Source organism: Chiloscyllium punctatum, chromosome 9 (assembly GCF_047496795.1).
Source record: "Chiloscyllium punctatum isolate Juve2018m chromosome 9, sChiPun1.3, whole genome shotgun sequence".
NCBI classification, from domain to species: domain Eukaryota; kingdom Metazoa; phylum Chordata; class Chondrichthyes; order Orectolobiformes; family Hemiscylliidae; genus Chiloscyllium; species Chiloscyllium punctatum.
In genome coordinates, this window is record NC_092747.1 from 93470001 (window position 1) to 93542089 (window position 72089).

Here is a 72089-nt window from a genome sequence, read left to right on the forward strand (position 1 = left end):
CAAGCTCCACAGAACAAGGACTTATATTTTTAGCTTTTAGTAGTTGTGTAGTCTTGAAGCTGGACATGAAGTTCTTATTTCTCTCTCTGTTTCAGCTAAAAGCTGGGGTTCTCTTCTTGTTAAAATTGCACATCAAACAATCCTTTTTACTGAATTTGCCTTTGCCAAGGGTGTGTTTATGGGATGTTACTATATTGGAACAGTTCATTTTTAGTAGTTAACATTTACGTTATTTCGTTAAGCATTTCAGTAGAGTTACAGTTAAGCCAATTCTTTTCTTTTTCTTTTGTCAGCACTTTAACTGTAGAGTAAAAATAAAGTGTGTTTTTCATAAAGTCATAAATTTGGCCAATTAAATTACATCTGGAATGCAACGCCTTGCACTTAGAGTCGAGGCTATCTTCTTAATATATTTTGAGAGGGTTTGGTCTGTTCTGCAACAAGGTTCAAGGCCCACCTGCTCCTGAGATGGGTAATAACACACCTTAAAAGTGTAAGAAAAATAATTTGTGTACAGACATTTATGGACAATCTTCCACATCTTCAGGTAGATGCCATTATGATAGGTGCGTGGAAGAGCTCGGGTGTAGCAAGTTCTGGAGTGTAAGTCTCCAGTACTTTTGCCAGAATGTTATCAGACCCATAGTCTTTGCAGTATCCAATGCATTTGGCTATTTGTTATATCACATGAAGTGAATCAGACTCATTGAAGACTGGAATCTGTGATGTTGGGGCCTCTGGAAGAAAGTGAAGTGAATCATCCACTTGTCAATTCTGTTTGCAAATTATTGCAAATACTTCAACCTCAACCATTGCACTGGTTGCCTTATGAATAAAGTCTAAACAGGCTAGGCTGTATCCTCTGGAGTTCAGAAGAGTCGGAGATGTCTTAATTGAAACAAATAAGATCCAGTGGGGACTTTAATGGCCAGATGTCAAAAGGATGTTTCCTTTTACAGGAAAATGCAGTAGTAGGGATCATAGTTTCAAAATACAGAGGCACCCATTAAAAACAGAAATGAGAAAACATTTTTTTATCTCTCAGAGGGTTGTGAGTCTTTGGAATTTCCACCCTCAAAATGCAGTGGATGTCAAATCTTTAAATATTTTTAAAACAGCGGTAGATTTTTAAAAAGATTTTGAATCCCTACAGTGTACCAACAGGCCCTTCTACCAAACAATTCCACAACGATCCTCCGAAAAGTAACTCACCTGGGCACATTCCCCTACCTTGTATTTATCCCTGACTACTGCACCTATTGGGAAATTTAGCATGGCCAATTCACCTGACCTGCACATCTTTGGACTGTGGTAGAAAACTGGAGCAAACCCACACAGGCATGTGGAGAATGTGCAAACTCCACACAGACAATCTCCCAAGGCTCGAATCGAACCCTGGCGCTGTGAGGTAGCAGTGCTGACAATTAAGACACCGTACCACCCCTGTTTGATTACAAAGCCATTGAAAGATTATCAGGAACATGCAGAAATGTAAAGTTAATGTTAAAATAAGATCAGCCATGATCTTAGTGGGTGGCAGAGCAGGTTCAAAGGGTCCATTGATCCACTCTTGTTCCTTGTTTATATATAGTACTGATGTGCTAGACTCTCCCATTATAATGAAGTCTCCTCTCCTCCAGTGATTTGCTCAATTATCCATCACTGTTCACAACTGGATTTGACAGGACTACAAAACTTAGCTTTAATATATTCACAGTGGATTACCTAGCCCTACCTATCGCTTACTGCTCATACTCATTGTCACACAAGCAGTCCTGTGTTGTAAATTCATCAGGTCACCACCTCAATTTTAGAAATGCCTGTTGCTTCTCCTTGCAGGTCCTCCTGCACTCTTATTGAATAGGGTTGATTCTTTTCCTTGATGGTGCGGATAGAGTGGGAACATTCTATGCCTGAGGTTGGAGCTTGTATTCAAGTCAGTTCTGCTGCTGCTAATGGGTTCATTGAGCCTCATGGATGCTCTAAGGTGCTGTGTGAAATTACAGAAATACTATGCTGCGTAATATAATTGTTCTGGAAGGGCTAATGTTGGAGACTGCCTTAAACAATCTGCTAATGTCATACAGTCCTGGATGATGAGTGTAAGAAAAGCTCAGGATGTTAAAAGAGACAGATGTATCATCTATGTTTCACAATAGTTTTAGTAACAATATCTAACTAGCTAAACTAAGTTGCAAAATGCAAAATAAGCTACAATTTGTTAAGACTTAATTGTCAATGTTTCTTTTCCTTGTTTAAGACATGGTTGGCTGGATGGTTGGTTTGTTATGTAAAATAGCACCAGCAGAGAGAGTTCAATTCCTGAACCAGCTGATGTTAAAATTAAGGTTTTCCTTCTCAACGTCTTGCCCCTCAGGCTTGAGCCACCATCAGTTGTCTTTATCTAATGATAGTGCAGCCCTGTGGTCTGGTTGGGCCATAGTGACCTTTTATCACTGTAAGCCAGATTGGCTTAAAAAAACTCAGCAGACCTGGCAGCGTCTATGGAAAAAGAAACAGAGTTAATATTTTGAATCCAGTGTAAAACTTCTTCAGAACTGTTTGGGAGAAATTCTAAGACGGATCATATGAGATGTGAAATGTTAGCTCGGCTTCTTTCTCCATAGCTGCCGTGTTTCTCTAACATTCTCCATGTTTATTTCAGATTTCCAGCATCCATAGTATTTTGTTTTTATTATAGGCTCTTGCACCCAGACAAGAGAAGAGGTAAGGTGGTAGCAAATGCCTAGAACAAATACCACATGGTGATCAGCGATGGGCATTGTTAATGCCACAAGGTACAATTGTGAAAACATCCAATGGACCCAAGAAAAGAAATCTCCAAAACAGCCTGGATGCTTGCAGCTTGAAAGGCTTCACCATTTTAAGAACTTCTCATATGGATAGTCAATAGTGTAAACACAGTCAGCAGAAATTTTTAGAACTGGAGAAATGTCACTAGAAGGTAAGATTTTCACTTCTGACCTGGTAAGAAGTACAGAAGAAGCAATGCGGGTGATAAATATGTTAAGGACTAGTCACACCTGACAACTACTGATTCCTTTGGAAAGCAAAAATCTGTAGGAATTACTCCTGGCTAAGTTTGGTGAGGAATTTAACATTATCTAAGTTCCATGAACAAAGTGAAAATAAAATCTCTGTCATGTCAGTCGTGCAAAAAAAAAACAGGCAGAGAAGAATAGAAGCTATAAAGGAGAATTTATGGCTTACACTGAATGTTGTCACTATAACAAGCAGACAGGACAAGATAAAGCTACTGTAGGGAAATTAAGGACCATTTACATACTTCACCTAAGGTTGTAGTACTTAGAATGTTGTGGAGCAGTATTAAAATGATGAAAGGGACAATTTAGAAGCTAAAACAAACAGAGTCTAACAGAAGAAGATAGATACAATACTTTTGAGACTGCAATTCAGATTGGGAGATCCATCATTTAAACCACAGTATTTTCAGGAAGAATTCATTATGGCTGCAGACACAAGGTTTGTTTTTGTGGGAAATTGTGGGAAAAACAACTGTGCATGGTGAATTAGACTGTGAAAGTCAGGAAATTGTTCATTTAGCCAATAAAACAGTGCCTGCAAAGATAGAGAACCTCCATTTTGACAGTTGAATAAGAAACACTCAGTATGCAGCACGTAGTAAAATACAGACATGGAGCTGAAATAGGCAATGCAGTCCCTTAAGTCTGCTTTGCCATTCAATAAAATCTTGATGGTATGTTAGTGCTTTTTCTTTACGTTTCACATTTCCATCCACCCAACAGCCCCTAATTCTGAGCTAACCTACAAAAGGAAGCATGCTTCCTCCTTTGTCAAGTACACTCATGATCTTACATACTTCAGTCAAATCACTCTTTGCTCTTCTATACTACAGTGGTAAGTAGTCTAGTCTGTCTAAACCTATCCTCATAAAACAACACATTAATTCCATGTCAATCCAGTACACATCCTTTGAGCTGCCTCCAATGCATTTACATCCTTCTTTAAATAATGTGACTAAAGCTGTACAAAGTATTCAAGAATGGACTCACTAATACCTGCGCAACTGAAGTAAACATCCTCACTTTAATAAAGTAAAAAAACTGCAGACGATGGAAATCTGAAACAAAGACAGAAATTGCTGGAGAGATCCAGCAGGTCTGGCAGCATCTATAGAAAGAAAATAGCTTTGAGTCCAGTTCTGATGAAGAGCCAGTTTCTCCAGCAATTTCTGTTTTTGATCCTGACTTTTATGCGAAATTCATTTTGTATTAAAGGATAGCAAATCATTTGGCTTCATGATGTTGTGTGGTATAGTTTCACAGTATTGCTATTTAATATAATTAAATGTTTTAAAACAAGGAAGGGAATAACATTGCTATATTACATTGTTCAAATGTTTTAAGACAAAGGAAATAAACATTATTGACATTGAAACAAAAAGTCTTCAAGAGAAAGGGACTACAGTATTATTGAGATGTGGAACGATTTCAAAGCTTTAAAGTAAAATGAATAACGAATTATGTTTGGAAAATGTGGCAGGAAATATAATGCTGTCTGTGATATTTAATATCAGAGAAGGGCAAAATAGAATAGGTTTGGATATACTGTATGATGCTACTCTTAAGCTATAAAATTGCTTCAGATGACAATAATAAATCTTGAGCAGAACAGGTATGTACACTGTTACCTTCAACAGAGCTGATGTGATGATACTATGGCTTCAAGAGATGTATTTTACCCTGTTTTCCTTTAGAGAGAGGTTTTAACACTGAGAGCTGTGTATTCCAGCCCAATAAAGTACACAACTTTTGAGGCCTTGATTTTTTTTTAAATACTAGAACAAGAGAAGCAGCCTGAATGAGTGGGGTCAATCTCCCACAGAATTAGGATTTTTAGTTTTAGTTTTCAGTAGCAGTTGCTCAGTCTTGAAGTTGGGTGGAAGCTTCAGTTTCTCACTGCTGTTCTCGCTCTCTCTCTCTCTCTCTCTCTTTCTCAATATTTACTGTTGATGTTCTTGTCTTCCTGCTGCTGCAATTGTCTGTGATACAAACTATTTTTACTGACCTTGCCTTTTCACAGGGTGTGTTTATGGGATGTTACTACATTAGAACAGTTTAGCAGTAGTAGTTAATAATCTACTATTCTGTTAAATTATTCTAATTTTTTTCTTTCTTTCGTTGTATTTTACCAATATTGTTTGAATAAAGTGTGTTTTGCTTCAAATCGGCTAAGGTGTTACATTCAAATTGCACTTGGAATGCAACACCTTTCACTCACTTTTAAAACAAGAAAAAGTTAGAGTCTAAACTACCTTCTGAATATATTTTGAGGGGGTTTGGTCTGGTCCATAACACTGATGACGTTATACATTTCTAAAATATGAAAGTCATCACATGTGGCTTTGTAGACGTTCTACAATCTTTTCATAACCACATCAATCTGTGTTTCTTTTTAATGAACAAGACTTAACAGAAGAGTTCAACATTCAGGGAAACTTGAAGAAAACTTGGTTGATGATCTCTAAAGATTAGCAGAAGGTTGTAACTATGGAACTTTGAAATCAGAACTCACAACAGAATTGTTGTTGGAATCTTTATTAGCTTTATTACAGTCCAGAAGATTTGGCTTCAGAGAAAGCTATTCAGATTGTCATGGAAGCAGAAACAAACAAGGATCACAGAAAAATACTAAAATGCGAACAATCTTATCACAAGAAAGCAACAGAATCTGTCTGTATTATAAAGTATAACTCGAAAGAGACAAATAAAATAAGCCAGACAGTAGAAACTAAGAGACTGTGAAACAAACAAGCAAAAGCAGAATCCAGCTATAACAAAAAAAATTGCATCTGCAAAATTATAAGTTACTTCCAGATGATGAGTCAAAATAATACTTAGTTCCAGAAAGCAATAAGTCAAATGTCTATTCATAAAAAGATGTTAATGTGATGGAACCACAAGTATTAGAAGCTATTCAATGCATTTTTCAGGGCCATTGATGATTCAACTAACTCAAGTTTAACAGAACTTCTTTACTTCAATAGATATCTCATGCATGTTAAGTTTGATATAAAGGCATTTATCATTCTCCTATCAGATCAAATATCATGGTTCTAGAATCAGAATTAGAGTCTACAAGGAGAAAAAAAACCAAGTGTATGTTTCAGCTTGCATAACTCTCAAGATTAAAAGTATTCTATAAACAATTCTGTAGCACTGAACACAATAATGTTGAGAATATACATTTAAATTTAAATCAAAATGTTTAGTACTGTCAGCCTGGGAAATGAACTTCAGAATTATCTCTCAGTATTCCAGTTTCAGACCTCTGTTTCAGCTTACACCTGAATGCAGTTGGTGTCAAAGTACATTCATAAATAACAATGTAAGGCTTGTCAACATTTACAACTGGTACTTAGCAGTCAAATTTCACATTTTGTTAATAAAGGTAAGCCCATTTTGCACTGCTCAATAAAGTAAAGGATAGCTTTCTTCAAGTGTTTATAGTATAAATCTAATGTGGAGATGCTGGTATTAGACTGGGGTGGACAAAGTTAAAAATCACACAACACCAGGTTATAGTCCAACAGGTTTATTTGGAAGGACTAGCTTTCAAAGTGTTCCTCTTTAATTGGATAGCTGTGGAGCAGGATCATAAGACACATAATTTATAGCAAACTTATAGCACAGCACAGCATCTTTTGCTATAAATTCTGTTTCTTATGATCCTGCTTCACAGCTACCTGATGAAGGAGCAGCACTCCAAATGCTAGTGCTTCCAAATAAGCCTGTTGGACTATATCTGGTGTTGTGTGATTTTTAATGGTATAAATCTGATTATTCCATGATCTGTATTAATCTTTCATCAAACTTTTTTAATGAAATAAACACTTAATAGAAGAGTTCAATGTCTGAGAAATTTGAAGAAAACTTGATTGACAGTCTCCACAGATTAACAGATCTGTAGAGATCTGTATAACTATGGAGCTTTGAAATCAGAATTCATAAGGGGCAGCAAAGTGAGACTAAAACAAAGTGAAACTGTCAGAACTATTTTATGCAATCGATATTTCAGAAAGATTGCTTTTAAAAATTTTGAAGTGAGGCACGGAATACCAATAACATGAGCTCCAAATGAATCATGAATAATCCGTCCAATATCAAAACATCCTATGTGGTTCCAAAATATTCAGAAAATCCAACTGTAAGCACAACTTAGTTGTGAACACTCTTGTGCTCACAGTGAGGTTTTTTTTTCAATCTTTCAATTGCACCAAAAATGATGGTGTTTTTGTGATTGCCTGAACTTTGGACCTGAAAATGTGTTGCTGGAAAAGCGCAGCAGGTCAGGCAGCATCCAAGGAACAGGAGAATTGACGTTTCGGGCATCAGCCCTTCTTCAGGAATGAGGAAAGTGTGTCCAGCAGGCTAAGATAAAAAGTAGGGAGGAGGGACTTGGGGGAGGGGCGTTGGGAATGCGATAGGTGGAGGGAGGTCAAGGTGAGGGTGATAGGCCGGAGTGGGGTGGGGGCGGAGAGGTCAGGAAGAAGATTGCAGGTTAGTAAGACGGTGCTGAGTTCGGTTCTCTAATCTCAATTCCAAACCAAATGATTTGATTTTGATTTTAATTTCATTATGATCTGTATTTTACAATAAGAATGGAATAAAATACAGTGAAAAACTTTCATTTATCACCACAAAATGGCACAGTTTTGAATAATTTAAGAATAAGGATTACAATGAAAGATATAGCTTAAAGAGAATCCATCAGTCCTGAGACAGCTCATCAGTGGCAACGATGCTTGTGTCACCATCCCTCCTCTACCACTTTGCCGCCATTACACCGGATCCAACCAGCATCAAAGCAGCTGATCCTCAGGTGCTATCTTTGCAATAATGCTGATACTCCTCGGTACCACCTCGACACTGCCAGCACTGGTCCAACCAATATTAGAGTCATGTGTCTCACTGCTGGGCCCACTTCATTGGTATTGTCATGATACCCTTCTGTCACTACTTTGCCACTGCCAGCGTCAAACCCAACTAACAAAGTCACCAGTCCTCAGGCTTCATCTTTTGCTGCTGGGTCTACCTCACCTTTGCTGAAGTAGCAGGCATTGTTACCAGGTGGATTTCCAGAAAAGTAAGTAGGGACTAACTCTCCTCCGTACCCGGGCCTGGATCAAGACCGCTCAAGGTATGTTCCCTGGATCCACTCAAGGCTCAGGTGTTGGGTTCTGTCTGCCATCAATGCAATTCAAGCACAGGACAAGGTAAGTGCGTAAAAATGCACGATGTCATGGCTGAAAGATGTAAAGTAAGATTCTGACCAAAAAAAAGCTGCATTCTTCTTGTTTCAAAAAAAATTCTTTTGAAAATGGACAACCTTACTGCATTCAAGTGACCAAGACTGATCACATGTGGTATTTCCAGGTGCTTATCAATCCCTGAGACAGTGTATAGACGTTCCAGCGAAAGCGAGCACAAATGGCTTAGAGATTAAATAAGAAGGAACAATGGAAATATGTCACTTTTGCCATGGAGAATTAGTGCAATTTTGTTGGGACCTCGTCTACACTCCTTGACAATAAGGAGAAGTTGTCTCGCAGACCAGTCAGTTCACTTACAGCATTTTTGTGCACATGCCCATTAGATTGTTGCTGTAATCGAATACAGTGTGATTTTCATTGTTCTTACCATCTACTCATGAGTTGTATGTGTCTCATGAGTTGTATGTGTCACTGGTTAGGCTTGCATTTATTGTTCATTCCTAATTGCTATTGTGAAGGCAGTGGTGAACTACCTTCTTGAACCGCTGCTGTCCAAGGGATGAAAGGGCACCCACAGAATTCTTAGCAAGTTCCAGGATTTTGATGTTGCAAAAGTGAAGGCACAGCAATATATGATTATATGTATGTCTGTCCCCTGTAACAGAACACATCTGCAGCCTTGGCTCCAGGGAACTGATAAACGGGCTCATTTTCTCTTGAGCTGACTGCAACCCACTCTTGCCCAAATGACTCACCATGCGCTGATCCTATGACCATAATTGGCTCCCAGCTCCGTGAAGTTGGTGTTTGTGCAAGTGATGGAGGCTCTTCATCAGTGAGATACTGCAGCCTCTGTCTCTCCACCTCCTGGAGACTGGACAAGCAGCAGTTCTTGGGCAAGTGGAAACAGGAAATCAAAGGAGAAGATTGGTGTGAGGAAAATGGGCTGGGTTGAGAAATGAAAGCTTCCCGATCACAACCTCAGCAGCTTGATCTTCCAAATAAAAGGAAGGGTGTGAACTGGAAGTTGGAAAGAGACACAAGGCAGAATAATATCATTATCCTGGATATCATAGATATCGAGGACTAAATTGTAGCTGCCCATTAGTGCTCAGGGTCATCCCTTCCATAAGGCTAAGGAGTTCTTGTTACCTGTCAGTTCTACTCTGCTCCTTTCCGTTATGTTCTACTTCTGTTACGGTCCATACAGAGACTAATAATATTTAATATATATATTTAAATTTCTAATGATTAGAAAATCATCCTGACAAATTTTAAGATTTTGCTGAACCAAACAAACTAAAATCAAAATTAACTGAACATTATTTCAATGTACAGCTTGCACTCCTAATTACAGAAAAGCTGTCCCATTTAACTTGCAAAATAATGAAAAGACCCACATCATTGTTGTAAAGTGTCCTTTGATGGATGCTTTGTTCTTCAGAATTCAGCCGACTGTTATTCACAGCTCCAAATGGCTTCCTTCCAATATGGAAGGCAGTCCACTAGTTATTAATCCCTGAACTGACCTTCACAGTAAAGAGCAATCTGGACATTTCTCTCTCTAACAAAAACCTTACAGTCTTATTTAAATGCTTACAATATTCGTGCCTTTAACTTGAGTGCAGTCACCCACCTGCATTCCATGTACTGAGGGATGAAGTTTTACTGCTGCTGTCTCTGTCTCTTGCTTTCTCTTTCTCTCTCTCTCTAAGATTCTTATACACTAACCATTTCTGTGAAGATTGAGGATATATTTGGAAAACCCTACACCCCAATACTACAATGGCTCTGTATGCATTCTTGCACTCTCAAAGCCCATCACCATGGAAATATGAATCACATGGGTTTTGTATTCCTATAACAATAATAATTGGCTATTATTTAAACCCCTAGATATGTTCTATTTTGGAATTAATTGGACAATTTAAAAAGATCTGTCTATAAACCTGATCTCCCCAGTAAACCCCATCCTTGTGATGCTTGGAAACTAACAAACTATCCACAGTCAACACAATTGCTCTGGCCATTGCCTTTAGGTATGAATATCTTGCACCTTCTTCACTATGTGACAACCTAGTTTTCCCTTTAACAACCAAACCACTCAACTTAATGTTGGACAGAGTTCAGAACAGGTCACATAGAGTCATACAAAATGGAAACAGACCCTTCGGTCCAACCAGTCCATGCCAAACATAATCCCAAACTAAACTAGTCTCACCTGCCTGTTCCTGGCCTGTATCCCTCCAAGCCTTTCCTTCTCATATACTTATCCAAATGTCTTCAATGTTGTACTTGAACCCACTTCCACCACTTCCTCAGGAAGTTCATTTCACATGCAAACAATTCCCTGTGTAAAAAAATTACCCTCCATGTCTGCCTTCATTTTACCTTACATTGAAAAGTATGTTCTAAAATTTATGTATCTTGTAAACTTCATTTTGTAAAATATTGTACTTCAACCTGAGTAGTCAGAAAAATATTGATTGTGCAGTAATGTTTTAGTGTAAAATGCGCACTAAGAGTGGAGGCTGTTTTGGGACTGCAAGAGATGGTTGTACATGGTAGCACTGCTCGGTGACTGAGGCAGTCTGAATACTAGATGTGAGTCTTAAATGCAAGGGAGTATTATTGAGTAAATAACGGGGATGTACCTGTACAGTGTGAGAGACTGATAGTGTATGGAATGGATAGAGGCATCATTGACTTTGACTTCCCACAATATTGCTGAGGATTAGACAGCACAGTGGCTCAGTGGTTAGCACTGCTGCCTCACAGTGCTAGGGACCCAGGTTTGATTCCTGCCTTGGGTGACTGTCTCTGTTAACTTGCACATTCTTTCTCTGTCCTGATGTGGTTCGCTTTATTGACTTTTAGTATTGTTTGTGATTCAGACCTAAGTCAGGACATTCAAATATGTTTAATGGGAAGGGGAGTGTGTAAGTGTGTTGGGATAGATAAACCAATGCCTGGGTTTGGGTTTGTTTTCAAGTGGTCTCCTTTTGCCCCTTTACCGACCACCAGCTCATCTGCTCAAAACACAGAAATGCCTGCATAAGACAAAAAAAAATAGGAATTTATGTTAAAAGAGTACAAATGCCTCACCTCTATGCATTGGGCTTGTCACTGATAGTTTGATTGTTGTAAACCTAGTTTTTGATAAAATGAGCACAACAATGTTGCATTTAGAGCCCACAGACATAAACGTTTCTGTCTACTGTAGCATACATAAAAATTCATAGGAAACTTCCCAAACAGTGCAAACATCATTTAGACTACGTCACTGGAGTGTCTGATGGGCTTCTGACCAAACTTACAGGTAATTGGGAGAATTCCAATGGAACCTAAACCTGCATATGCACATGTTCCTCAAAATCATGAAAATACATCAATTCTCGACCTCCAGCAATTCAGGCCATCTGCCGTTGTAGATGCTTTAAATCACACAGAGGAATGATTTTTGTCCACCAAATTGAATCAATCTTTAGGAATACGAATTTCGCAGTCATGAGTTGTTAAAAGGCCGAGGGGTATGTTGACCCCTTGATGAGATGAGGATGTGGTTATTCAGTCAGATGCAGCATTCAAAAATAAGGCTTCAAAATGACATTTCATCAGTCATTGGATCATGCATTGGACCCTTTTAATATATACTGCATCAGCCGAAGGATTTGTAATAGAGACACAAAAGCAGAATATGTTATATTTTGGACCTTTCACTATGCAACTAGTTCTCTCATTCAATTTCTGGCTGCAGAAAGAAATTCACCTGTGACTGACTTAAATCTAATCAACAGTATCTTCCATTGTGTAATTTCCTTCTACAAAACGCTACTGCGAAGATAGAATAGTCAGTACATTGCAAAACAGGAAAGAAAATTATTACAATATTTTAGAACAAATATATTCAGATCTATAGATGATGACGAGTCATTTTCCTTTTAATCAGACACAAGAATTACCTGGATTCTTTCTTTTTCAGATAATATAACAACACATTTGCATTTTTAAAGAATAATTTATCAGCTAATAAAAGTTATCCAATCTGTGTTCGTACAAGTCAGCTCTTCAATTTTCTTGGTACACAGTGCTCAGTTGTATAATGTACAAGCGTACTCCATTAGGCTTGCTGTCATTACAGTCAGATACATGTATTATCAAACTGATGTGGAACAGAAGCAGAAAAAGGAGGTCATAGAAAAATGCCAAATTCATAATCCAGAAGATACCAAGATGAATAAAAGAGAATAGGGTGAAAGTGACAGATTAGAAATTAGAGGAGAAAAGAGAGTCTATGAAAATAATTGGCAGGTAACATTAAAGGGAAAGCAAATATCTTGCAGAAGCATTTAAATTGTCATTAGATTCATCATAGCATGGCTGATCTCAAGCAGGGAATAAAACTAAATATATTTTTTTATTGAAGGCACACAATGGCTGAATGGTTAAATGAGTATTTTACTGAACCTTCATTAAAGAAGAGGAAACTTCCAATGTCAAGTGAGCGAAGAGGAAGTGGTGAAATTAAGTCAGAGAAAAATAGACAATATTTTTTAAAAATACAGCAATAGGTTATGGCTACTCTCAAGTATGCTCTGTCATTCAATAAGATCATAGCTGATCCTCCATCTTGACTGCAAGTTCCCAAATTATCCCAATATCCCACAACTCCCTTAAACTGCAAAAGTTTGGGAAATGTTTTATTCCTGAATATCCTGAACAATTTAGCATCCGTAACCCTCTGGAGTAGGCAAAAATAACGGTGATCGCAAAATTGATCCCAAGGGGATATACTTAAACCTGAGCCAGTTTTCAAATTAGAAAAAGCCTCTTCATCCAGATCAAGTTCATCTTTGTTTTCCAAAGGAGTTAAGGGTTGAAATTACTGAAGTTTTGGTCATAATTCCAATCCTCTCAAGATGGGACAATAATGGCAGTGAGTTGGAGCTTTACAAATACCATTGCCCTACTTAAAAAAAGGAGAGAAGGATAAACTCACTAGATCAATTAGTCTAACCTCCATAGTGCTGAATGTACTAGATGAGGATAGGGACTACCTCAGGAAAACATAGATAAAACGGTGTAAAGGTAGAGAAACAGGAGAGGTTTGATGCAGAGAATCATGAAGTAATTAATTTTGATTTGAAAATTTTAAAGAAACAGGAATGGAAAGATAGTTGTCTTTTAAAAAGGCAAGGTAAGTACAGAAGGTAGTTAAAAAGTTACACGATCCTAGGTTATATTAATTAAGACACTGACTACAAAAAAAAGTTACAGGAAAAATTATAAAAAGCTGGTTTGGCCCCACATGAAGCATTGCAGCCCTTTCTGGGAAACACACTTTTGTAAGGAAATTATGGCCCCAGAGGAGATGTAGAATTATTTATTCTAATGGTACAAGGGAAAAGGGACTTAAACTGCATACAGAAGCAGTGGTTGTTCTCTGTAGAACATTAGATGAAATTTAATAGAAGTTTTCAAAATCTTCAAGCATTTGACAGTCAATGAAAAGTTAAGAAACTACTTTCCAGAAAAAATGTTTTGCAATCAACAGAAACAGATATAAGATAATCCGCAAAACAACCCAGAGATTGCGTGAGGTCAAAAAAAAGTAGTAAGTCATCAGCTTGAAGGTGTGCTGCCAACAGATTTAGCAATAACCTCCAAACCACCAGGCTACAGAAATAACTGCTCTACACAGAAATTGGTTAAAACAATAAACTAAAAGGACAGTGGAAATGTTTCAGTGATATCCTTAAAGATTCCTTGAAGTGATCACATATTGCTACAGACTCATGGGAATCCCTAGCCTGTGACCAACCAAAATGAAGAAGTATCATTCAGGAAAGCACTGAGCATATTGATAGACTTTGTTGGAAGCACAGAGGGGTAGGTTTGAGGCATTGGAGAGAACATACAAACCTTCAAACAGTTACCTACCTGCTTGTCAGGTACCAGCAGGTATCGTCTGTGACAGAATCTGCATGAAAAGCAGTGGAAATATTAGCCATCTCAGACCCTAATGAATTGCAATGGGAGAAAGTTATCCTTGAAACCGAAGAACTGCCTGAGAAGAAGCATTGAATCTACAAATGGAAATTATAAATATGCATGGAATAGAAGAGATCTGCAGGACTTTGGGAAAAGACCATATAGTCATAGAGTCATTGAGCTGTATATACAGAAACAGATCCTTCAATCCAACAGTTCCAATGATATTCTTAATTAATCTAGTCCCATTTGCCAGCATTTAGCTCACATCCCTCAAAATCCTTTTTACTCAAATACCCCTCCAGATGCTTTTTAAATATTGAGATCGTACCAGCCTCCACGGCTTCCTCTGGCTGTTCGTGCATGAAAAGGTTATCCCTTAGGTCCCTTTTAACTCTTTCCCCTGTCACCTTAAAGCTATACCCTCTAGTTTTAGGCTCTCCTAACCTAGGGAAAATTGGCACACTATTTCCAGTAAAGTCATGACAGGACTTTGTTCCAAGTGAGTTTCTCCATCTCATGTTTGGACTTTGCAAACTTTCAATTTAGTATTTCCAATGATACTCTTTTTCTTCAAGTGGCGATTTTAGTCCCCACTGTAATTGACAGGACCCTTGGCAGTGCTCATTCTATTTCTCACATTTACATCCCTCCAGACTATGTTAGTGATATTCCCTTGTTCTTACCTTCTGCATCTGAGGCTTTCATATTCAATTCTATTTCTGCCATCTTCAGCGTAATGCCATCACTGAACACTTTATCCAGCCACCCTTCCACAATCAATGTTCTGAAGGAACCATTCTCTCCATGACATCCTAGGTGGCTCCTTAGTTTCTCCTCAGACCTTTGTTTCTGACTGCACTTTCCCACAGGAGATGCAACAGCTGCCATTTGTGTTTCTTTCCTACAGTCAACACCCCAAACACTCCCAGGTTGAAAGTGACTTACTTGTATTTTTTTTCAATTCTGAATATTGTACATGCAGCACAGAATAGTCTTCCCTAAATGGCTGGGTGGAGGGGGGAGAAGTGAGAAACCTAACACATATTAGGTGAATGTTTTGCAGAACATCACTCCATCAGTATAACCCTACTATCCAGCTTTAATGTTAATTTCACTCCTTGATCCTACTCTCACCTATTTTTTAATTTCAAAACTATACTTTATTCATAAAATACTTTGATGATCTGTGCAAGTGGTGGTGCCACCCATAGGCGCACATTGCATTTCTTTACATACAGCAATCGGAATTAATCATTCGTATAAAAATGTCTGTATGTTTACTATCCATATATTTAGCTGAGGCTTCAGCGGAACCCACTTACTGAGTGGGGCCCCTGTTCTTCTTAGGCAGGCAGACATTACATGGTGGTCTTTCCCCACCGCGCCTTGGCGGCAACTGCCCCAAGCTTCAGCGCGTCCCTCAACACGTAATCCTGGACCTTGGAATGTGCCAGTCCGCAACACTCAGTCAGGGTCAGCTCCTTCAGCTGGAAGATCAACAGGTTTTGGATAGACCAAAAAGTGTCTTTCTCCGAGTTGATGATCCTCCAGGCAAAGTTGATGTTTGTCTCGGTGTGCGTCCCAGGGAACAGACTGTAGAGCACAGAGTCCCGTGTCATGGAGCTGCTCGGGACAAACCTCGACAAACACCACTGCATTCCTCTCCAGGCTTCCTTTGTGAAGGCACATTCTAGAAGGAGGTGTGAGACAGTCTTGTCCCCACTGCAGCCGCTTCGAGGGCAGCGTGCGGTGCGGCAGAGAGTCCGGGCTTGCATAAAGGATCTCTCACCTTACTTTGCTTGACCCACTACCATACACTGAAGAAGCTTAACTTAAGCTAAAGATTAATACCTTATCTTTTGACTAGGCATGTTTCCTACTCGTGGAGCTCAACATTGAGTTAGCAATTTTAAATGATATCCTTTACTATTAATTTTTGTCTGGGATTCTTTACTAATTTGGAATTCTGTCTTTTTTTTAAAACATCCTTTGCCGTCGGGGAGTAGTTTGTTGTCAGGGAGTAGTTAATCAGAATCTTGCCATTCTAATCACCTCAAAACACTTTCTGATCCATATTATCTTCTTGCACCATAAAACTTCTTCTCATTTCACTTCTCCTGGCTTCCACGGGAACATAAACCACCTCTTTTGTTCTTCTTCTCACTCCCTCACCATTTACTGGTAAAAAAACCTATTGCATTTCAATATTTTCTACTTATGAAAGGTGACTGAGCTGAAACAACATTCTAGTTTCTCACTTGTTGCCATACCTGCTGAGTACTACCAGAATTTATTGTTTTTATTGCATTAATAGCATGCACATTTTCTGCTAATTAAACAAAAAAATTCCTGTTGTAAAAAATAAATAAAAGAGCTTATACAGTTGTACCTTATAAACAGAATTACCCAATTAAGGATGATGCAACTGAAAGACTATTTTTTTCTATGTCCATATTGCTTGTTATTCATGCTCAATTATTAGAGTACCTCTGCTACATCATACATTGCAGTGGGCTGATTTCACATAAAGCTGATTGTACCACTGCATTAAAAAATTATCAGTATTATAAAATGCACTTTTATTTTAGCTGATGCATGTTGAAAGATTAAAAAACACTCTATTGACTTTGATCAGCAGGAATCAATTAGAGCCAGGTCCAAGTGTGATTTGTAACTCTGGCACAGTACATCACACAACTATTTTCAGAGTTACAAAAAGTTAATAGGATCTGCATCTAATATTGTCTGAATTGATGCTTTTAAGTTGCCGTAAGGTGCTAAATTTAAATTTCAATTCACAAACCAGCCACCCAAATTCACCTTTAGGGCTTGACTGCTATATAGCATGTGCTAACAATTTTGAAATTGCCCTATTTAAATTAAAATTTGTTCCCCAGTCAATCATTTTGTCAACTGGTGTTCTTCTTTTACTACACTTATTTCACAAATTCAGCATTACTGTGAAGCTAATCATGCCTTGCAATAAAACAATTTGTATAAATACATTCTGGGGACCTGTCCACATTTTATTGTCGAGCCCTGGCTATTCTAGAAAGGTGCAAGTAGAACTTTTCCTTGAATAATTGCATGTCTTCAGTTGATGCTGCTCTCACAATGGTGTCGGAGATGAAATTCTTTTCCCCTTTTAACCCAGTGATAATGAAAGAAAAGTGACCTAGGTTCGAGTCAAGATGGGACATGACATTGAGTGGAACCAACGTTTTGCACAAAACATTGACAGACATTAGAGCAAAATAAAATATGTGCATAAAGTTATCTTCGACAGTTGCTTTTATTATATATAGATATTGAATGATGTGACAAAGATAATCAAACACATGGATGGTACCAGACCTTTGGATCATGTCGACCCCCATTCAGTTGACGAGCAAGTATTTATCTCACTGTTGACTTGCAGATAGTGAATAATCATGGGAGGTTGGTAGGACCATGAGTGCAAAAGGTGAGTCAACCTCAACAGAATAGACAGTTTCAATCCTGTTTATATAGCCTCAATGTTGATACAATTTGCACAGTTAAGTTTTCGACTAATGACTGCCAGGTGACTCCCTGGAAGTGATGTAAATCTGGAAGTGATGGCGATGTTGAAGGTCAACAGCCAGTGTCTAAGTCCAATCTTATTTCAGGTAATCATTGGTCATGATTTTGCTGAGGGGGGGCATTGAATAACACTTGAGATTAATTAGATATATCCTTGCATCCTGCCAGCTCTGGAAACTTTTTTCAGCAAGCATGTCCTGATCATGGTGCAACAAGAAAAATTTCAGCATTTTCAGTATCTCACAGAATATAGCTGAGCAAATATGTTTAAGTTAAAACAAAGTTTAAGTTCAGGAATTGAATATTTTTTGATCTTGCTCATAGCAATATGGAACTTGAATTATGGGGGGAAAAAAGCACATTTTGTTAAAACTTTTCATCAGGCTGCATTGGGACAATTCAAGGGGAGAAACAAGCCTGAGAGGGCAAGTGGAATCTCATTGGTGGAGGCAATCCCATAGAGAATGCAACAATTAATAATAATTAATAGTCAAGCTTTAATAAAAAGCTATATGTCCTGAAGAATGGCTGATCATATCAAACAGCATACACCTCTGCTGCTTGCAAAAGCAAGGTACTGACTGAATGCAACTATTCTATGGTTGCAACATATTTTGTCCTGGCATGTATGTCTTGGCCCAGTGATGACCAACCATGGTGGTCTCATTCCAAAGGGGCAGTCACGTCTTAGTGTGGAGTTCTCCAGGTTTAGCAGTCTTCTCCCAATGTGGTGCTCTCACACTGGCATTAAGGATTTTTTCTGCAGCAGATTCTGCATATGGCAGTAGCCTGGAATGGTGGTCTCAGCATGGCATAGAGGTCTAGTCCCAACATGGAGGTCTTGTTCCAGATATTCCAAAAGCTTAACGGGTGGTCTGGTTTCATCCCAGTGTGCTCTCTGTCTGGCACGGCACTCCCAGAGGGGTGATCTTGGTTTGACACGTCTTGTTCCAGCATGGAGATCATCTTCAGCGGTGGCTTCCAGGTGTTCAAGCATTTATCATTTTAATCAGCTTTCCCCGAACTGAAAGTGATCTGAGATGAACATTATATTAATTTTTGTTTTTTCTTACCTTCTTATCTATGACTCATGTCATAAGCATAAGTGCTATGGCATGGCAATTTATAAAACCTTTCACTGTATTTTTGTTTGTAAAGATACACGTGACAGTAAATTGCTATTCTGTTCTATTTTGTCTTAATGATATATGGCAGTTCCACAGTGTCAAGTCAGAAAACTGAAATATTATAAGATTTTCAGTCCTTAATTGCAAAATGTGTTTTCTTTAAAATAAGGACATCTACAGAGAAAAAATAACTGGAGAGATAAATTCAGTGGTTGGCTGGCAAAATTCTGCATGAGATGAATGGAATGTGACGCCTAAATGGTGTCAAAAACCCAAACAGACAGAGAGTGTGATGTGATATAAGGAGAAGAGTGACTATCCCCACCCCCTTCTCTGCAGACATTTTTGGGGCTTCTATTTCCAGGGATATACAAAAGAAGAATTAAAGGAGAGCTTCAGTGTGTGTCGACAGTGGACATGGTAGTGATTCTGTGCAGCAAAAACCTGCTGTCCTTTTCTAAAGATGTAATGTGGTCCAAGAAACAAAAGTATTGTTTCAGCATGCCAGCAATCTCCAATGTGAAACTGTCTGTTTCTTATTGTTTGCATTCTGTGCACAGGGAGATTGTTTCCCCATGTAGATGAATCGTCAGTAGCTGGGAGGTAGTGATGGTCCACCTGCAGTTGGCATAATCACTGCTGCAGAGCGATCTCACCATGACTGCTGGCTAGAATACTTGTCAATGACCAAATATTTATTGACTACTACATATTTCAGGACACTGAAATAGTGGAATCCATTCAGCCCTGGTGCAGGGTAGAGTTAATATGCAGTGCACTATAGCAATATGGTAAAAACAATGACTGCAGATGCTGGAAACCAGATTCTGGATTAGTGGCGCTGGAAGAGCACAGCAGTTCAGGCAGCATCCAAGGAGCTTCGAAATCGACGTTTTGGGCAAAAGCCCTTCATCAGGAATAAAGGCAGTGAGCCTGAAGCGTGGAGAGATAAGCTAGAGGAGGGTGGGGGTGGGGAGAAGGTAGCATAGAATACAATGGGTGAGTGGGTGAGGGGATGAAGGTGATAGGTCAGGGAGGAGAGGGTGGAGTGGATAGGTAGAAAAAGGAGATAGGCAGGTTCGACAAGTCCAGACAAGTCATGGGGACAGTGCTGAGCTGGAAGTTTAGAACTAGGGTGAGGTGGGGGAAGGGGAAATGAGGAAACTGTTGAAGTCCACATTGATGCCCTGGGGTTGAAGTGTTCCGAGGCGGAAGATGAGGCGTTCTTCCTCCAGGTGTCTGGTGGTGAGGGAGCAGCGGTGAAGGAGGTCCAGGGCCTCCATGTCCTCGGCAGAGTGGGAGGGGAAGTTGAAATGTTGGGCCATGGGGCAGTGTGGTTGATTGGTGCGGGTGTCCCGGAGATGTTCCCTAAAGTGCTCTGCTAGGAGGCGCCCAGTCTCCCCAAGGTAGAGGAGACCGCATCGGGAGCAACGGATACAATAAATGATATTAGTGGATGTGCAAGTAAAACTTTGATGGATGTGGAAGGCTCCTTTAGGGCCTTGGATAGAGGTGAGGGAGGAGGTGTTGGCACAGGTTTTACAGTTCCTGCGGTAGCAGGGGAAAGTGTCAGGATGGGACGGTGGGTTGTAGGGGGGCGTGGACCTGACCAGGTAGTCACGGAGGAAACGGTCTTTGTGGAAGGCGGAAATGGGTGGGGAGGGAAATTTCTTCCTGGTGGTGGGGTCTGTTTGGAGGTGGCGGAAATGTCGGCGGATGATTTGGTTTATGCGGAGGTTGGTAGGGTGGAAGGTGAGCACCAGGGGCGTTCTGTCCTTGTTCCGGTTGGAGAGGTGTGGTCTGAGGGCGGAGGTGCAGGATATGGACAAGTTGCGTTGGAGGGCATCTTTAACAACGTGGGAAGGGAAATTGCAGTCTCTAAAGAAGGAGGCCATCTGGTGTGTTCTGTGGTGGAACTGGTCCTCCTAGGAGCAGATACGGCAGAGGCGGAGGAATTGGGAATACGGGAGGCATTTTTGCAAGAGGTAGGGTGGGAAGAGGTGTAATCAAGGTAGCTGTGGGAGTCGGTGGGTTTGTAAAAAATGTCAGTGTCAAATTGGTCGTCATTAATGGAGATGGAGAGGTCCGGGAAGGGGAGGGAGGTGTCAGAGATGGTCCAGGTAAATTTAAGGTCAGGGTGGAATGTGTTGGTGAAGGTGATGAATTGCTCAACCTCCTCGCGGGAGCATGAGGTGGCGCCAATGCAGTGATCAATGTAGCGGAGGAAAAGGTGGGGAGTGGTGCCGGTGTAATTACTGAAGATCAACTGCTCTACATAGCCAACAAAGAGTATGCCTGTAGTCAATGGCATTTTGTACCATGTGGAAGCCTATAATCTAAGCAAAGGCATGAGTTCAATCTGACAACTAGATTCTGTCAAGAGAGGATGAAACAAACTTAAATCTATTTGAACAGAGAGTGAATAGGCTAACTCACTTCTTCATCTGTGACTAGCAAAAGTATAGAGGTTGCACATGTCTCAGTGTCCAGCTCAGGAGCCAGACAATAATGCGTTACTGCAATATCTATAGTTGTTGCCAGTAGCATCCTTGCCCTAGTCTGAGATTAATCTTCAGAATGTAACAAATTTAAGTGAAGAAAATGTTGGTAAAACACAATCAACATGCACATTGATTTGCATCGAGGATGGACTATGAGCGTGAGAGTGTGTGCGGGGGGGAGGGGAGGGGGGGGAGTGGGGTGTTTGCAAATTGCTCACTGAATGAGATTTCTCCATTTTCTCCTATTTCCTCTTCCAGCAGCTTGTTGTTATTCTTTAAATGGTGGTTTATTTCAAAGAGAAAGCTTACTAGTGCACCCATATCTTGGAACAACATGTAGAAAAGCTGTGAATGAAAAGCCCTTTAACATCTGACTCACCAGTCCTTGTAAGTGTTTGCCACTTGAAAGAATGAGAGAAAAAACTGAACACTTTGATTTTTGCTGCCTGTTATTCTGTTTCTCAATCAACAACAACCTGGAAATACTTGATGATTCCCTTTAAGTTCCCTTTAAGCTCAGTGGATATTGATTGCATGCATATTAATGCCTGAACCAATATGATATTCAGTATCCTTCACCTGCAAGTATGCATTTTTAAAGAAAACGGCAAACTGATACAGGCCTTTCCTTCTCATTGTCTGGTTCATCCATCAATATTATCATCATCATCATCATTATCATCAAAACAGGCCCATTAAAATGTCAAGGAAAGATGTACATTCTGCTGTCTCTAGATCAGGGCTTGTTTTCAGCAACTCTGCTGGGCTTCACTTCTAAGTTTGCTCCTGTCCATGTCCTCACATGTTTTCCTCTTAGAATCGCTGTACCTGCCAGCAGTCTACAGAATCAATCTAGATTTTTTTTGAAAAAGACAGCCAGATGCAGAAAAAACGATTCCCTGCACTAACTTTGATCTCCATATTCTGTTATCTATCTTTATCATGTGTTTGCGCGCACACACACACACACTAGTTGATCATTCTGAGGTTATCCGTAGCATCCAGAAATAAGGTGCTAATGGTGCAAATTTCTCCCCCACTGAGTTTAGGTTTCACCAGCTCTAATAAGGTCAATTAATTTGGAGGATTGTTTGATGCTGGTGAAAATGATCCTCAATGATGTCTCTAATTGACAAAGCAACATTCAATTTTAGCATGAAATCAGATACAATTACAAAGTAAATGCTCATTAAATAATGAATATGCATTGATTTATAAGACATATGTTCCCTGATTTATACTTGGTTTGATTGACGGAAAAGAATGAACTTTCAGAGCCCTATTAATTTTTTTCAGCATCCATCCACATCACATGTGAATGCATCCATTCGCACCTGACTTTATGCTCAGACTATATTTCTGTATAATGTAACCAACAAAACAACCGTGGCTTGCTATCATAATTTGAGGTCTTAATCAAGAGTATAATAACCTTAATTTGAGAACATGTGTATGATTATTGGCAGCAAATGCTAATAGCAGGTCTTACTTAGACCAAGAATCACTTATTTTTAATAATAAAGCCACAAAACACAGCAGCAGGGATGTGTAAACAAAGAGTAGCAAAACAAATGCTGAAACAGTTATGTTGGGCTTCCTTAAAGCATTGTGCATGAGAGCAAGACACAGCTAGGAAATAAAAACCCTTTCTGAAAGGAAACATTAGTTTTGTTGCAGTAATTATGTTGCTCAAAACGCAAATTAGCACTTCAGGCGTGTTCAATACGATGTTTGCAATGAATCACAACTGGGTGTTTTGAAATTTTGCTCTAAATTCATTCAGACTGATGCATTTGCTCCATAGTGAAGGAGCTCTCAGCTGTTGGAGATGCAGTCCTCCAGAGTAGATATTAATCCAAAGCACAGTCAGCCTTGCAGGTATGGGTAAAATATCCCATGGTATACAGGCAGTTCCTGGGTTATAAATGAGTTCCATTCTTGAGTCTGTTTGCAAGTAGATTTGTACATAAGTTAGAACTTAATGTAGGACAATATAAAATAGTGGCTTCTAAGAACAAGGAAGCGTTTCCAGATCAGATCTTTAGAATTAATAATCATGCACTCCAGTATGGGATAGTATTCATAAGAATGAGCATTCATTCAGTCAGACAGTTTGTAAATTGGTGCTGGAAAAGCACAGCTGGTCAGGTAGTATCCGAGGAGCAGGTAAATCAATGTTTCAGGCAAGGAACTGCCTGACCTGCTGTGCTTTTCCAACACCACACTCGTCGATTCTGATTTTCAGCATCTGCAGTCCTCATTTTCTCTTAGGTGTGTAAATTGGGGACTTCCTGTGGCAGGAGAGTTTTCTTTTACTTTTCCATAGTACATTGGCTAATGTTTATTCTTCCACTGGCATTGTCATTGTCACATTACTGTTTAAGAGAATTTCCTCTGTATAAAATCACTGCTACCTACAGTGCATTACTAAATAGACTTAGAACTTACATAATTAGTTATAAATGCTTTATAAAACTCATGTACTAAATCAGTCAAAAGACTTTTTGAGATTCACAACTGTTTTTCATTTGCAATATAGTTGAGTACAATCACTGGTCTCTTTTCTCTCTCCTCTGCCTTCTCCCTTCCCCTGTCCCCTCCCCTGCCATTCTGTATGGTCCAATTCCTCCACATTTTCCCATTCCACATCTCTTCCCTCATCCCTTTTTAATATTCATCCCTTCCTTTCTTTTGCATTCCCTCATCCCCTCCTTCCTTCCCTCTTCCTTTCCCATAGCTCCTCCCTTTCCTTCCTTCTGCCTTCTCCTCTCCCTTAACTCTTACCCTGACTTCACCCTCAGCCCCATCCCTACATCTTTCCCATTGTCCCGAAACCTTGCATCCCTTACCTCCCTTTCCTGTTCCTTATTCTCCAGGGGAGAATCATAATCCAAAAACCAAAAGTGTAGTAAACATGGGAGGAGACCAAATCTAAATTGTACTGGAAGGGGAAAGAATATCCTCCAGGCCCTGTGATGCACATCTCTATCTCAAAGTTTTAAAGGTAAAAGAAACTCAGCTCCTTTTTTTAAAATTAAAACCTTCCAGTTTGTTTTTGAAACCCTCCATACAATTCACCTATTTGAATAATATAACAAATAAATTGCAAGCATTGCCCACCAGGGCAATGCAACAATAACAAAAATGAAGGAAAGGTAGGAAATGAGGGAAGGGTTAAGTGAAAAAAATGTCTTGGAAATAATGTACTCTACCACCACCCCCCCACCCCCACCCCCACCCACCCTCCGTGGTGTCAAACTTAGTTGTCAAGTGTAAACACCAAAAGCTTTGCATGATCTCATGTAACTCTGAAGCTGTCCTGGTTTATTCTTAAAGTGCCTTGCATTTCAAACATTATCAATAAATAATATTAATACACCTGTAAGGTAATGCCTGGAAGCTGACATCACAAGATAAACTCCATTTATGAGGATTTTAAAACTGCTCCAGCAAGGAGCTAAACACAGCTCTATATCAACATCAATAGTTGAGGGGGTGAATTCTTTTGGATGTGGAGCCAATCAAGCAGGTTGCTTTGTCCTGCATTATGTTAAACTTCTTGAGTGTTGTTGGAACTGCACTCATGTAGGCTAGTGGGAAGTATTCCATCACACTCCTGACTTGTGCCTTGTAGACGCTGAACAGACTTTGGGAAGTCAGGAAGTGAGTTATTTACCACAGGTTTCCTCCTCTCTGACTTGTTCTAGTAACCATTGTGTTCATATGGTGGGTGCAGTTGAGTTTCTGATCAATGGTAACCCCAAACATGTTGGGAGTGGGGAATTCAGTCTTGATAACACCTTTGAATGTCAATGGGGCAGTAGTTAGATTGTCATTTATTGGAGATGTTCATTGCCTAACATCTGTGTGGTGCAAATGTTATTTGTCACTTTTCAACTCAAACCTGGGTACTGTTCAGATTTTTCTGCATTTGAACATGGGCTCCCTCAGTACTTGAGGAGTCACGAATGGTGCTGAACATTGTGCAATCATCGGTGAACACCCTCACTTCTGATATTATCATGGAGGGAAGGTCACAAATAAAACAGTTGAAGATGGCTGAGCCAAGGACAATATCCTGAGGAACTCCTGCAGAGATGTGCTGGAATTGAGGTGACTGATGCCCAACAACCAGAAATGTCTTCTTTTGTTCCAGGTATGATTACAACTACTGCAGAATTTGCCCCTGATACCCATATCCATGTCCCTCAAGATTTTATAAACCTCGATGACCCCTTTCATAATTTTATTGATGAACAGGAGTAGACTGATGGGACAGTAATTAGCCAGACTGGATTTGTCTTGCCTTTTGAGTAAAGGATATTCCCAAACAGTTTTCTACATTTTGTTTGAAATCCAGCATTTTCAAACATGTTATTCTTTTATCTAAGAGACGTTTCTATTGTTTGACTGCTTTACCAACCCTCAATGTGACCTAAAGTAATACATAGCTCAGGTTTTCTCGAACAGGTTTCAATGGGTGAAGGTGAAGTCAATGGTTACTGAATTTCACGATCCCCAGTTCTCTAACAGCTAAGGCTGAAAATAACTAGTTTACTTGCAAAATAATGGAAATAAACCAGGTGGTGTTAAAATCTAGTTTAATACTTTGATTAACACTGCCACACCTCTCCCTATCAATATCTTTGCACTGTACAATATGAACATCCATTTTACAACAGTCGCAATCACTGAGATAATATTGTGCTGTGCCAGAACCTACTTGTTGATCAGCACCAATTCACAGCTGCAGTCTGAGCACTTGAGAACCAACAGGGCATTCAGCCATGAAATAAGATGAAACAAACTTCACTTAATTGTAAATTACAAGGAACATTATCAATCTCCAAACATCTGCTTTTGCCTGAAGTGAAATGAAAATAACAAGTCCCTGAAGAATCATGGAATACAAGAAATAGGAGGAGAATTAGGCACATTGTACCCTTGAGCCTTCCCAGCATTCAATTAGCTCATCTTCTCGTCTATCCCAATATTCCTTGATTTTTCAATTGTCAATCAAAGGCACCTACAATGAATTTAAGTTTGACTATGCTAGCTAGCTGTAGCTGAGGGCTCTTATGGTGTAGTGCTAGATGCCATACATCTGAGCCAGGAAACCAGAATTCAAATCCCACCAGCTCCAGAGGTCTCATAGCATTATTGAACAGCTTGATTAAAACATTTTTTGCCAGTTATAGGTGAAATACATTGACTCGTTACCTCCTTCAATTGGCCTCAGATTAGAAGTCAGTAAAATGCTTTTTACATTAAGCAGCTGCATTGGTGGTCAGCCTAATTGCAAGGTCATGTCTTTTCACAGGCTCTTTATCATGTCCTGTGTCCTTACCAAGCTAGAAGTTTGCATCCCCCTTTAGCCAGATTACTGATATTCACATCTCACTTAAAGTCATTGGCTGTGTGAACACAGTTCGCTAAAGAAGTAGCTGACTGAGACAGTGCAGTGACTCACATTGTTACAAATACACACTTGTTGCCTCAACATTTTCTGCCTTGGCAACCAAATTAACACTTAATACAGAAACAGGTTTTCTGCTCCTCCCACTCCACCCCCTGCCACTGTTAGAACATGTTAATTGCTTAGGCAGCCTGCCATTTATATGCAATGAATACAAACTGAGGAAATTTGGTACAACATTGACAGGTGAAAGCGTAATTGCTGTGTTATTTTAGTGAAGAACCAGTCAATAATGGGCAGAATCCAGCTATTTCCTTTTTTTCATCTCCTTCCTAGAAACCCTGTTTCTTTCGATATTAGCCCAGATCCTTCAATACACAGTGCAGAACTCCCTCAGTGGAGGAATCCACAGAGGGAGAGCATAGAGTCTTAGAGTCATAGAGATGTACAGCATGGAAACAGACCCTTCGGTCCAACCTGTCCATGCTGACCAGATATCCCAACCCAATCGAGTCCCACCTGCCAGCACCCAGCCCATATCCCTCCAAAACCTTCCTATTCATATACCCATCCAAATGCCTCTTAAATGTTGTAATTGTACCAGCCTCCACCACATCCTCTGGCAGCTCATTCCATACATGTACTACCCTCTGCGTGAAAAAGTTGCCCCTTAGGTCTCTTTTATATCTTTCCCCTCTCACCCTAAACCTATGCCTTCTAGTTCTGGACTCCCCAACCCCATGCCCCTATCCATGCCCCTCATAACTTTGTAAATCTCCATAAGGTCACCCCTCAGCCTCCAATGCTCCAGGGAAAATTGCCCCAGCCTGTTCAGCCTCTTCCCATAGCTCAGATCCTCCAACCCTGGCAACATCCTTTTAAATCTTTTCTGAACCCTTTCAAGTTTCACAACATCTTTCTGATAGGAAGGAGCCCAGAATTGCATGCAGTATTCCAACAGTGGCCTAACTAATGTCCTGTACAGCCGCAACATGACCTCCCAACTCCTGAACATCAATACTCTGACCAATAAAGGAAAGCATACCAAACGCCTTCTTCACTATCCTCAAAGAGAATTCAACTAGAAGACAAGCCCTTTTTTTATGGAATGTCCCTGCCATCTGGTCAGTTATAATTTCCAGTGTGAATTTTAAAGAATGTGTGAAAAGGTCAATGAATGAATGGCTAGATTGTTGGCATAAGTATGTGAATGTCAAATGTGGGTAGGGTGGAAACTGAAGTCTTAATGCAGACATCTGCAGGACCCTACATATCCAACCTGCCAAACACCTCAGTAATATGCACCTTGTGCCATGCACCCAGTCTCTGGAGTTTTGAAAACCAGAAAACATTTCCAGTACCCTCTGCTCATTTTAATGGTACTTTTCTTTTCTCATCCATCCAGCCTATTTCTTGCTTACAACTTCTAGGCCATTGTTTTGTCTGTTGGTTGGGGGGGCGATGGGGAATCATTTGTCTCTCATCAGTAGCCTGTGTACATTTGTTCACTAGCTTCATTATTTACAGACCAACTATTTATATGGCCATGGATCTACCCAACTCACAATGTCTCTTCTCCGGCTCTCTTCTGTTTATGTGATTATCATTGCATCCTGATTCATTAGCCTAATGCTGTGAAGCTGTTACCCTGTATTCATCAGCTTATAGCTGTATTTTTTTTACCAAAATACCAATGCCTTCAGTATCCAGCTGCACACATCTCACTTCCAGCAGTCCCATACAGCTAAACACGTTGCCAGTGGAAGGGCCAGAGTTTGTAAAAGCCATTCCAGAATGAAAAAAAAACACAGTAAAGCTGGCAAATGGCTATTTGATTTCTAATATAGACTTCAAAATGGCGTACAACCAGTACAGTCTATTCTAAGCATTATTATTTTATTCCTCCTGGATGTAAGAACATTCTTCACTCTGTGAAAACTGGCTGACCTTTGTAAATCCTAACTGATGTTCCTATCAAATGAAATCAAAATAATGAAAGATGAAGAAACCTGCTTGACCATCATCAAGCAATTTACTTCATCAAGACTCTACGTAGCCGACATTTCAGATAGCAGCTGGAGAGGTAGTCCAGGACGTCAAATAATTTGGACTCCAATTCCAGGGGCAAAACCCATTTTCCCTTATAAAGAAAATGCAATAAGTAGTTGATCAACTGCCCTGCTGCTTCAGTGAGTTTAGTAATCCTGGGGTGGTTCTCTAACACTTAACACCTTGAGAAGTGAAGAAACATTGACAAAAAGAGTGAAGCACTGCAGTTATTGCAATGAGTAGGATTGCCTCATGGTGCTCCTGAGGAAAACAGAAATTATATCCATGGACCTGGCTATCAACTTTATCTCTTTGTTTTTAGTTAACCTTTTTGCTAGACTGCCTTGATTGTAGTTGGTTACTGATGTGTCACAATCTTTTCTGGGAATGCAGCAGTGTTATTATTAATGACAAGGTAACGTGCTGTGCAGTATTATATCCATGCTCCACTGACAAAGAAAATGAAAAACAAGACCTCCAAACGGATTCACTTATTGCTTTCCTGTGGGTAGCTATTTCTCTATATTTAATTATAATAAATTTGCAAAACGCTGTGTGGGCATGCTGGCTTGATCAATAAAACTGCCTGTTAATCACTTGAAAATGCCTGCATCCTGTTTCAATTCATTTCTAAAGGATGCTAGACAGAGTGGTGGTGTTACAGTGATTTTGTGTCCTTTGAGAAATCAGCTTAACTTTTTAACAAATGTAAGGGCTGTGTCAGTTAGGCCGTCAGCAATTGTAAATTGCTTTCCGTTCAGATGAATGTTGTAGGATGCTAAATTGTGAACAGTGTTCAAAACAGGACACAGGATTGGTTGCCCTATCTATGTAGATTTTCATGAAGCATATAACCAGTCCTGCTGCTTAAAATCCAATATACTGATAGCACACAGCTAACTTTATATTTCATATACTGGCTTCAACACTGTGAGCTCAGTTTTATGAGGATCTGAGATCCTTGCATCTCCTCACCTCTAGTCCTTTTGTCCAGTGCCAGAGGGTTGATAGGAGCCCACAAAGGGAAGCACCAGGTGTCCTACAGTCATAATAGACTGAAGCAGAGTCTGCCAAACTGTACTCCCCTTGGAAGAGTAGTTGGATTGGGTGTTTGGTGTGGGTAGCATGTATTGTTAGTGCAAAACTGGCAGGCCCCAATGAGGGAGGCAGTGCACTGGACTTTTTATTTATTCATTCACAAGATGGCTGGCATCATTGCTGGCATCAGCATTTGTTGCTTATCGTTAATTGGCCATAGAACAGTTAAAATGCAACCACATGGCTGTGCGTCTGGAGTCAAATGTAGGCCAGATCAGGTAAGGATGGCAATTTCCTTCCCTAAAGGACATTAATGAACCAGATGTTTTTTTTCTGACAACCACAAATGGTTTTGTGGTCACCATTACACTTCTAATTTTAGATTTTTATGATTGCATTCAAATCTTACCATATACTGGGACGAGATTTGAATCCTGGTCCCTCGATCATTACCTGGGTGTCTGGATTAACAGTCCAGACATTATGCCCCTAGACCATCACCTCTCCATTTCTCACATGAGAGATCATGGTGGGAAGACAAATTGTTGGGGTGTAGGCAGCACAGAGGTAGCACAAAATATTGGCGCAGTCACTAATAAGCTCATGGGCCTGTTGTTGCAGGAGCACACCTGCCCGCACTACTCTGCTCAGGACATCCTGACTGGACACGTAGGCAAAGGTGGAGGGAGGCCTTAAGTGGGTATTAAATTCAAATTTAAGCGTCTGTGGTGATCTTATAGCAGGAAAGCAGCCCCTCACTATTTTACTGCTACTATCGATGTGGTAGGGCATTGGTTAGCTTATAGGAGAGGACAGACTGGTGAGGATAGTATAACTTGGGCTTATAGTCAGCATGGACTTGTTGGACCGAAGGGTCTATTTCCATGCTATATGACTCTATGACTCTCTGACTCAGTGCTGGATGCACTAAGCTCCCTTTCTTTAAACTTGACAGGGAGGGTAAACTCCATCCTTTCGTTAACATCAACAAATTAGACGAAGTGCATTGCAATACTAAATCCAAGTCAGATATGCATGCAGTATGTAATTCATTTGTTTATCTGTTATTATGTGTTCCCAAAACTGCTTAATGGTCACTGATATAAAAGCTTTTTAAAATCTTTAAAAAATTAAATATATATTGGAATTCATTTTATAATTGCTGCATTTTAATATATCATTTGGTGGAACTTTGTGACTTGCTGAGGGAGCACGAATGCAGCAATCTCAGGTCAGTGAGTATTTCATTCCTGCATCAGTGAAAATAGCTGTGGTTATTAATCCTCAGGCTATATTGCTTTTCATTCAGATTAAGAATTATTGAGAACCTTTGGATGTCTCCAGCCTTGTTATTCAGAAGTGTGAATCAACTTAAGGTCCTTATTAGTGTCATTAATACAGTTTAAATCAAGTAATGAGTTTATAATTTCCTTGCATGAGGAAATATTGGAAAAAAATTGTAAATATACACATTCTTAGTGAGTCTATAAAATGTTAGAGGCCCAGGGCAGTTTCCACATGTTAACCTAAGTATGTATACCAGTTGAATACAAATGAACCTCAAACACACATACTACCTGGCAACCTGAAATATTAAACTGAAGCAAAGAGCCAAAGTAGTGCAATAATTATAGTAAAATTAGAACTGGCATTTCAACATTTTCTTTGTTACTGTCACTTTACATGTAACAGTAAAGTTTCTGGGATTTTAGCTTTAGCTTGAACATTGAGTAGTAGGCATTTAGTCATGCGTGAGTTCTAAATGCTTGAAGCTACTTGAGAAAACTGAGCAGCCTTCGACTTACAATCCAAGGCAATTGTCCAGGTTGTTTTTTTTACTGCTGGAATGTAGTCACTTATAGGAATTAGGTTTGAACATTCTCATAGGTTGTAACTCAGTACATGGTTAACTTGGTTAGCTGCATAGCTGGCATGTGGTTCAGGATAATGCCAACAGCATAGGCATGATTCCTATTCTGGCTAAGGTAGGTTTGGGATCAGTCTCCATGCCCCACCTTATGAATGGAAGACAATGGCAAATCGCAACTCATGAAAAATGGTTCAGGATGAAGCATCTGCAAACAATACATGAAGGACCTGCGTTTTAGGTAGAGCATGCTTGGAATACAATATGTTGAAGAAAGCTTTGCTTTGAAATTGAATATTCTAATCTGCATAGCAATGAATAAACAGACTGAGCTGCTCCAAATGCAGCTCTCAAAGTGGTCTAAATTGAGTCAAGATTAAATCAGTCTTGTTAAAATTTCTGGATGCATGCACCACAAATAATCTACAGTTAGATTTTGTGTTTGAAAGCCACTCCTTTCTTTATATTTCCATTCAGAACACAGGTCCAGCTTTGCTCTGCATTAATCTCCCTTGTGGATCACAAAATCAGGGCTATGAAGTTCTACTGCCACAGCACTAATGGGTCTAGTACTTTTGCTTCCATAACCTGCCCATCAGCTAATTCTAGTTATTAATCACTCTTTGTAGCTATCCCACTTGCCCTGAAGCAATGATTTCACTTGAAATAGTGTTTTGGATTAACCTCATTTATTTCACTTAGAACTTGCAATCAGCAAGTTCACATACAACTGCCCAGTGCGTCCATGTTTTATCCCTGTCTGCACTATTTTTATGAAGCTGTTAATCTGAGAGGTCAGCAACAGAGGGAGAGACTTGGTATAAAACAGAAGGACATTTTCTGTGAATATATGAGCCTTTCCTGTTGACCAAATTTGTGTTCTCTGAATTTATTGATGAACTGAATTTAGCACCCAATAGTTCAGTAGTTATCTTGTAATTAATTGTAACATAGAAATTCTGACAATCAAAATTATTTTTGATCACTCTAGAAAAAAAGGCAGCAGGAATAAGAAGAGTTTTTATGTTTTTTTTCTTTCGGTGGCATACTTAAAAAATTCGAGTTACATTTTAGAATTTCTTCTAAGAACTCCAGACCATAGTGGAATATTGTTCACCTCAAAGGCTCAAGATGTATGCAAAAGCAAGATTTGCTGCATCCATTTGGGAATGAACTGCGTAATTATACAAGTGCCACGTGGTGCATCTACTCTTTAAGGTAAGGCCTAGCAAATCTAATGCCAATCAGGCATTGGAAAGGCAATATTTAGGCTTTTGACAAACTAATGGAACTGAAGTTAAACAAATCACCAAGACCTGATGGCCTTTTTAAAAATTAATTTACTTTATGTGAGCATCACTGACTAGATCAACATTTATTACCCTTTTCTAATTGCCTCAGAAGGCAGTTAAGAATCAACCATATTTCTGTAGATCTGGAGTCACATGTAAACCAGACCTGGTAAGAACAACAGTTACCTTCCCTAAAGGACATTAATAAGCCAGATAGGTTTTTCTGTGGCAAAAGCTCTTCTTAAGGGTTTTTGCCAGAAATGTCGGTTTTCCTGTTCCTCGGATGTTGCCTGACCTGCTGTGCTTTTCCAGCACCACTCTGATCTTGACTCTGATCTCCAGCACCCACATTTGCCTAAATAACGTTTTCTGACAGTTAAGAATTGGTACATGGTCATTCAAGATTATTTTTATTTTAAATTCCTCTATTTGCCATAGCAGGATTTGAATCAAGTCCCCAGAACCCCTGTATAGGTCTGGCTTGAGTGATAATTTCACTCAGCCATTGATTCCCTCTATCATCTAAGGATTTGAAGGGAAGTGGCTGTGGAGTTAGTGCAGGCATTGGTCAAAATATTCTCGAACTCACTCTGGATTCTGGATTGATTGCAACAAATTAGAAAGCTTCAACTGTGATTTCCCCACTCACAATGGGAGAAAGGCAGAAAGCAGACCAATTAGCTTTACAGCTGTCATTGGAAAAAATGCGATATTACTTAATGTGAAGAAATAACTGCACATTTAGAAAAAATGTTGAATACAATCAGAAAGCATGAAAGGGAAACCATGTCTAACAAATTTGCTAGAGATCTTTGAAGTAATAAAGAAAGAGAGTTGATAAAGGGGAACTGATGTATTAGTGCATTTGGATTTCCATTCATTAAAGTGCCAGATAAAAGGTTGTTGCCTAAAATAGAGTTGGGTTAACACGGAGAAGGGTTGCACTGGAGTTGGGTTAACACACAGAAGACAGAGAGTTAGGACTAATAGATTGTTTTCAGGTTGGAAAGACATAACTAGACAGAGTCCAGTGGTGCCACAAAGATCAGTCTTAAGGCCTTAATTAGATGCCTTATATATATATATATATGCTATTTTCTATCTATCTGATAGAGAAGGTAAATGGAATGTTGACCTTTATTTCAAAGGGAATGGAATATAAAAGTAGGGGCGTGTTGGTAAAACTGTAAAAGGCACGAGTTAGTTTGAACCCTGTGAGAAGTTTGAGCCACTTACCTAAGGAATGATATATTAGCGTTAGAGGCACCCAGAGTAGGCTCACAAGACACCGACTAGCTATTAATAGGCTGTCTTAAGAGAAAAGGTTGAGTAGATTGGCTTTCTACTGATTGGAATATAGAGGAATGAGAGGTGATTTTAATGAAACACATAAAATTCTTAGGGGACTTGAGATATTAGATGCCAAAAGATGATTTCCCCTTGTAGGAGAGTCCAGAATCCAAAGGCATAATCCTAGCTGAAGGGTCACACATTAGACAGAGAAGGGGGGGGAGCTTCTTCTCAGAGGGTAATGAACCTTGGAATTCTTTACCACATAGGGCTGTTGATAATGGGCAATTAAGTGTACTCAAGGCTGAGATGAACAGATTTTTAATCAAAATGAAATCAAGGGTTATTGGGAAAAGGCAGGAAAGTGGTGTTGAGGATTATTAGATCAACCATTACCTCAATGAACAGGAGAGCAGACTCAATGGGCCAAATGGCCTCCATCTGCTCCTACATTTTATAGTCTATTTTATTGACTTAGAGAAAGGAGTTATGATTTGGAGATGCAGGTGTTAAACTGGGATGGACAAAGTTAAAAATCACACCACACTAGGTTTTAGTCCAACTTGTTTATATGGAAGCACTAGATTTCAGAGCACTGCTCCTTCATCAGGCAGTTTTGATGAAGGAGCAGTGCTCCGAAATCTAGTGTTTCCAAATGAACCTGTTGAACTATAACCGGGTGTTGTGTGATTTTTAACTGAGAGAAGGGAGCAAAGTGTAATTTATCCAAATTTATTGATGTTATAAAAATAAGTATAAGGACATGTTGTGCTGAGAACATGAGCAATCTGTAAGGGGATATGAATTTAGCAGATGGAGCTTAATATGGAAAAGTGTGAGGCATGCACTTTGGTAGAAAGAATCAAAAGACTTCAAAAAGGGTCAGTGCATAAAAAGTTATCATGCATGTGCAGCAAGTAATTAGAAAGAAAAATAAACAGAAAATAGGTGCAGGAGTTGGCTCTTTGGCCCTTCGAGCCTGCACTAACATTCAATATGATCATGGCTGATCATGCAGATTCAGTATCCCATTCCCTCTTTCTCTCCAAACCCCTGGATCCTTTTAGGTGCAAAGGCCATGTCCAACTCCCTCTTAAATATATCTAATCAACTGGCCCCAACAACTTCCTGTGGAAAAAATTCCACAGGTTCACAACTCTCTGAGTGAAGAAATTCCTTCTCATCTCAGTCCTGAATGGTTTACCCATTATTCTTTGTTAAAAACCAGACAACACCAGGTTATAGTCCAACAGATTTATTTGGAGGCACTAGCTTTCGAAGCGCTGCTTCTTCATCAGGCGGTTGTGGAGCAGAATCACCTGATGACAGTGTCGAGATATGCAGAGATGAGCTCGGTGGGGCAGGAGCAGGCAGAGACAATGGGTCAGCCGGGGCAGTCAGGTTTGTGGATTTTGGGCAGGAGGTACAAATGGGTGGTGCGGGGTTGTGGGACTATGAGGTTGGAGGCGGTGGATGGGAGATCCCCTCAGGTGATGAGGTTATGGATAGTCTGTGAGATGATGTTTGGTGGTGGGAGGTGGGGTCATGGTCAAGGGGGCAGTAGGAGGAGGTGTCTGAGAGCTGGTGTTTAGCCTCAGCAATGTAAAGATCGGTGCACCAAACTACCACCGCGTCTCCCATGTATGCTGGTTTGATAGTGAGGTTGAGATTGGAGCAGAAGGATTGGAGGGCTGCAGGTTGCGAGGGTGAGAGGTTGGAGTGGGTAAGAGGGGTGGACAGGTTGAGGCGGTTAATGTCGCGGCGGCAGTTGACTATGAAGAGATCGAGGGCAGGTAAGAGGCCGGCACGGGGTGTCCAGGTGGATGGGATGTGTTGGAGGTGGGAGAAGGAGTCGTCAGAGGGTGGGCGAGAATCCTGGTTGAAGAAGTAAGCACGGAAGCGAAGGCGGCGGAAGAATTGTTCAATGTCTCGCCGCATGTTGAACTCGTTAATCCAGAAGCATGGGGGGATGAAGCTGAGGACTGTGCTGAGGACTGATCTTTCATCGTTTTCCATCACCAGACCATGGCAACACAACACCTGGAGGAAGAGCGCCTCATCTTCCACCTAGAACCCTCAAACCACAAGGGATGAATGCAGATTACTCCAGCTTCCTCATTTCCCTTCCCCTCACCTTATCTCAGTCGCAACCCTCGGACTCAGCACCACCTTCTTGACCTGCAATCTTCTTCCCGACCTCTCCGTCCCCACCCCCTCTCCGGTCTGTCACCCTCACCTTAACCTCCTTCCACCTATCGCATTCCAAACGCCCCTCCCCCAAGTCTCTCCTCCTTCCCTTTTATCTTAACCTGCTTGGCACACCTTCCTCATTCCTGAAGAAGGGCTTATGCCCGAAACGCGATTCTCCTGCTCCTTGGATGCTGCCTGACCTACTGCGCTTTTCCAGCAACACATTTTTCAGTTCTGATCTCCAGCATCTTCAGACCTCACTTTCTCTTTTCTTCTAGTCGATACAACATTTCTCTGATTTCCATCACTCTATCCTTGTCAATGTGCCAAAATGTTATTCTCTGGGCGTCCTTCCCTAAACCTCATTACATCTCTCCTTCTCTCCAAGTCCATCCTCAAGGTGAGTTTTTCCAGCAATTTATGATTTGGTAACCCTTACTTAAACTTCATTTCTTTCTCCCATATTGTGATTTTTTAAAAATCTGAAACCAAAATTCCAGGCTGTTAAATCATACTTCAGATCATCATGACAGTAGGGATATTGAATTCTCTCTGGAATAGTTTTATCTTTAATTTTTTCAAGTTGATTCTGAACTTCGTCATCACACTCATCTGTGAATCAAACCAATTTTCAACAATGACATGATGTCTGAAACACTATGTACAATATCAATTTGCATTTACACACTGCTCTTAAAATAGTAAAATATTGACAGATATTTCATATTATCAAATAAAATTTGAATCAAGTCACACAGCCATGTTTCAGGACAGATTAAAAATGAATAGTTGAAGAAATATCTAAGGAAGGATTTGGAGAGAAGGAGAGAAATAAAGAGGTTTAGGGAAGGACATTCAGAGAATAACATTTTGGCACATAGACAATGATGGAGTCATGGAAATCAGAGAGATGTTGTATAGAATAGAAAAGGAAAATCAGTATCAGTCTCTGATCTATTTCAAGTCAATTGATCTTCTCAGCATTGAATCATCCTAGGTAAAGCATTTCTTCCTAGCCTCGTAATCATTTTCATGAACTTCCCAAGTTTTAATAATGTATGTACACCGAGAACATAGATTGCTTACCAGTATTACCAGTATTGCTTGATAGTCTGGGAGATTTATGTGTAATGAGTCTATTGAACATATTAGTTATAGGGTCTATGTTAGAATCGAATGCCATGTAGTGACATGGAAGATTTCTAAAGGCTGACATATGCAGAAAATTGATCAACATTCTCCTTGGAAAAATCAGTATGTATGGCAGGGAGAGCACAACAGTCTACAGAGCTGGAGGTATATCCAGTCAATAGCTACACTAATCTCTGCAGAAATGGAGTTTTGGACAGAAATTTCTCTGAGCTATTTTGTATCCTTTCATAAGTGTTAAAAGCTACTAAGGGTTTGATGTTAAATCAAATTTACTGATCATAGAGAATAATATCTCTGGTGGTAGATCTTTGACACATTCTCCCTTTAAGCAATTTCCTTCTTTGATTCTAGGATATGTAAATTCACATGTATACATGTATTTCCTTTAAACTGGAGAGGTTTTTCAAAGTATAAGTGTGATTCTGGGGCATAACAGATAACACATGGATCGTTTTGCTGCTTTCACTTGATTCAGATATGCTAATTGAATAAATTGAACTTTATAAATTCTATGCTGCCAATTGGAGACCCATTTTAAAACACCCACTTTAAAATATGAAAGTGTTTTGTACTCTCCAAACAATAGTATAGTCTAAGTAAATATTAAAATCATATATTTTAATGCAATAATACCATAAATTTTACCCTGAAAAATTGGAAGGTAACTTGAAAGGGTTCCTGAGTTTGCTGAGTTACAGTGCAGTATTAAAACAAGGGGCTGGGGGTGATCATCAGCATCGCCATTACTTTCAAGTGCAGTTCTGTGTGCAGGGTTACGATGAAAACACAATTAGTCCCGAAGTGGATAGCTGTGGTTCATTGTCCTCAGAATGATTCTGGTGTTAGCTTAAAAAAGACATCACGCTTTTGCCGTTTTGCCATCTTTCTTTTTTCGTGAAGAAGCTGTTCAAAGGATGTCAGAGAAGGCATTATACTACAAACTGCTATCCTGCTGCGTTCTGCATTGTAGTCGTTGTCTACTTAGAGCTGCAACTGCTTCTCAACTTCCCTCAGGTTAGAAGATAAAAGAGAAATGGACAGTTCTTGTGGTCCTGCATCCTGGAGTTCATATTCTTCACCTCAAGCTTCAATTTCCACCGCAGCAACAAGTTGTTGTAGATCAGCTGCAGAGAGGTCTTCACAAAGGGACTCAAGCAGCTCCTCAATATCCTCAGTCTCCATTTCTTTAAATCCAATTTACTTTGCAAGCGCAACACAATGTTCTTTGATTGCTGGAAGTTTCTCTGATGGTTTGACGCCTTTAAAATCATGAAGAAAATCTGGGAGAAGCTTCCGCCAAACCTCCTTACTGATATCACCCCAGGTCTCCACAATGATGTCAATAGCATTCCTAATGTTCAAGCTCTTCCAAAACTGAAGAGCACAGTTCTCATTATCCCCTTAGTAGCTGCAATCAACTCCTTCAATGTGTGCCTTAAATAATAAGTTTTTAAAAATGCTATTGCACCATGGTCCATGAGTTGAAGTGTTTGGAGGTAGAAATAGGAGTTTGATGTTATCAGAAAGTTCACCAATGGTGGGAGGATGGCTTGGTGTATTGCCCAGAATGAGGAGAACTTGAAATCCAAATTTATTCTCCTGCAATAAATTCAAAAACACCCTCAAAAATATCAACAGTAAGATCAGAGAAAAATTGTCCTGTCATGCAACCTCTTTTGCTTGGCCCGATGTAAACACCTAGAGTGGACATAAGGTAACCTTTCAATACTCGCGCGTTGGCAGAGTGGGACACCATTACAGGCTTAAGCTTTAAGTCTCCACTAACATTGGCATCCAACAACACTTTTTGGGAGGAAGAGAGCTTCTTCAAGGAAGGCTCCTTGCAAGAAGATTCGCAGTAGGTTAAAATCTTCGAGGAGAAAGTGAGGACTGCAGATGCTGGAGGTGAGAGCTGAAAATGTGTTGCTGGAAAAGCATAGCAGGTCAGGCAGAATCCAAGGAGCAGGAGAATCGACGTTTCGGGCATGAGCCCTTCTTCAGTTTACTCACATTTTCAGCTCTGATCTCCAGCATCTGCAGTCCTCACTTTCTCATCCAACAACACAGTCATGCGATTCTTTGCGACCTGAATATCTGGAGCATATGCTTTATTCTTAGAAATGCAGGTTCTGGATAGCATTTGCTTCCAATATAAAATTGTCACATCCAAATTGAAGATTTGATCTGAACTTCTGTTCAAGTATTATAGTCACCACCTGCAGTTTTTTTTTCACCTGGATGCTTCCAGTCGACATGCTTGCAACTTTGTCCTTCCATATTCATGGAAAAACATGACTGAAAATTATTGAGCACAGCACTGTACCTTACATGAAGAACTGCACTATAAAGCGGGCGAGCCAACTGACCATGTGATGGCAACACAAGGCCAGTCCTCAGCGCACCATGATGCCTAGTGGTTGGAACGGAATCACGGAATAGCCAAACAGGAGTTCACATTTTAAACAATCGTTCCTCAATTCACCAATCACATTACAGTGAAATCATCTTCTTGAAACGAATGTTATAGGAGAACAAACTGTATTTATTATTTCTCTAGTGCCATAGCAGCACATACAATACTGGAAACCAATTAGATGTTTTCCACAGTATATCTAGATTTCTACTTGGAAGTGGCTATGTTCATGGACCAATCTATCAGAATTAGGGGATACCTCTATCACTCAGATCTTCTGCATGAACTGATCTTGATAATGATATACAACTTACAGAGTTGCTATAGCGAAAAGAGACCTGGCAATTGTAGCATTGGCAAAAACATCTGAAGGGATGTAGCCACATAATAAAGGTTACATAGGGAGCAAAATGTCAGGTTGCAGCATCATACCTAAAGTTTTAAATTCTTTGATAATCTTTAACAAAACTGGATGAGCTGCTGGGAAAGTGAAATGGCATCAGTTAAGATTGAGCTGTTAAATAACTGATTCCTATTCCATTGCTGTATGAGGCAGCTGTAGCAAGCATTTTTGGCATGCTCTCAATAGAAAGCAACATGAGTCATAAATGGTAAGAACTGAAATTATTTTCACAGCCACTAGCCATGCTACATCTACGTTGCATTGTAGTCACAGGTTTGCTTGCAGCACATAATGGTTCGAATCCAGAGGCCTTTGTGCCCTGCGAATAACAACAACCTGCATTTATATTGTGCCATTAACAGATGAAAATGTCTCAACGCTCTTCATGAGAGCATTATGAAATAAACTTTGACACTGGGTGACAGGGTGTCTATGTGAACTAAACTCTGGTCGAGCAAGTATATTTTAAGGAATGATTTGAAAGGCAGGAAGGAGAAGTGGGGAGATTTACAGAAGAATTTCCAGAATTTAGCGCCTTGGTATTGGAAGGCTTGACCACCAGCAGTGAAGCAATTAAAATTGTAAATTTTCATGAAGCCTGAATAGAAGGAACACAAATACCATACACTTGAGAAGCATGGTGCTGGAGAAGAGTACAAGCATGTGGAGTGGGGACAGTGAAGCTGTGGAAAGGCTTGAAAACAAGGATGAGAATTTTAAAGTTCACATGTGTTTTGGCCAGGAGCCATTTTAAAGCAGAACAATGGTCAGACTTAATGTTAGTTAAGGCATGAATGGAAGAGTTTTAAATGAGATCATGGGAACAAAGGTGAAATATTGGAGGCCAGTAAAGCATCTATTGGAATAGTCAAAAACCAGAAAAGCATGGATGAGTGCTTTTTCAATGCCCTGTCTGAGGCAGGGGCAGAATATAATAGAAATAGGTAGTTTTCATAATGGTACAGTTATGTGGTTGGCATCAAGTATGAGACCAAGTTTGCAAATAATCTGATTCCACTTAAGACAGCTGCCAGAGAGAGGGGTTAACCAGTATCTAGGGAACAGAAATTGTGATAGGGATTGTCTTATCAATTTTGTCTTTCCAATATTTGGTTGAGGTTGCATGATGGTAGATGCAAATTTTAGAAATAAACTAAGTAGTCTTAAACCTTTCAAATATCGAGAAAAATGATTCTGATGATCTTTAATCTAATCTGTGTATGTTCCTTTAAAACATACTGCACATATCTATATGACTTAGTAACTAAACCTAACTCACTGTAATGTGCAAAAGTGGATATATACCTCTCTATTAATTAAAGTAATTCAGTAAAATCTCAGTTCCAGGTACCTGGGAACACCAATTATTATATCTCTGAATCAGATATCCCTTTTATTTTTATTCTCTCCCTTTTCTAAACAATTTATCGTCTCGTTTCACAAGGTTAACTTTAATTCATTTTTTATCTTTGCATTGTAAATTCTTGTACCAACCTTTTGAAAAGCCTTCTAGAAGATCATGTAGAGAACATCTATAAACACTCTTATTTACTGTTTTTTTCTGAAGAAGAAATTGATACAATACACCTGTTGGTGCTGAAATATGGTCTTATATCCATTCAGCATAATCTCTTGGTTTTGTACATTGTGATTTTCATCTTAGAGGAGAAAATCAAGAGGTGGTACTGATCTCCCTCATCCTCATTGCCTCACACTCATCGTAACTACCTCATCCTTCACCTTGCTCACCTTCTTTAGCTGCATTGTGAACACAATACTCAAGTGCTAGGATAATGCTTGGAAGTCATTGAATAGTCCATTGTCCATCTGAAGCAAACAAATGGATTCCTGAAACCAACTGTGTGAGCAGTTAAGCATTTGTAAAATGCTTAAATAGTTGGAAATCAGGAAAGAGCTCAAAAAGCTTCTGCAGTAAACAGACTTCAAAGCTGCAATGTCAAAAGATGCCTATACTGAATACATAAAAGCAATTGGAATAGCTTTAAAAAAGTTAAACATTATCATCATATTGGGCTTTATTTTGAATTCAGTTAAATTAAAATTACTATTTTATGCATTTCACAAACTTTAATTTATCTGAAAATGTTACTAAATTTACAATGTTGGTCTTTTACTTTACAGTCTTCCAGTTGCGAGAAGTCACAATCTGGCAAGCACATTATTTATCAGTTAAGTTATGCCTTAAAATCACATGACTCAAATCAATGACCATTGTTACAACAAATGGTACAGCATTTAGTGGTAAACTGTAAAGAGACAAAAAGCATTTTATTTTCCTTTTAAAACTTCCTATCTCCAAATCGATGTAATGATATAGCTCATATAGATTGTCAGCTGTAAAAATATGGCTGACTCCCTAAAATATAAACAAGCTTTCAATGAGCCTACAATTGTGTTAATTATTTCATTAAATGAATATACTTTACTAGGTCCCCCACAAGCCTCACTGTGTTGAAACTGGCTGAAGGCAGAAATGTTGAGCGATTTCTGGGTTTAGTGCTTGACAGTCTTTTCTTTTCAAATTCCAGACTTTGGTCATGAAAATCAAGTTGAAGGAGGGCTTTAAAACCTTATAGGATCCTGGGTATTATAAATAGAAGCAGAAGACTAGATTTTCATGGTCCTGATTGGGACAAAGTAGAGAAAAATGAATTAAAATAAATCACAACTTAGCAAATCTTCTGGGATTTAAAATATCAGATCACATCTCATTTTTGCTTCAGGGACCAGTGTTGGCAGGGAGTAGAGGCATAATAGAATCAACTCTGTTGACCCTGGGAAGCATATTCTCAATGGTCATGGCATCAGTCAAATGCCAAGATGGACCACTTATTAAGCTTGGCTTGGTTGTCTTGAACTTCATCCTGTAGTAATAACAAAAGTTAAGTCCATTAGCATTCAGCTCATATTAATGCAAAGATAAACTTAGTTTCACCCCTGCCCTCTTATTCTGTGCATACCAGGTGAATACTACCTCTTGTTCTGGCCATCTAGTTCCTCTCCTTTGCTCTTTCTGCATACGTGTTCAGAAACCAGACTATTAGAAGCATTACCTGAGCTGGGAATCTGTTTTGACATATGAAATTAATTGTTCACTTTGCTTAATTGACATCTTTAAGTAGTTATGTTAAGTTTTTATCCAGTGATCTCTTTTGTGAACTTCCTCATTGATTTACTTCAACAAGAAGTACGAGATGTTTGAAGATTCTGTTTGTGGTAATTTAATGGTTTGATATTGATCCTTTTATAGGATCGTGAAAACAGTGGTTATTTTCCAAAAAAGACTTCTGAATGAGATTTTTCTTTTTCCACCATTTACTTGTTTGTCATTGTCATTTTACAGCCCAATAATTATCACCATAAGTGGGAATGCTGTATGGGAATAGAAGAGTCATGTGTCAGCATTGGATTCCTATGGCAATATGCGAGGCTGTGGAGAGTGGCTGCGGGGAAATAGGTAAATTCTTTTATGCTTCAAGAAATGTAGACTTGAAAGTGTTATGGACCAGGCGAGACCCCTTCAAAACATTTCAAGAAAGTAGCTCAGACCCTAACTTTGCTAGTTGTTTTAAGTAGGTGTAACACGGATATTTCAGGAGGGATGCATTTGATCAAACGACATAGTTTTAAACAAAACAGAATTTATTTACCAGAGTACCGAATAAAACACAAACCAAAGAGAACACAATACTGAAAAGCTTGATGTATCCAAAAATCCAGTAGATCATCCCAACTTAATGACGCTGTTACCAATACTTACAACAATCCCCATCAACACCCCATAGCACAAAAGGTAAAATCAAACACAGGGTCTTACAGGAGAGATGCCAGAGAGAGAGACAGAGCAGGATCAGCCTGGACCTGTTGCTTTGGGTCCAGCAGCTTTAAAACTGCCTGATTGTTTTCAGGGAATAGCCAGACCAAACAAAACCAGAGAAAAGCTGAGCTGGGAGAACTGACCACTCCCCTTTCATTTGTACCAGTGTATTTTTTAAACTTGCAAGTCTTTTTCCTGAGACAGTATCTGTTAGCTATAATCAAATTGGCCCTAAAACCCATCCAAGCCCAGACCTTTCGGTCCCTGTGTTTTTACAACCTCCTGAAATAAATAAACACTAAAGACAACATAAAGCATATATTTGTTAAAGTAGCAGCATCCTCCCAAAACATTTGTCAAGACCATCAACTGTTGTTTTTATGAACAAGTGCATTTTATTTCATCAAAGTGTAGTGTATAATGTATTATAATCATTAATAGAACCTTATTTTCTCTCCTGTGTGCATTGGTACCTACTTATACTAATGTGGTATGTGAAAAGGTGCTGTATGGACACATGTGTTCAACTCACATTGGGATATGAAGTGCTATGGGATATTGAGAGAGAAGCATTGGGTAGCACATGGTAATGAGGGGCTTTGTAGATGGGGAAAGGGTATAGAGCAGCATAAGAGATATCAGGGATCATACAATATGGATAGATATGGATAGATGGATAGATGGCATGAATGGGGCAAGGGAAGTTTGTAAAGCTGAGGGCAAGAAAGGGGAGTGTTCAGGGCCGGAGGAACTTTTTATATTTTCTCTTAGTTTAATTCTTGGACCAAAATAGTGCTTGAGTGTTGTGCTGGAGCCTGGAGGCAAGCTTTCCACTCAGTCCACCATTGCAAATGGCAGTCTCCTTGGCTCTTCCCAGATCACCTGACCTGATTCCAATCCAATGTGCATCCTGGATGGAAAGTGGAGAGGCTAGGCAGAATCATCACATTTCCAGAACTGGATATTCTCCTTCCACTGTACACCTAACATAGGAATTAAAATCAGAGATTTGTGGGAAGCTGGTTTATTCATATAATCCTCCACAGACACAGGAAAAAAATCAGCTCAGACCCAAATATTATTGCAATTCAAATTAAATGTTGCAAGAAACTTTCATCTGTTTCAGGCAGGAGGTTTTTGCTTCGATTATATTCAGATCCGGAAATGTGCATGAACTGTAAAATCAGAAAAGAACCAGTACAGCTAGTGCCTAACATCAATTTTCAACCAAAATGACTGCTTTATGCATGAAATTCAATTGTCACCGTTTGAAAAAATGTATCCATTAATGTTGTGATCTGTATTGCAGAATGCCGATTTAAGTTCCACATGCAAAATTCTGCAATTTTGGTAATGATTTCAATATCTGTCCAAAAAAATTTGTAAAGCAAGCTTTTTGTCAATTCCAGTTAAGCACCAAATTTATATATGATGAGCTGGATGATAACAATTAACTATGAATGAATGAACTGGAGTTCTAATTGTTGCTTTTCTTATCTCTTTGAATGTACAGTCTCACTTCACTCAATTGATTTTGTTAGTGGCATTTAAATACATTTAAATTCATAGTTTTCTGTCACAATCTTAACCTAACAATTTCTTTAATGTCTGATACATCCATCAACACCAGAATGAAACAATGCTATATTTATTTGAAATATTCACACATGTTAGAAAACTTACTTCTGTACAACTGCCTGATTTCTTGATTTAGTCCTGCTGTGAACTCTGTGAATGCACATCTTTTTATCTGTAATTTATATAACATTGCTTTACTTTAATTTCTTATTCTGTTTCTCCCACTCCTTCACATTTAAGTAGGTAAGTGTTTATCTAAGTGATGCTAACAATATAATAGAAAAAAGAAAACATTCTTTTGCTGGGCAACCATTTGCTAATTCTGTGCAAGTAACCTATCAGCTATGAAAAACTTTGAAGCATTACATAGATGATATAGATACCAACTATATGCGAGTACCTATTATTTTTTCTGTATGGTATCATTGGTTTATGGTCTAACTAATCTTAGTACCTTCACAGCCTTCATCTTTTACCTTTTGGGAATGTAGCTGTTTTTCCTTTAGTGATAAAAACATTTTCAGGGGTACTCCACATTTATGAATTAACCGGGGCCCAGAATACACTGAAGACTTGTGCCTTTGCATTGATGGATATATGTTGTAAGATTCATTGAGCATTTCAAAAGTGACATGAAATTATGACATAATTAACTTGTGTTATTACTTACTCAATCCCATAATTTCTGGGACTTTGGAACTCCTCCATCATTAACTCAATAAAACTGTGAACAGTCAATTATGATATTTTAACCCTCTCCCAAGGCCAATGACGATTGTAAATTCGCCGAATGAACTGAATTTAATGACCATGACCATTTAAACTTATGAGATGGCACTAATGGGCTTTTAACCGTATTTGAAATTACTGTGATTCATTTGGCCTTTTATCTTGATATGTAAATTGCACAAAACTTCATTATAAACAATAGTTAGCTAAAGCTAAGATGAACCAATACTTTGAGGGAAATCTAGAAATCAGTCAAAGTTGTTAAAGGTGAGCTATACAAAATTCCATTGGCTATTCTTTCACAACTTGACATTAGATGCTACCAATTATTTCAATTTTAAATATTAAAATTTAATATTGAATTTCACAGAGTAACATCAAACAAGCAATAGCAGAAACCATAATGTTAAGAATATTAACAACATTAAAGATTGGTCTCAATAGTTATCTTTGAAATGACAAATTGTTTATAAATGTATGAAAATCAGGTTCTAAAGTAAAAATAATGGTCAATCATTCAGCATAAAAGTATCACAAATATTCAAGAAACTGATGAAAGTTTTGCAAGACTGGAATCCTCTCCAGCTGAATACTATAGAATATGGGAGACCCATGGACATGAGCACAATGCAATTCAAAGCTAAACCTCAGCACAAATACACAACGATAATCTATGAAGTAAGGGCTTGAATTCAGACATTAAGTAAAAGACAGTAGCTCAGCAAGTGGAATTCAACATCTCCTGCCATTCTAGGACAACAGTACAGGGAAATGTCATTTCCTGATGCAATTAAGAGACTTATCATCTATGTATTAGTATTGGAATCTAGCTCTCCTTCCTATAATGTGTGTATATTGAGCTGGGAAATAAATAATTCAAACCATTGCCCATCTTAGAATCATAGAATCCCTAATGCATAAGCCGTCCATTCGGCCCACCGAACCCACCCCCCCCCCCACCCCCGACCCAGACCCATCCCCTATCTTATCCGTTTAATCTCTGCATTTTGCATATCTAATCCACCTAGCCAACCCATCCCTGGACACTCTGGGTAATTTAGCATGGCCAATCCACCTAATCTGCACAGCTTTGGACTTGGAAGGAAACCAGAGCACCCAGAGGAAACTTACGCAGACATGGGGAAAATGTGCAAACTCCACACAGAGGCTGGAATCAAACCCAGGCACGGTGAGGCAGCAGTGCTAACTACTAAGCCACCATGTCACACTTTAGGGCCAGGTGCTGCTGCTATGTCATTTCCAAACAGTCAGACAAACATTTAGAACAATTGTGAATAGATCACGCCATCTTCAGTGTTCATTGCATGGAAAGGGCAGCGTTGCTTCACTGATTATACTCTTCTGGGCAGTGAGTGGAATACACGAAAGTGGATGCGTTATCAAACATCCTGATCAACATGGACAACAGAAAGATGTTTGATGTGGTTGTGATATGTTTTAATATTAATCATCTCAAAAGGAGATGACATTGACGGAATTGTACTGCTGTTGGAAGCATGATCAGGATTGTCAGTCTAATTCAGGCCTACAAGCAATCAATTACGATGGCGAATGTAAATGTTGCAGCCAAATCATACTGATCTTAGTCTGGGGAATCTGCAGTCATGAAAGAGGGTCAGCGATGGTCAACCTGGCTTGTAGATCAACAATTTTCATTGGCTGGATCATCAGTATGGAGAGTTGTGTTATCAGTGAATTCCGAGGGTTATTGGGATTGAGAGCTGTGGGTTGTGAGTAATTTAATTGTAACAACAAGGTCTGAGGGTTCGGGTTTGAAATGAGCAAGATTTGTGCAAAATTGTGAGTTTTTGCCTGTGGTTTCTCTGATAAAGGTTTTTTTTCTCATAAGTCATGGTATCTTTGCATTTTGGGTGGGAACCAAAGCATTGAATTTAAATTGGATGAACCAATCAAAGTACTGTGTCATTTACACCAGCTTAGAAGTTTCTTTTAAATAAACAATAAGTTTTTGGTTGAGACATACTCTGTGTCTCTTGAGGAGAAAGTGAGGACTGCAATGCTGGAGGTCAGAGTTGAGAGTGTGGTGCTGGGAAAGCACAGCAAGTCTGGCAGCATCCGAGGAGCAGGAGATTCCTGATGAAGGGCTTATGCCCGAAACATCAATTCTCCTACTCCTCGGATACTGCCTGACCTGCTGTGCTTTTCTAGCACCACACTCTGGATTCTGTGTCTCTTGAGTCTTGTTCTCTTTAGAACTTTGAAGTCCTAACTTATTGTAAAGAGAACATTAGAACAGAAACCACTTACAGTTTTGAATATTTCTTTCATATCTTTGATGCACATCTATTGTCTTAGCACATACACTGTGCAAGTACTATAAACTTATTTGAAATTGACTAGTTGGAAATTATTTCATATTATCGTAAAGGAAACCCGTAAGATGGGAACTAATATAATCATTTTTATGCTGGAAAACAAAAATACAGAAAATGTATTTGGTATTTAGTATGATCGATGATGAGGAATGAATATCCTTGCATCGAATAAGGAATGTTGACTCCACCCCTTCTTGTCTATTGCAATGCTCATTGGCTTATCATAACAATTTATTTGGAAAACTGTGCTGTACATTGAGAACTGGGAAATTGGAGAGCATAATGTAATGAAGTTTACAACACTCATCACTGTCATAGTGAACTTCAGAAAGTGGAGTGAACCATCCTTGTGGTCTGTCTGGTGTCAGTTAGGGTGGCCTTAGTCCAATGTGCCTCACTTATCTTAAGGATGCAAACTGTTTCCAGGTTCTATGTGCAGGAAAATGATAAAGATCCCCTAAAGGGTGAAGCCTATTTGGAATTTTACTAGACATTGCTTTTATGGACAAAGATTTCATTGCTGAATTCTAACACTGAATCAAAATGGTAGATAAAAGTAATGCCTTTCACGATCTCAGAATGTCCCAAAACATGTTACAGACAACTAAGTGTTTTTGAAGTGTAACCATTGTTGTAGTGTCTGGATGTGTAATAGCCAATTTTCACACAGCAAGATCTCACAAACAGCAACAAAGTAATGAGCAAATAGTTTGTTTCAATGGTATGATGACTGTAATATTGTCCCTTCTTTGAAATAGTGTCATGGTACCATTTACATCCACCTGTTGGTCAGACCCTGATTAAAAATGGTAGTTCCTAAGTCATAACATTCCTTCAGTACAGCTTTGAAAGGTAGGGTTTAAATCCATTGAAAACCATACTAAAGAAGTGCTGGCAAATGGTAGGGAACAATAAGGTTTTTTTTGCAGTATTTTTGGGTTAAGTCTGACAGCTCTGGCAAGTTGCTTTGATTTTCCTGAACTTTAATGTTTTTGGGAAAAAAAATAGTCCTGACAGCAGAATTTGACACTAGGATAACATCATAGAACACTTGCTTTGTGGATTAGATGAAAAGGGAAATGTCACCTTTCCTGGCTATCGTTGTAAATTGTTGAATTCATTTAAATTAAACTTTCCCAACTCGAGGTTCTGCCATTTTTTTCCAGAATTCTGTTTTATGTACCTATTTGCTGAAGTATCAGTTTTCTGATTACTCTCAACCAGATCAAATCAACAAAATTTTCTCCTTCAGACTTCCCAGCAGATTAGAGGCAGTGAATGGAATGACATGCCATTTGGTCAGAGGAAAACCATACTGAAAATCACATTGATGCCAATCACCTTGTTTGAAACATTGGAAAGGTTATGTGTGCATGCAGCCTAGTGGAAACTATATATTGATGAGGTTGGAGGAAAAGGGCATTAGGCCAAGAGTATCTGTCTGGGGTATCTGCCCGGAACATAAAAACTAGAATGGATATGTTGTGTCGAATGACCTGTCTGTACTGTAAATAGTTTGTAAAATAGGATGCTTTCAAGCGCTATCAGAAGCTATTTATCTTTAAGCTTAGGTCTTGTATTGTGTTGATAGATTTTGAGAAACCTCAACATTGATAGATTTTGAGAAGACTCTCAATTGATGATAAGCGCTTTATAGACAATTAAACACGGTTACATAGTGTGGCTTTCTACTTGTAGGTTAATGACTGTAGACTGCAGATAGTCATTAAGAGCAGATTACTCTTCACAATGACAAAATATTTACTCCATTGTATTTTTAACTATAAATTTAATTGTTGAATATGTAGGTAGTGACGATACCAAACAAAAAAGATGAACTGCTAATTTACAAAGTTTTAAGAAACATAGACTGGTTTTAATAAACATAAAATGGTTATGAAAGATGATATTTATAACGCTCAGAGATCACAGGTTGAATTGTGAAAGAAGTATGTGCATAACTCCAGAAGGATTGATCTACTACTTCTGAAGCTAAATATAGAACCTCTCAGCAATTACACTGCAGTTTCTCTTCCAAATATCATCAGTAAGATTGTGGTCAGCTATTTCATTTGAAATTTCATTTAAGATCCATGATTAAAAGGTTTATCAAAAGTCAGGTTGAATCCTTCTTGGAGTAGTCAGTTCTTTATTTTCTGTCTATGGGATCTCATGACTTTGTAAACGCTAATCTTACGGAAATACATGTATTTCTTTGGTATTCAAGCTCTCAGAATGTCAGGCTGCTTGCTTTCCCTGTTACATACACACATCACGTATATCAGTGTCATTGAAGCACGAACGATCACAAACACAAGCAACTGAGTTCCCAACCCTCATGTGACCTATTAGTTTGTTCATCCTTAGTCATGTAGTCTGCGTTCAATTCATTGGAGACAAGTGAGAAATAGGCAAGGAAATTAAGGGAATATGTAAGATGACTGAAGTGAAATTTAATAATGAATGGAGGAACAGAGATGACATGACAGAGGTAAGTATCTGAAGTGGAACAAGGAAAAGGAAGGAAGGAAAGTAAATGAAGAAGATTGCTTAGTTGTACAGCTTCTCATGCGGTGTGACTTTTATGATTTTTCTTTTCCAATTTAAATATTTCAAAGAACAAAGGAAAGTTAACCTTCAATATCTGTTATCTGCACAATTTGAATACCAAAGAAATCCATGCATTTCAGTAAGATTTGCATTACAGAATCATTGGGGTCCCATGGTCAGTAAATGGAGAGCTGCCTACTATAAGAAGGATTCAACTTGATTTTTGATATACTTTTTAAATCATGGAAGAGCACCCTGGAAGGCATGAGCACCTCGAGACTTGCCGTCGGGAGAATCTGGAAGCCAGGCGAAAGCAGCAAAAGGAAGGCACTGCCACGCCATTGCCCCACTCATCCCTTCCCATCTCGATCTTCTGCCCCAAGTGTAACAGAGCCAGTGGAAGCCACATTGGTTTATTCAGCCACCCATAGATTCAGCCTGAGAGTGGAAAGAGAGCCATCCTCGTCTGTGAGGGACTACCAATAATGCTGATTGGAAAGTGTAGTCAAGCAAACCAGCAGCCCAAAATTGGACATTCTAAATTAACTGACAGTGGGAGAAATTGACAAAAACATTGGCCCAATTAAATTAGTGCTGTGCAGCTATTGGCTGTAGAGAACAGTGGAAACCAAGGTCAAAGAGGTCACAAATATTAATTGGGAGCCAGTTATAACTAGCTCAAGTGTGAAGGGTGTTGGTGCAACTCCATTGGAAGCATTGAACCCAGCTCATGACAGCAATGGCCAAAGGTCATAGAACCTTCTGGAAGGTCCATGGTGAGGGAATAAAAACAAACACCTGGAAGCCACCCTCCCAGTGAAGACTTGCAATAAGACTCTTGGCAGAGATCGAGTGGAAACCCAAGAAGATTCAGGAGGTAACTTGCCCTCACCTGTCAATCCTTGCCAATTTCTCACTTGTCTCTAATGAATTGGATGCAGACTACATGACAAAGGATGAACAAACTAATAGGTCACATGAGGGTTGGGAACTCAGTTGCTTGTGTTTGTGATCATTCATGCTTCAATGACACTGATATACGTGATGTGTGTATGTAACAGGGAAAGCAAGCAGCCTGACATTCTGAGAGCTTGAATACCAAAGAAATACAAGTATTTCTGTAAGATTAGCGTTTACAGAGTCATAGGGGTCCCTTGGACAGAAAATAGAGAACTGACTACTATAAGAAGGATTCAACTTGATTTTTGATAAATCTTTTTAATCATGGATCTTAAATGAAAATTTCTAACAAAATAGCTGACCACAATCTTATTGATGATATCTGGAAGAGAAACTGCAGTGTAATTGCTGAGAAGTTCTATATTTAGCTTCAGAAGGAGTAGATCAATCTCTGTGGAGTTATGCACATAATTCTTTCACAAATCGACCTGTGATTTCTGAGCGTTATAAATATCATCTTTCATCTGGGTAATCCAGGATGGAGGACGGGAAAACTTTCTGGCTGTAACAGCTGCTCCTTTTTTGAGGTATGTTAGGTGTTGGAGGTGATTTCCTCGAATTCCAGGAGCAGCAATTCCTGTTTTATATGCTGTTGCATTGTTTTGGAACTTTGGGGGAAAAAAAGTCAAAACAACAGCAGTTTTAAAAGGGAGAAGAACAGACAAAGGAAGCACATGGTGAGGTCAGTGCAGGAGAGAGAGAGAGAGAAAAACTGACACCACAGTGAACCTGCACAGTTACTGCCTTTGCTGTTTGAATTCATGTGTCGCTGGACATCGGAGTGCATCTGGGAAAATTAACAAACAGTGAAATTCACAACTAATCTTGGAGGAACTGTTTGGGTGAAGTTCACTACCGAAGCAGGTAAATGAATTGTTTTTAAATGTGACCTACAGAAAGTCTGCTATTCACAACATATAGAGTGGGTTCTTTCTTGATTTATGTTTTTTTTGAGATATGTCTCTTGATTAAACTTAAAATATAAGCTATAACTATTCATTTAACCTGGGGCAGTGTTTTGCAGAGGAATAAGATGGTGTTATTTTCTGGGACTGTGTATTGTGAAGGAGCAAAAATGGCCTTTAGTAGAGCGATATGTGCTTCTTGTCAGCTGTGGGAGTTTAAAGAGAGTTTAAGGATTACTGTGGATTATATATGCAATAAATGCTGTTGGTTGTGAATCTTATCAGATCAAATGGATCGGTTGGAGAGACAGTTAGAAGCAATGAGGAATTTGCAATAGCAACAGTAGGTGATGGATGGCAGTTATAGGAAGGGGGGAAAGTCTCAGATACAGTCACATAGATGGGTTAACTCCAGGAAAGGTAAGACAGGTAGACAGCTAATGCAGGAATCTTCTGTGGCTATCCCCATTTCAAACAGGAATGCTGTTTTGGAAAATGTAGGGGGTGGTGGATTCTCAGGGCAACGTAGCATGAACAGCCAAGTTTCTGGTTTTGAGACTGGCTCTAATGCAATGAGGGGTATGTCGGATGCCAAGCGATCAATTGTGTTAGGGACTTTCTAGTCCGACGTACTATCAGATGTTTCTGTGGCCAGCAGCAAAATATCAGAATGGTGTGGTGCTTCCCTGGTGTCAGGATCAAGGATGTCCCAGAAAGGGTGCAGAATGTTCTCACGGGGGGAGAGGGGCCAGCAGGAGGTCATTGTCCACATTGGAACCAACGATGTAGTAACAGAAAAGGTTAAGATTCTGAAGGGAGATTACAGAGAGTTAGGCAGGAATTTAAAAAGGAGGTCCTTGAGAGTTGTAATTTCTGGATTACTCTCAATGCTATGAGCTAGTGAGAGCAGGAATAGGATAGAGCAGATGAATGCATGGCTGAGGAGCTGGTGTATGGGAGAGGGATTCACATTTTTGGACCATTGAAATTTTTTTGGGATAGAAGTGACCTGTACAAGAAGGATGGATTGTACCTAATTTGGAAGGGGGCTAATGTACTGGCAGGGAGATTTGTTAGAGATGCTCAGGAGGATTTAAACTAGTAAGGTGGGGAGGTGGGACCCAGGGAGATAGTGAGGAAAGAGATCAATCTGAGACTGGTACAGTTGAGAACAAAAGTGAGTCAAACAGCCAGGGCAGGCAGGGACAAGGTAGGACTAATAAATTAAATTATATTTATTTCATTGGAAGGGGCCCAACAGGGAAGGCAGATGAATTCAGGGCATGGTTAGGAACATGGGACTGCGATATCATAGCAATTACAGAAACGTGGCTCAGGGATGGACAGGACTGGCAGCTTAACATTCCAGAATGCAAATGTTATACGAGGATAGAAAGGGAGGCAAGAGAGGAGGGGGAATGGTGTGTTTGATAAGGGATAGCATTACATCTGTACTGAGGGAGGATATTCCTGGAAATACATCCAGGAAAGTTATTTGTGTGGATTTGAGAAATAATAAAGGGATGATCACCCTACTGAGATTGAAAAATAGACCTCCTAATAGTCAGAGAAAAATTGAGAAACAAACTTATAAGGAGATCTCAGCTATCTGTAAGAATAATGTAGTGGCTATGGTCGGGAATTTTCACTTTCCAAACATCGCCTGGGACTGCCATAGTGTTAAAGGTTTAGATGGAGAGGAATTTGTTAAGTGTGTATAAGAAAACTTTCTGATATAGTATGTGGATGTACTGACTAGATAAGGTCCAAAACTTGACCTACTGTTGGGAAATAAGGCAGGGCAGGTGGCTGAGGTGTCAGTGGGGGAGCACTTTGGGGCCAGCGACCATAATTCTATTAGATTTAAAGTAGCGATGGAAAAGGAAAGACCAGGTCTAAAAGTTGAAGTTCTAAGTTGAAGAAAGGCCAATTTTGATGGTATTAGGCAAGATCTTTCAAAAGCTGATTGTTCACAGGTAAAGGGATGGCTGGAAAATGGGAAGCCTTCAGAAATGAGATAATGAGAATCCAGAGAAAGTATATTCCTGTTAGGGTAAAAGGAAAGGCTGGTAGGTATAGGGAATGTGGGATGACTAAAGAAATTGAGGGTTTGGTTAAGAAAAAGAAGGCAGCATTTGTAAGGTATAGACAGGATACATCGAGTGAATCCTTAGAAGAGTATAAAGGCAGGAGGAGGGAAATAAGAGGGAAATCAGGAGGATAAAAAGGGGACATGAGATAGCTTTGGCAAATAGAATAAAGGAGAATCCAAATGGTTTTTACAAATACATTAAGGACAAAAGGGTAACTAGGGAGAGAATAGGGCTCCTCAAAGATCAGCAGGGCAGCCTTTGTTTGGAGCCGCAGAAAATGGGGGAGATACTAAATGAGTATTTTGCATCAGTATTTACTGTGGAAAAGGATATGGAAGGTATGGAAAGTAGGGAAATAGATGGTGACATCTTGCAAAATGTCAACATTACAGAGGAGGAATTGCTGGATGTCTTAAAATACATAAAGGTGGATAAATCCCCAGGACCTGATCAGGTGTACCCAAGAACTCTGTGGGAAGCTAGAGAAGTGATCACTGGGCCTCTTGCTGAGATATTTGTATCATCGATAGCCATAGGTGAGGTGCCGGAAGACTAACATGGTGCCACTGTTTAAGAAGGGCAGTAAGGACAAGCCAGGCAACTATAGACCAGTGAGCTTAACATTGGTGATGGGCAAGTTGTTGGAGGGAATCCTAAGGGACAGGATGTACATGTATTTGGAAAGGCAAGGACTGATTCAGGATAGTCAACATGACTTTGTGTGTAGGAAATCATGTCTCAAAAACTTGATTGAGTGTTTTGAAGAAGTGACAAAGAGGATTGATAAGGGCAGAGTGGTAGATGTGATCTATATGGACTTAAGTAAGGCATTTGACAAGGTTCCTTATGGGAGACTGGTAAACAAGGTTAGATCTCACAGAATACAGGGAGAACGAGACATTTGGATGCAGAACTGGCTCGAAGGTAGAAGACAGAGGGTGGTGGTGGAAGTTTGTTTTTCAGACTGGAGACCTGTGACCAGTGGAGTGCCACAAGGATCAGTGTTGGGTCCTCTACTTTTTGTCAATTACATAAATGATTTGGATGTGAGCATAAGAGGTACAGTTCATAAGTTTGCAGATGACACCAAAATTGGAGGTGTAGTGGACAGCGAAGAAGGTTACGTCAGATTACCACAGGATCTTGTTCAGATGGGCCAATGGGCTGAGAAGTGGCAGATGGAGTTTAATTCAGATAAATGCATGGTGCTGCATTTTGGGAAAGCAAATCTTAGCAGGACTTTCACACTTAATGGTAAGGTCCTAGGGAGTGTTTCTGAACAAAGAGAACTTGGAGTACAGGTTCATAGCTCCTTGAAAGTGGAGTCACAGGTAGATAGGATAGTGAAGAAGGTGTTTGGTATGCTTTCTTTTATTGGTCAGAGTACTGACTACAGGAGTTAGAAAATTTTGTTGCAGCAGAACAGGACATTGGTTAGGCCACTGTTGGAATATTGCATGCAACTCAGGTCTCCTTCTAATCAGAAAGATATTGTGAAACTTGAAAGGGTTCAGAAAAGATTTGCAGCATGTTGCCAGGGTAGGCAGATTTGAGCTATAGGAAGAGGCTGAACAGGCTGGGTCTGTTTTTCCTGGAACATCGGAGGCTGAGGGGTGACCTTATAGAGGTGTATAAAATTATGAGGGGCACGGATAGGGTAAATAGATAAAGCTTTTTCCCTGGGGTTGGGGAGTCCAGAACTAGAGGGCATAGGTTTAGGGTTTGAGGGGAAAGATATAAAAGAGACCTAAGGGGCAATTTTTTCACTCAGAGGGTGGTATGTGTATGGAATGAGTTTCCAGAGGAAGTGATTGAGGGTAGTACAAGTGCAACATTTAAGAGACATTTGGATGGGTATATGAATAGGAAGAGTTTGGATGGATATGGGCCAGGTGCTGACAGGTAGAACTAGATTTGGTTAGGATATCTGGCCGGCATGGATAGCTTGGACCGAAGGGTCTGTTTCCATGCTCTACAGCTCTGTGGCTCTCTATGACTTTCATAACCAGTCTATGTTTATTCAAAACCAGTCTATGTTTCTTAAAACTTTGTAAATTAGCAACCCTTCTTCTTTGTTCGTTATCATCTCTATCCATGTATTCAACAATTAAATTTATAGTTAAAGATACAATGGAGTAAGTGTTTTGTCATTGTGAAGAGTAATTTGCTTTTTATTACTTCATAGAAGAAAGTCAGTTCTGCATCAGAAAGGAAAAAGATTCCAATGGCCCAGCTCAAATGCTTAGCTTATTGCAGTTAATAACCTTTCCCAGATGGATGGAGCTAAGTAAAGAGTAAATATTGTGGAAATGTGGAAATTTTCACATGGTGTTTTTAATAAAGAATATTTTGTTCATAAAATTGAGTTGAACCCCAAACCGAATGGTGTCACTTTGTCCATCTTATCGAAATAATCACTTAGGTAAGGTGTTTTTATGTTTGAAGTGTCCAAAGCCTGTACGAGAAAAGCATCTATGAGGACAGGTTTTCCTGTTCTCTCTATATATTGATAATTGAGTTTGAAATCAATGAAAGTCTGGAATTAAGAGTCCAATGATGACCATTAATCCATTGTCAATTGTCAGAAAATAACATCTGGTTCACTGTTGTCCTATAGGGAGGACAACTGCCATTCTCAGCTGTCTGGCTTGCAAGTAACTCCAAATCCACAGAAACATGGTTGACTCTTATTTGCTCTCTGGTCAGTTAGGGATGGGCAAAAAATGCTGGCATAGCCAGTGACACCCTCATCCCACAAATGAATGAATAATAAAAAAAAATGCAAGATCTAATTGCTTACATTTTCAGCTTCCCAATTTAGATCAAGAGTTGTAAATCATAGTCGTTCTGACTCTGCCATAAATATTTATCTTTATTTCTAATAATCCTGACTCCAGAGAACAGAGGTGATTATGTTTTGATACTTTCCGTTGTTGAGATTTGCAAATGAGCTCATGAACTAAATCTACTATTACCCACCTTCCCTATAAATATGACCTCTAAAGGAACCCAACACCATACTCTCAGGTGTGAAAACATCTGCTTATTTGTGATAAGGTGAAGTGATATCATCTCTAGACATCCTAGCTAAATTGGCTTGGATTGGCACAATAGATCCATTTCATCCAAACTGACTTGTTTGACTTTAATATATATTCTTAGCTCAAATTCACTTTGTTTCAACACAGGAATATTAAACAAAGCCTAATCCCTCAATCCTTTTTACAATACAACAAAATAAAAATCAGAATATAATGCTATTTAAAGGAGGATTTCCCAAAGTAGCAGGTGGGATCCAAAATGGGTTTGCAATCTCCGAGTCAACAGTGGCTGCTGCAGAGCTCGAATTGATAAAAGCTATACTTCTGTTCTCAATGTTCACACTCAGGTGTCACAATAATTATCAAGCCTCAGGATGGAATCACAGAGGGAAGGCAGTGCCTTATGCAGCAAATTTACCACATTGGCTATACGAAGATTTGCTAGTAATGAAAAATAACTCAACATTTTTAATTTGTCTTTATTTCCATATTAAAGTATGCTACTTTGATATAGAAATTTAAGTCCCTTTGTTTTTGCAAATCTATTATTAATCAGACTTCGTCTAATATATTTTTCATCATGCCTAGCATACAATCCATCTCCCAAAGGCAACTCTGGAACTTTTATTAATTTAAGTATGATATTGTGTGTTAGTGATCATGAATCCCTGTCCTGGATGAATAATCAGACCATTTATTTATTTTGTTGGACCTCAGTAATGCCTGTTTAATAGCCAAAGTAAAAGAAGATACATAGCTATGGATAAATTAACTCTACTTTTGTTGCAGCAAGTACTTTGATTAATGCATTGATATCTTGAACAGCTCAAACAACATAATTTCAGGTTTATGTATCATTTCAATAATCTCTTTGTCATTGATGCTCTTTCTGAGGTCACAAAATATCTTTCTGACTTCCTACTTGGTCTTCCATCAATATGGTATATGTGGTAGCTAAAGTAGCCATTCTTCATTTACCATATTGTTTACAGACTAAAATCTGCCACAAGTTAATTGTCAACCCATTAATTAAACAACTGGTTATTCTGTTTTAGATAGATGACCAGTTCATTTTGTTTCCAACAGATGTCTCAAATCATTTGTAAAGGATGACACAATGTTATTGAGTTCTAGGATTTTCCAGGTTAGGGCATAAATGGAAACAATACATTTCATACACTCTGGGGTAGAACATGCTAGTAAATGTGGTAAAAACAATGACTGCAGGTGCTGGAAACCAGATTCTGGATTAGTGGTGCTGGAAGAGCACAGCAGTTCAGGCAGCATCCAAGTAGCTTCGAAATCGACATTTCGGGCAAAAGCCCTTCATCAGGAATAAAGGCAGTGAGCCTGAAGCGTGGAGAGATAAGCTAGAGGAGGGTGGGGGTGGGGAGAAAGTAGCATAGAGTACAATGGGTGAGTGGGGGAGGGGATGAAGGTGATAGGTCAAGGAGGAGAGGGTGGAATGGATAGGTGGAAAAGGAGATAGGCAGGTAGGACAAGTCCGGACAAGTCATGGGGACAATTACTGAGCTGGAAGTTAAGAACTAGGGTGAGGTGGGGGAAGGGGAAATGAGGAAACTGTTGAAGTCCACATTGATGCCTTGGGTTAAAGTGTTCTGAGGCGGAAGATGAGGTGTTCTTCCTCCAGGTGTCTGCTGGTGAGGGAGCGGCAGTGAAGGAGGCCCAGGACCTCCATGTCCTCGGCAGAGTGGGAGGGGGAGTTGAAATGTTGGTGCGGGTGTCCCAGAGATGTTCCCTAAAGCGCTCTGCTAGGAGGCGCCCAGTCTCCCCAATGTAGAGGAGACCGCATCGGGAGCAACAGATACAATAAATGATATTAGTGGATGTGCATGTAAAACTTTGATGGATGTGGAAGGCTCCTTTAGGGCCTTGGATAAAGGTGAGGGAGGAGGTGTGGGCGCAGGTTTTACAGTTCCTGCAGTGGCAGGGGAAAGTGCCAGGATTGGAGGGTGGGTTGTTTGGGGGCATGGACCTGACCAGGTAGTCGCAGAGGGAACGGTCTTTGCGGAAGGCGGAAAGGGGTGGGGAGGGAAATATATCCCTGGTAGTGGGGTCTGTTTGGAGGTGGCAGAAATGTCGGTCTCTAAAGAAGGAGGCCATCTGGTGTGTTCTGTGGTGGAACTGGTCCTCCTGGGAGCAGATCCGGCGGAGGCGGAGGAATTGGGAATACGGGATGGCATTTTTGCAAGAGGTAGGGTGGGAAGAGGTGTAATCCAGGTAGCTGTGGGAGTCGGTGGGTTTGTAAAAAATGTCAGTGTCAAGTCGGTTGTCATTAATAGAGATGGAGAGGTCTAGGAAGGGGAGGGAGGTGTCAGAGATGGTCCAGGTAAATTTAAGGTCAGGGTGGAATGTGTTGGTGAAGTTGATGAATCTCTGACACCTCCCTCCCCTTCCTGGACCATCTCTGACTCCTCCCTTCCCTTCCTGGACCTCTCCATCTCCATTAATGATGACCGACTTGACACTGATATTTTTTACAAACCCACCAACTCGCACAGCTACCTGGATTACACCTCTTCCCACCCTACCTCTTGCAAAAATGCCATCCCGTATTCCCAATTCCTCCGCCTCTGCCGGATCTGCTCCCAGGAGGACCAGTTCCACCACAGAACACACCAGATGGCCTCCTTCTTTCGAGACTGCAGTTTCCCTTCCCACGTGGTTAAAGATGCCCTCCAACGCATCTCGTCCACATCCCGCACCTCTGCCCTCAGACCCCACCCCTCCAACCGTAACAAGGACAGAACGCCCCTGGTGCTCACCTTCCACACTACCAACCTTCGCATAAACCAAATCATCCGCCGACATTTCCGCCACCTCCAAACAGACCCCACTACCAGGGATATATTTCCCTCCCCACCCCTTTCCACCTTCCGCAAAGACCGTTCCCTCCGCGACTACCTGGTCAGGTCCACGCCCCCAAACAACCCACCCTCCAATCCTGGCACTTTCCCCTGCCACCGCAGGAACTGTAAAACCTGCGCCCACACCTCCTCCCTCACCTCTATCCAAGGCCCTAAAGGAGCCTTCCACATCCATCAAAGTTTTACTTGCACATCCACTAATATCATTTATTGTATCTGTTGGTCCCGATGCGGTTTCCTCTACATTGGGGAGACTGGGCGCCTCCTAGCAGAGCACTTTAGGGAACATCTCTGGGACACCCGCACCAATCAACCACACCGCCCCGTGGCCCAACATTTTAACTCCCCCTCCCACTCTGCCGAGGACATGGAGGTCCTGGGCCTCCTTCACCGCCGCTCCCTCACCACCAGACACCTGGAGGAAGAACGCCTCATCTTCCGCCTCAGAACACTTCAACCCAAGGCATCAATGTGGACTTCAACAGTTTCCTCATTTCCCCTTCCCCCACCTCACCCTAGTTCTTAACTTCCAGCTCAGTAATTGTCCCCATGACTTGTCCGGACTTGTCCTACCTGCCTATCTCCTTTTCCACCTATCCACTCCACCCTCTCTTCCTTGACCTATCACCTTCATCCCCTCCCCCACTCACCCATTGTACTCTATGCTACTTTCTCCCCACCCCCACCCTCCTCTAGCTTATCTCTCCACGCTTCAGGCTCACTGCCTTTATTCCTGATGAAGGGCTTTTGCCCGAAATGTCGATTTCGAAGCTACTTGGATGCTGCCTGAACTGCTGTGCTCTCCCAGCACCACTAATCCAGATGCTAGTAAATGTGTAGATTGTATATGATATCACATTTATCAGCATGCAGGTAAATGGATGCTACAGAGAGATTGACTAATGCTTTGATTTTGAGACAACATGAAGTTATAACTCAGAGAGAGCTTCCAGCAGCTCTGGAAATGTATTGGTTATCGATAGGAACATTGGAAGAAGCAAGGTAAAGTGGAAAGCTTAACAGGTAGATAAAAAAAAAATCCAGAGGAATGAGAAGCCAGTGAATACAATGCAATCTCTGTTATCTTCATCTGCAATAATTGTGGCAGACGCTACCATCGAGTATAGGGCTTCTGAGTCACAACAGATGATGTTCAACATCGAGTTGATCTTTAAGGCACAAGCCATTATCTCACAAGACTTAGCCAGTGGGTGGTGAATCCATCATACAAAATGCTGTGGAGGCGAATGACTAATTCTATTTAAGACAGAGATAGATATGTTCCTGATCTTTCAGGGATCAAGGATTTAGGAGAGATGTCAGGAGAATGGGGTTGATAAACATATCAGCCATGATCGAATGGTGGAATAGACTCAATGGGCCTAGTAGCCTAATTCTGCTCTCACATCTTATAGTCTTGGAGTCTATGATGGATGATTGCCAATGGAGAAAAGGAGTAGTCACATATCACTTTTACTCACTGAATGATGGAACAGGCTGCTTGGCTAACCGGTGTATTCTTGTTTCTATATTCTAATGTTCAAATTATGGAGGTTTTGTCAGTGATCTGGTAAATTTTCAATATGACAAGGGTTACCTCTTGAAGGAATTGTTCATTAAACACACACACTCTCATGCAGCCTACGCCTTAATTCCAATGATGTACTTCATTCAGTTACTACCTATGGAGTGAGAAATGCAGAATGTAAAAGTTTTAGACCTGAGATGGCCCTTCATGCTTCAGTCTGAAAAAATCCCTATGGGGATAAAACCAAAGACTTACATTGGCTAATTTCAGGAAAAGCTGACAGAAGGCTTAAGCTGTAAGAAGTGATTTCCCTCAAGTATGTCTAGAGTTATTAACAATGTTTTTAATGATTGGGCAGTTGGAAAACAAACAAAATGTTTCCATTCAGATCTACGAAGTTGTCAAAACAAGAGACTTTTGATGCCAATAATTGGAAACCATAAGATATCATTAACCCATCTAGTGTCTAATACATTAATTACAGTAATTATGATTGCTATGTCTGTTGGTTTATGCTTGGGTTAGGAGGAGTGAACTTCTTCATTTTTTGTCCCATTTTTCCACTGGTCACAACAAAGTATATTTTAAAAGGAATGTGATATTGCCAGTTTTATATCTGGTATAAATATCTAATAAATAAAACTTTAAAGACAATAGACAAATATACAAGTCTGTACTGCTTGAAGACTAACACACCATTATTTGGAAGGGGATATTTATGCTCGACATTAGGAATTGCATTGCTGCTGATTTTCCCAACTTTCCTAACTTTCTCACTAAGATACTGATAGGGAATATGTAAGTTGTTCACTACAGAACCTCTACAGAGTTAAGTAAATTCACAACAAAACAATCCAATCAATGCACGATAGCACGTAAGTTTCTGAGATAAATTACTTATATAAAATGCTGTACCAAAGATCCAATCACTGTTGGATAACTCAGCTCTTCTAAGCAGTAGTTTACAAGAAGTATGTGCGCTATGAACTTGAGCTGTATGAAATAAGCTGCTTAGAACTTATTTGCTCACCTTTTAGCTATGAAGACTTGAAGCTGCAACAACGTTGTACCACAATAAAGGTTGTTTGAAACAACCATCGGACTCGGATTCTCATTGAAGTCAATGGGATCTAACAACTTGGCGTAGTCAGCAGGAGCACTGAAGGGATGTTAGACTACATCGTGGACAACAGACCCACATTGGTGAAAGTGGGAACTGCAGATGCTGGAGATCAGAATGAAGATTGGAGTGGTGCTGGAAAAGCACAGCAGGTCAGGCAGCATCCGAGGAGCAGGAAGATCGATATTTCAGGCAAAAGCCCTTCATCAGGAATTGGTGTCTATGGAGATTTTTTTTAGAATGCTTACAGTGTGGAAACAGACCATTTGGCCCAACATGTCCACACCGACTCTCCAAAGATTAGCCCATTCAGACTCAATCCCCTACCCTATTACTCTACATTTACTCTTGACTAATGCACCTAACCTACACATCCCTGAACACTATGGGCAAATTAGTATGACCAATTCACCAAACCTGCACATCTTTGGATTGTGGGAGGAAACTGGAGCACCCAGAGGAAATTCGCACAAACACAGGGAGAATGTGCAAACTCCACACAGACAGTCACCCTAGGCTGGAATTGAACCCAGGTTGCTGGGGCTGTGAGGCAGCAGTGCTAACCACTGAGCCACCGTGCCACTCAAAGGTGTCCTCTTTCATAAAAGTCCTCAGTCAGTCATTTAGATTCGGTCTCCCCCTCACGAGATCTGGAAACTCTCTGAGTGGTAGATGGTTTGAGGCCCCATTACAGAGTTATAATATTGGTGTAGACGGCGTTTAGTCACCAACCTAGCTGAAAAACAAAAGCCTACAGCTCGGAACCCAGAAAGAACTGGTAAATGGCGACGATAAGTCCAAAAAGTTGCCTAATGCTACAAAAGGCAGCCACATCCCACCTGATATATGAAATTCTCCAAAAGTGAAAAGACTACAAAGAGCAAACATTTGATTTACCCAAGGCTTGTACTTAGTTCAGACAGAAGCTTGGTAGCTCCATGGGACAGTGGTCCCAGGATGACATTAAAAGGATCTGTGGAAAATGATCTATTTGAAGGAAAAAGAACAGATCAGCTGATCCCTGGTCCTCATGGGACAGATCAGGCAGTGGAATGAGATTATTATGCGTTCCCAATACGAGCGAGATTTGACAAGTACCAAAAGTCAACTGTAAGCAGTTTGTGAAGAATTTTTTTAAAAAGTGAATTTAAAAAGTTGACTACCAAATGAAAATAAAAAATAACCCTATAAAGATTTGATAATGGCATTAAAAGGTTTGTAGATTACTGAATATCAAATGGGATTTCCATTGCCCCCATCAGCCACAATCATCAGGGCAAGTGAAACAAAGAAACTGAACGCTGAAACAATGCCTTGTCAAATATCATCAGGAGGGAATACCCTGGCTCCAGGCACCACTAGAGGTCCTATGCAGTAATAGGCAGTCCATGATAGATTCCTGATGAAGAGCTTATATTTGAAATGTCGACTCTCCTGCTCCTTGGATGCTGCCCGACTGGCTGTGCTTTTTCAGCACCACACTCTTTGACTCTGATCTCCAGCATCCGCAGTCCTCACTTTCTCCTAACCCGTAACAGAACTACGGATCTAAGTCCATTTGAAGTGAGAACTGGCAGGCCCATGTCACTGCCAGGAACAATTGTTTACAGAATGCAGGTTGTCACTTGATGAGTGGTATGGGACCATGCCAGACCCCCCCTCCAAACATTTCAAGAAATTAGTCCAGCAGTAACTTAACTAGTTGTTTTAAGCAGGCATATAGTGGATATTCCAGGACAGAATCAGATGATCAAACCACTTATTTTTAAACAAAACAGAATTTATTTGCAAGTTACTGAATGGAAGATCATCACAACTTAATGATACTGTTCCAAACACTTGCAATAATCCTCATAAATACCTCTTGGCACAAAAGGTAAAATCAAACACAGGTTCTCACAGGATCGAAGTCAGAGAGAGAGTACCAGCCTGGACCTGATTCTTTGGGTCCAGCAGCTTTTTCCACACAACTGTGGGCGGCATGGTGGCACAGTGGTTAACACTGTTGCCTCACAGCACCAGAGACCTGGGTTCATTTCCTGCCTCAGGCGACTGACTGTGAGGAGTTTGCACATTCTCCCCGTGTCTGTGTGGGTTTGCTCTGGTTTCGTCCCACAGTCCAAAAATGTGCAGGTTAGGTGAATTGGCCATGCTAAATTGCCTGTAGTGTTAGGGGAATGGGTCTGGGTGGGTTGTGCTTCGGTGGATCGGTGTGGACTTGTTGGGTCGAAGGGCCTGTTCCCACAGTGTAAGAAATCTGTAAAATTTGTTAAAAAAACACAAACCAGGAATAAAGGTGAACTGGCCACTTCCCTTTCATTGGACAATTATTTTTACTTTAAAACTTGAACGCCTCCTGCTTGAGGCAGTATCTGTTCGTTATTAACAGATTGGCCCTAAAATCCTACAATCCCAGACTTTTTGGAGTCTGTGTCGTTTACAACCTCTCTGAAAAAAAAAAGCCAAGGACAGCACAACCTTGTTAAATGAACAGCGTCATTACATGAGTGATATTGAAATATTGTCAAAACTTAACCAATGTTGTGCTTCCCGACGGGTATTCACATCCTGGGGAGAACACGGTATGGTCCCGGGAACCTCGCTTTACGTCAAAAAAATACAGAAAGAATGATTGGGAGACAAGTGGAAAGGACTCTACCAAGTGTTGCTGACCATTATAGCCACAGTGAAAGTCTAAGGGAAGAATGCTTGGATATGCACGTCACATGTTAAATGAACAACTAGTGACTGATCTTGATGACATTTATTCCAAAATGTGGAAATTTATTGTATTACTAGCTGTATGTACTTTGAGTATTTGCTTACTCATAACTTGCCATTCCTCTGCACCAGAAGGGAGACAAGGAAAAGAGAATTACATGTAAATACCTTTTTGTGTATGTCCTATACCTATGCCAAATGAGCTTGTGTTTCCAGTTGTTGGGTGTGCTCCCACATATCTATCCACTCGAAAGGGGGCATCCCCTTAAGATCCATTCTTTTTAATACACCTGAAATGGCAGAATGGGTAATTCGCCAGAATGTTTCTTTAGAGGATCTGGCATGACTGGCAAGGTAGGCCTCAGCAGGGACAAGGGTGCATTGGCTGCACATGACTAACCCTTGAGAGCAATGGGAGTCAGCAGTTTACAACTTGACCACCTTATAGAGGTGACGTCTGCCAAATTACAACACTGTAAAACAACCTCCATTTGTGACCCTTACTAATGCTTCTGGAATGGGGAGACCATCAGGAGGGATTTGTTTATGTAAAACCCAGATGGGAGGACAGAAGATGGGATACAGCAAGTATTCCTAATATTGGAATATAACCAAGGATGTTGATTCCACCCTCCTGACTTGCCAAAACCTCACCAGCAAAGGTGCTTTCCAGCAAAGGTGGTATCCCAAGATAATAACTAGATTTACCCCTTATAGCTTACCTGTTTGTGACCATAAGACCTATTCCTGGTTACTTTCATCATGGATCGGATCGTGTTACTCGAGTTATGTTGTCCCCTTTGTCTGTCACACATTCCCCCGACCTGAGATACCCCACTGGCAAAGATTGGGCAGCATTGTGGCTCAATGGTTAGCACTGCTGCCTCACAGTGCCAGGGACCCAGTTTCAATTCCAACCTCGGGCGATAGTCTGCATGGAGTTTGCACATTCTCCTCGTGTCTGCTTGGGTTTTCTCCAGGTGGTCCAGTTTCCTCACAATCCAAAGGTGTGCAGGTTAGGTGAATTGGCCATGCTAAATTGCCTATAGTGTTTAAGGATGTGTAGGTTAGGTGCTTTAGTCAAGGGTAAATGTAGAGTAATAAGGTAGGGGAATGGGTCTGGGTGGGTTACTCTTCAAAATGTCAGGGTGGACTTGTTGGGCCTAAGGGCCTGTTTCCGCACTATAGGGATTCTATGATCTATTTAAAAGGATCATTTCTCAGACAGGGAGGTTCGTTGTCATCCTGGTCCCCTGGTGTGGAAATGTTAAACTGGCAAGGGAGAGTATTAACATGGCAGCCATCTTGGAATGGGTGACCAATGATACTTCAGAGGCCTTGGATAAAGTAAGCACTGAAATAGTAGACATCCGTAAAACTCTGCAGAGCAGAGTGTCCCTTCATTGGATACTGGCCAAAAAGAGAAGCGCTTGTGCCCTAATTAGGGCCAAATACTATACTTATATCCCAGACAATGCCAAGACAATCACCAATTTAGCAGCACATATACAAAGAGAGATGGACAACCACCATCTCCTTTCTTGTGGAGCTGGCAACTAGCTGGCTGGGTTCACTGGGGACACCACTGATGCAGGGTAATGTATTATTCATGGTAGTAATTCCCATTTTATATTGCTTATTTTTACTAATTCAATGTTGTTCCCAACAGGCAGCTACAGCCACTGCTCCGCAGATTAGATCCTGGAAGGGCCTTTTTTTGCATCAGAAAAACACATGCTACATCTAAGTTTACTTTCACTCACTTGCTTTAAGATTCACTAAAGACAGAATCAAAAGTCAGGATTGATATGGAATATGCAAGTTATTAGTGGCAGGATCTCTGTTGGTTTTAGTAAATTCATGCTGGAACAGTCCAGTTAGAACATGGCAGCAAGTAAATTGCTGATATAGAATGCTGTACCAAAGATCCCATCACAGTTGGATAACTCAGCTCTGCTGACCAATAGTTTTCAAGGAGGGTGTGCACTATGAGTTTGAGCTGTATGAATTATGCTGCTTCTAGACTTTTTTCACACCTTTTTGCGACGAAGACCTGAAGTTATAATGAAATTGTACTACAATAAAAGTTGCCTAAAACTACCACCAGACACAGACTCTCATTGAAAACTATGGAATTTAACAGATGCATTTCATTCAGCAGGTGGGAAGATTCCACCCATAGACTCACTGCTTTCAGTAGAGAAATTTGTGTCATTTAGAAATGCAACATTTTCCCTTTCTGCAATCAGTCTTCTTCACTTTGCAACATGTTCTTTCCAAAAAGTCCAATGTCTCGATACATTTCCAATCAATGCCTAGTTAATTCTATGTTGATATCTCAAATAACATACTTTATAATAATAAGCAAACAGCTCTTTTGCTTCTGGGCTATCTGCTGAATTGCTCCAAATTCAAAGTTTTATATAAGAGAAATCCTTCAGTCTCAAAGATGTACTTAGTTTACTATTTAAGCCAGCAGTATTTTATATTCCTGCATATTTAATTGGAAGCCTTGATACTCAACAGTTGTGAGTACCATTGGCAAATTCACCATGAATTGTGCATCCCTAATTTCCCTTGCGGATTTGGTAAAGAACTACTTCAGTCCGCTTGGTGTAGGTGCACCCAGACCACTGTTTGTAAATGAGTTCCTGGTTTCTACCCAATCGTGATGATGAAAAAACAACATAGTTCTGAATCGGGATGATGAGCGCTTGTGTGGGATCAGGTAGATAGTGCAGTTCCCATACAACTGTTTCCCTTGTCCTTTTTTGGTGACTAAAGTCGTGAGCTTTGGAGGTGCTGTTGGAGAAAGCCTGGTGAGTTGCCACAGAGCAATGTTTGAATAGCATCATGCATTGCTAATAGAGGGAGTAAATTTTGGGAGAGGTGGGTGCACTTACTATCAAGCAGATGGCATTGGCCTGGATGCTGTTGAACTTCTTGAATGTTATTTGAGGTGTACTTATCCAGGAGAGTGGAAATGCATTCCTGACTTGTGTCTTGTAGATGCGGATAAGGTTTACAATTAGGAAGACGAGTTAATCATTTAAAAATTCCAAGTTTCTATTATGCTCCTATAGCCTTAGCATTTATATGGCATTTTCGGTTAAGATTCTGGTCAATGCTAATGCCCAAGATTTTGGTTATGGGAATTCAGTGATGGCAATGCCATTGAATGTCAAAGCGAGTGCTTAGATTCTTTTTTGTTAGAGATGATCATTATTTGACACTTGCGCAATGCGAAACAGTAGTGACATTGTTAATGGACAAGTAATCCAGAGACCTTGAGATACAAATTCAAATTCAAATATGGCAGTTGGTGAAATTAAAATTCCTTAACTTGTGGTGAAAATACCTTTCAGACTTGTAAAATACCATCTGGTTCACTAATCTCTTTCAGTGAACAAAATCTGTCCACACCCTCGTGTAACATCTGTGTGACACCAGACACAAATCAATGTGCCCCTTGACTGATCTCTAATATGGCCTGGCAAGCTAATCAATTGTGTCAAACCTCTACAGGTACTCCATAAGCATCCTTCTTTTCAATGCAAAATCATCCAGACCATGGATCCCATTTGGAGAAAAGAGTGGTCTTATCCACCCTTCTGGACATGAACAATCATCCTCCACATCTTATCGATCCCCTTGTCACCAGCATTCTGATCATCCCCCTGTGTAATGTACTCTTGTTGAAGCTAATTAGTCCCACACGGCTAGTTGTCAATGGCATGATACTTGAGAAAGTAAGGATGCAGTGAGTGAGTTAAACGGGAGAAGGGAAGATCAGAGCCGGACCTCTTGAGACAGCTGCTGTTTTTATATTGTTGCTGTTCACTTAGAATTAAATAAAAACAAGCGCAGTTGACATGGGCAGCAGTAAACAGAAAATGTCAATAGCAGTTTACAAAGAAGCTGAATTATTTAACTTGACAGTCATTTGTACGGCAAGGCTGCAATTGAGTGGCAGAAACTGGTGAGACCTGCTAGAAAAACTTGCCTGAACTAATTTACAGCTGCCACATCCCCTTCTACTTCTCCATCTCCCAAATCTACCACTTCCTTTTTTGCCAGCTCAGTTGCCCCAAATGATCTTCCTCAAAGGAATCAAAAACCAAAAGGCATTTTGATCCTCCCATTGTAGTTTTCTTCCACTTTAACTCATCATAGCCTTGACCTTCAAGTAAAAGGCAAAGCTTAACTTATGTGCCATTCACTGTGATGGCAATCTGGGTTTACTTTTCACTTCCATAAACAGTTTGATTAAAGTTGTTGGAGTAAACCTGAGGCATAAGTAAAATTATTTACATCTTATGCATGTGATTAAGATTAAGCAATGTCTTTTGTTTCTCTTTGTTCTTTAGAAAATAGGTGACAGGTTTAGATAGAGGATCTAGATAGATGCAGGTCGAAGGGAGGGCTGAAGGGCCTGTTCCTGTGCTGTAATTTTCTTTGTTCCTTGTTCTTTGATTCCAGAACAGTGGACTTTAGAGGATTGAATGTTCTTAGGTATTGTCAGGAAGATGGTAAGGAATACTAGATTGATACATTGTACTAAAGTTGGATTGCATGTTCAACTTTGCTGTAGAAAATATGATGATACCCAATGTATTAATAGTGGGAGATTCAGCGATGGTAATCCTATTGAATGACAAGAGGAGGTGCTTTTGTCAATGATGGTTTTTATCAGGCATTTGTCAAGCATAAGTGTTACTTGTCACTTATTGGCTCAAGCTTGAATATCATACAAGTCTGGTTATGTGCTCCAACAGATTGTTTCAGTAGAGAAAGTTTTGAATTGAAATTAACACAGTACACCCTTTCCTGAACCCCCAACACAGCTCACAATGCACTCATGACACTGCTCACCCCAATGCTGAATGTATTCATCTACCTCTCAGGTCTTCCAACAGTTCACCTTCCTCCAAGACATTGTTTATCCAGCTTACCATAATGCCCAACCCACTCCTAACTTTGGGAAACCCCTAAAGTAGAGACAAATGCAACAGCAGCTAGCACAAATAACCCAGTAACCAATTTGTGTTTAGTTCTTCATTGCTTTAAATAGCAATGCTAGTAGATTCAAGATAATAGATGGATACGTGTGGGGGATATCCATGGTTCCATTTAGCCTTGGAGACAGCTGTGCAAGGTTAAATAGGATGTTGACTGAAGGGTGAAGTGTCAATTCAGTATTGCAGACATAAGTC